This window comes from Bos grunniens, chromosome 3 (genome assembly GCF_055505025.1).
Source record: "Bos grunniens cultivar Pamir isolate PY7600 chromosome 3, Bosgru_T2T1.0, whole genome shotgun sequence".
Taxonomy (NCBI): Eukaryota; Metazoa; Chordata; class Mammalia; order Artiodactyla; family Bovidae; genus Bos; species Bos grunniens.
This window is the reverse complement of record NC_141167.1, coordinates 121,948,268-122,011,103: the sequence shown is the minus strand read 5'-3', so window position 1 is coordinate 122,011,103 and position 62,836 is coordinate 121,948,268. Positions and strand designations below refer to the sequence as shown.

At 38.1% G+C, this 62,836-nt stretch overlaps 3 pseudogenes; 1 reads left to right on the top strand and 2 right to left on the bottom strand.

Annotated features, from left to right (window-relative positions):
* Positions 1-8,760: 8,760 nt before the first annotated feature.
* Positions 8,761-9,785, bottom strand: LOC147377141 (olfactory receptor-like protein OLF2; annotated as a pseudogene).
* Positions 9,786-20,200: 10,415 nt separating this feature from the next.
* LOC147377140 (olfactory receptor 4P4-like) lies at positions 20,201-26,219 on the bottom strand (annotated as a pseudogene).
* Positions 26,220-31,307: 5,088 nt separating this feature from the next.
* Positions 31,308-32,326, top strand: LOC147377139 (olfactory receptor 4C46-like; annotated as a pseudogene).
* The last annotated feature ends 30,510 nt before the right edge of the window (positions 32,327-62,836 follow it).

Sequence of the window (62,836 nt, the reverse complement as noted above, 5' to 3'; positions counted from 1 at the left end):
AATACTCTGCAATAACCTATATTGGGTTAGAGTTGATTAACATTAACATTTTGTCTTAGTTTCAGTTGTACAGAACAGTGCCACAAATAATATCATTGTACAGGTAAACTTGCTCTTGTCTTTAGTAGATATAACATATTACAACTACCAATATGTATAAATCCAAGTCCATAACACAATATTTAATACGGGGCTTTCCACGTAGCTCAGTGTTAAAGAACTGGTCTGCCAAGCAGCAGGCACAGATCCCCTGAAAAAGGAAATGGCAACCCACTCTAGTATTGCTTGGGAAATTTCATGGCCAGAGGAGCCTGGTGGACTACACTCCATGAGGTCAAAAAGAGTCAGGCACAACCTAGCCACTGAACAACAATCTATATAGCTGTACCTATATTTATATATCCATGTATCTATTCTTTGCATATCGACCTTGATTCCATTCAGTTGAGTTCAGCCAGTTCAGTCACTCAGACGTGTCCGACTCTTTGCGATCGCATGAACTGCAGCATGCCAGACCTCCCTGTCCATCACCAACTCCCAGAGTCCACTCAGACCCATGTCCATCGAGTCAGTGATGCCATCCAACATCTCATCCTCTGTCATCCCCTTCTCCTCTTGTCCTCAATCTTTCACAGCATCAGGGTTTTTTCCAGTGAGTCAGCTCCTTGCATCAGGTGGCCAAAGTATTGGAGTTTCAGCTTCAACATCAGTCTTTCCAATGAACACTCAGGACTGATCTCCTTTAGGATGGACTTGTTGGAACTCCTTGCAGTCCAAGGGATTCTCAACAGTCTTGTCCAACACCACAGTTCAAAAGCATCAATTCTTTGGTGCTCAGCTTTCTTTATAGTCCAACTCTTACATCCATACATGACTACTGGAAAAACCATAGCTTTGACTAGATGGAACTTTGTTGGCAAAGTAATGTCTCTGCTTTTTAATATGCTGTCTAGGTTGGTCATAACTTTCCTTCCAAGGAATAAGCGTCTTTTAATTTCATGGCTGCAATCACCATCTGCAGTGATTTTGGAGCCCAGAAAAATAAACACTTGATTAAAATAGAAAAAAACTAAAATATTTAATATTCTTTTACAAATTATAAATGAAATTTGTCAAAATCACACAGGTTTAACAAGTAAGTATCTTTGTTTAGTTATTACATTACAGTGTTTATATAATTGAGCAAGCAAGTATAAAATGACTCATTTGAAAATTTTCAGTACTTCTTCACTTTTCTACAAAAGCAAGTCTCTCTGCCACTTTCTGTATTCTTTAAATTTATCCATTTAGAAACCTATCTGCAATGAACAAGTCTTCAGTCTTTTCATTCTGGTACATGTACCATAGGCAGGTTGTTTTTTATTTCTGTCTGGCAACTGTTGGGACTTAAGTCTCTAAAGCTTCAGCTTTTATATTTTTACGTTATAAGAACATGGTTAATTAGAGCTCTAGTTCTGTATTTTCCCCTGTGGATGCACAACAGCTTTAGCAAGGGTTGAGCTTTTAACACTTCCTTCTTTTCACAAAATTGATCACTGTCAGAAATTTATCAGAATTTATTTTAGTACTATGCTTTATGGATACAAAAAATCTGCATTCTCCTCCCATGAAAAGAGATGCTTAATGAAATTTAAAAAAATTTTTCCACTAACGATTTTCATCTCTTTCTCATTGCTGATCCAGTTTCTTCCATTTTTAAAGATTGCCTTCATTTCTCATTTATAGATATGACAATCTTACATATTGCTTTATTCATTAGTCATGGTCTGAGACCTTTTCCTCAAGGACATGTCAGTCACCCTTATTTCAATAACACACAATTTCAATTGTGTGTGTGTGTGTGGCTTCAGAATAATTTTCCTTTCTTCTAAGTTATGACTAGCCTAATAGTTAAATGAACATAAGACAGAGTAATAGGAGAAAAACAAATTTACTTTTCTACATATGGAAGTCCCCTAAAAAAATGATGAGATTCAAAGTGACCAAAACAGAAAGCTTTTACTCATTTTAGGCAAGAAAGTGGTAATTTGTGAGGGATTGATGAGACAAAGGTGTTTAGGCTTAGGACAGTAATTAGTAAGCATCTGGTCCCACCACTTCATGAGAAATAGATGGGGCAAAAATGGAAACAGTGGCAGAGTTTATTTTCTTAGGCTCCAAGATCAGTGTGGACAGTGACTAAAGTATGAAATTAAAATATGCTTGCTTCTTGGAAGAAAAGCTATGACAAACCTAGAAAGTGAAAGAAAAGTGAAGTCACTCAGTCATGTCTGACTCTGTGTGACCCCATGGACTGTAGCCAACCAGGCTCCTCTGTCCATGGGATTTTCCAGGCAAGAGTACTACAGTGGGTTGCCATTTCCTTCTTCAGGGGATCTTCCCAACCCAGGAATCAAACCCAGGTTTCCCTCCCAGTAGACAGACGCTCTAGACAGCATGTTAAAAAGCAGAGACTTCACTTTGTCGACAAAGGTCTGTACAGTCAAAGCTGTAGTTTTTCCAGGAGCCACGTATGGATGTGACAGCTGGACTATAAAGAAGGTTGAGTACCAAACTGGTGCTTTAGAAATGTGGTGCTGAAGAAGACTCTTGAGAGTTCCTTGGATAGCAAGGAGATTAAACCAGTCAATCCTAAAGGAAATCAACCTTGAATATTCACTGGAAGGACTGATGTCAAAGCTGAAGCTCCAATACTTTGGCCACCTGATGTGAAGAGCCAACTCACTGTAAAAAAAAAAGCCTGATGCTGGGAAAGATTGAGGGCAGGAGAAGTGGATGACAGAGGATGAGATGGTTGCATGGCATCACCGACTCTATGGACATAAGTTTGAACAAACTCAGGGAGATGATGAAGGACAGGGTTGCCTGGCGTGCTTCAGTCCATGGGGTCGCAAGGAATTGGACAGGACTGAGAGACTGAACAACAGCAGCAACAAGCAATCAATAAAGAAGTAACAAAGTTTGGTCACGCAGCCTTCTTGGCCCATAAATTCCCTGTTTCTTGTGACATAATTGCCTTCTACCCTCTGGTACAGGGAGGGGAACTTTCACATGAGAGATTTATTTCCTGCTTTCAGGGCTACAAAGGAGAATCAGAGTGTCCTTTTCCCATTGCTCTTTCTTAAGTAACTTTAATTCAAAGTATTAATATGCCAAAGCAGCGTATTTTGGGGTGATATAGTCTGCTCTCCTTCAATGGCATAATATCTATCACACATCGTTCTCTCTTTGTTGAATCTCCTATTCTGTTTATATACAGATAAATCTCATTTAATCATGCTTCATTTTATTGTTTTGCAGTTAGTTGTATTTTTATTTACTTTTTTTTTTAACAAGCTGAAGGTTTGTGGTCACTCTGCATCAACCAAGTCTGTCAGCACACGTTTTCCAACAGAATTTATTCACTTCATATCTCCATGTCACATGTTGATAATTCTCACAATTTTCAAACTGTCTCATCATTAATCTGTTCTGTTGATCTGTGATCAGTGATTTTTGATGTTACTATTACAGCTCATTGAAAACTCAGATGATGATTAGCATTCCTTTTTTTCAAAATGATCAAGTACTTTTAAATTATGGTATTTGCATTTTTTTTAGACATAAAGCAACTGAACATTTAATAGACTATGATATTATGTGAATGTACCTTTAACATACACTGGAAAACCAAGGATTTCTTTTGACTCTTTTTACTGTGATATTCACTTTATTGTGGTAGGCTGGAACTCAACCCACAGTATCTCCAAGGTCTGTCTGTAGGTGTACATTCCTACAATCCATAAGAAGATTTCCATAAGTAATTGCTCCATGAATGTGTGTTTTTAAATATTTTCCTGTGGCTATTCTGGTGAATGTTCTTTATCTCTGGTGATATAAGGCTGACAGATGTTCAACAACAACTAAGAATAAACAGCATTTGAAAGTTTTTTCTACTAATACATTTCATATGAACAAAGATAATATTTAATTAAAAGCATGTGTTGGGATACTTCTATCAAAAAAAAAAAAAAAAACAAGCTAATGTCCATTTGTTTCTAAAATATCCTTTGTGTGTTACTCATAGAAACAGACAGAATGATGGTTACCAGGAGATGAGGGTGGGGGATTGTACATAATTGCATTGTAAGAGAAATTAGTTCTTTATCTCATGTACAGCATTGGGATTAAAGCTACAATACTGTTATATATTTTAAAGTTACTAGGATACTAGATCATAATGATCCCTCAACAAAAATAAACAATTATATGACTGATGCAGGTGTTAGCTAAAGGTATAATGATAATCCTGTTCTAATACATAGATTACTAAATAAATACTGTACTACACAATTTCATGAAGCAAAGGCAATAACTAAAATATTGTCCCTGAAGTTGTGCAGCATAGCAGCCTTAGGGGATATGCTCTTTATTTTTTGTGTTCAGCATGATAATTTATAATATATGAATCATTTCAGGATGCTGACAAGCATAAATTCTATGTATTCATTAAATTCTTCTCCTGAATGTAACAGAAAGTCTTCTTACTGTGAGTTTTGCTTATCACAATTAATTTATTTCTTTACCACAGAAAAGGTAAATGCAAAAATTTTGTGCATGGAAAGTAATTTATGAAGATAAATATAAGCCAGTATATGTTTACAAATGCTCCAGGGAATTTTTTCCTCTGAAACCTCACTGAGAACTAGATAGAGACCTAGGTTTATTTTTAGGGTCCTATAAACCTAGAACCCACTGTAGACTAAAATCATTAAAATAAAATATTCTTGATATGTGATAAAGAGTACCTGAATGATATATTAATTGTTACCTTATTGGAATTATTAGAGTGATGATGTGTATATAAATATACTTAACTTACATTACAGGAGATATTGCTGAGGCCAAGCCCAAGCAAAGTAATTATAATAATTTGCTACATACTAAACTGAAGGTGTTTGTGTCACTCAAGAGCTTTACTACCATTATCTAGTTACATATTTGAAGGTTGGAGTTTGTCCTTGTTCACTTCATTATGATTCCTTTGCAAAATCACTTTTTCCATCAGACACTTCTCTATTTCCTGGGATATAAAATCTCTTAGGATCTCACTCCATTGAGATAGGATTTAAATTTAGCTTCCTAAACATGGCCATCTCTGCAGACCATTTAGTATAACTTCCTGCCATTATGAGGGAATGAGCTGTTGTGGCTACATTATTATTAAAAATTAGATAATTAGCTTAACAAAGGGTTTTACATTTAATTGAAGTTGACTTTCTTACATTACAGAAGAAAATCACGTAGTTAAAACTTAATACATCAGAGACAAGCAATTGAGAAAGAAATATCTACATGATTCCCTTATGCCACTATGCCTCTATTTGTAATACTCTATAGGCAACAGTTTATTTATTAATATAAACATTTGCCTTTAGAAAATAATTGTGTGCCACTGAGTCATGGGCCAATGCGTGTAAGTTCAGTGTACCAAGGAGGGTACCAAGAGGGGTACCAAGGAGTACAAGATTCATTAAATCTCTTTGTTGCTGGGAAAAGTATTAGAAGTACACATGGGTTAAAAAGGGGGTTAAATAAGACATTTTTGCATTACTGAATAATCTATGAAGGTTGCAGTATTTATTTCACAAAAATATACTGCACTATTATGTATATAAAGAATTTCTAGGGATACAAATTTATAATAATAATTCCAAAGTTTCTGGTAATGGGAAACAGGCTTTACTTTTGCAAAATGTTTTTGATGTGCAATGAACAAATTTGTTCAGTCACTCAGTCGTGTCCGACTCTTTGTGACCCCATGGACTACAGCATGCCAGGCTTCCTAGTCCATCACCAATTCCTGGAGCTTGCTTAAACTCATGCTATATAGAGAACACTTAAACAATAACTATATAGATAAACATTTTTCCAAAATGTTACCTGTATAGCTAGGTAAGTAAGACCAAGAAGTAACAATTTCTACAATTAACAAAACCTTCTATAAACACTCTCCTAAATGGCTAATCTCTTACCTCCAAAGAGTAGATACTTTCTTGACTTTTACTGTGACAGATCAGTTTTGTATTTTTTTGAACCAGACATAATTAGATGTCTATAGCATGCACTATTTTGTTCAATTACATGCAATCCATCCCTGCTGTTGCATGCAGTTTCAGTACATTCATTGTCATTGAAATATCTTAATTCTTTGTGCATATGCATCATTTATTTATCTACTTTAATGTTGATGAACAATCATATTTGCCACCAATTGGTAAGTGAGTATACTATGAAAATCATATGAATTAAATATATAGAAAGTGAATTAAATGGTTAGAATTGGAATTATATCATGCAAGACAAAATATTTTGATGCTAGCTTTCCCTTTCTATGGAAAATCAAGCCAGAAATCTCTTACAAGTCCTTATCTCAAGCCCCTATTTGAATTACAAATTCTGTGGGGTATTCACATTAAATGACTGTTTATCCTCCACATTCTATTTAGGGCCAGGGGCCTCACACATTGTACAAGCCAATCAATTTAAGACACCGTTTATTGAGATTAAAATTCTTCATTTAATATGCAACATTTTATTTTCTTCAGTTCACTCATTAGCCTTAGATTTGCTCATAAGAGCTAAATGCAGATGAAATCTGATTTTAGACACATTAGCATTTTTTATAGGAGAGTAATGTGCTAATTGTATAATCTTTATACTTCTCAGATTGACACCCATCTTTGTGTCAGGCTTCATTCTGAATCAATCTCACTTCTGCCATGCTGCTGTTCAATATATTATCTAGAAGATAGATAAACATTTCAGGAGAAGGAAATGGCAACTTCTCCAGTACTCTTGCCTGGAAAATCCCATGGACAGAGGAGCCTGGTAGGCTACAGTCCATGGGGTCACGAAGAGTCAGACACAACTGAGTGACTTCACTTTCACATTTCACTTTCATGCATTGGAAAAGGAAATGGCAACCCACTCCAGAATTCTTGCCTGGAGAATCCCAGGGATGGAGGAGCCTAGTGGGCTATGGGGTCGCACAGAGTCGGACATGACTGAAGTGACTTAGCAGCAGCAGCAGCAGATAAACATTTCAAAAGGTAATAACATTCAAAAGAACTGAGAAAATATTATAAATAAAAGAAACACTCCCTCATTTTTCTATACCTCAACACATCCCCCTACCTGTCTCAGAATCCTAGAAAGCTATTACTCTGGAGTCTCATTCTCCTACTTGGGCTTTAGCAAAACCAATACAATATTGTAAAGTAAAATAAATAAAACTGAAAAAAAATAGTAAATAAAATGTTTTCACTCAAAGGCATCTTATGAAGGCACTTGGATAGACTTAGTTACCAAATTATTTTTGGCTTATTTTATTGTAGCAAACACTCAAGAATGCACTTGATTCTTACAGGGTCCTTCAAATGAATGCTAATGTCTCTTTTTACTAAATAAGCCACTTTCAGCAATTCAATCACCAGCAAACTATAATAGAGCTATGTGAAAGTTTTCAAATATCTTCTAACCAGAGAAGAGTTCTTTGGCTTAATTATTTTAAAAAAAAATCATCTGTATGTCTTTACATACAGCAACTTTCCATTACTTTTAGTATTCACAACCAGTTTATGTACTTAGATATAAGGTGTGTGTATTTGTGTGTGAGTTTGTGCTCAGTTGTGTCTGACTCTTTGTGACCCCCTAGGCTGTAGCCTGCCAGTTCCTCTGTCCATGGAATTATCCAAGTAGGAATACTGGATTGGATTCCCTTTCCCTTCTCCAGGGGATCCTCCTGACTCAGGGATCAAACCTGCACTTCCTGCATCTCCTGCATTGGCAGGTATATTCTTCACAACTGTGCCATCTGGGAAGCAGATATAAAGTACAAAACATGTGTTTAAGGCACATGAATTTAAAGCTATCAGTAATTTTTTTTTGCTTTATTATGAATAAATTTTCAATAAAATTAACTTCTTTCTCCTTTTCTCTCTCTCTCTCATTTGTTCATTTACCCACTTGCTATATATCTCCTGGATAACAGTCCTTAAAATCAGGATGTTCATAATCCCACATTGAAGGAAATGATTTAGAAAACAGATACAACAATGATCTGAAGCACAGGCTGGTGTGCGAATCAAGCTCAGAGCTTGCAGGAGAGACGGAAAATCCCTGGAGGAGGTAACTGGGTTGTAAACTGCAGCACTCCAACCCAGACGCACTGAGTTTCCTTAAATGACACAGTCTTGTCCACCTTACAGTCACTCTAACTGTCCAACCATCTGCACAAAATGCTTTCTCTGCTGACTTGCATCTCTCAGTTATACTTCCTACTTATGTCTTAGATACCAAACTAGTTGTGTTCATTTTCAGGAAGCAATTTTTAACTTTTTGCACTACATTTGAACAATATGCTTTGGGTTTATGTTGTCCAGTCTTTTTACACTATGGTGCAAATATAGTTAATTATAAATAACATCAATAATTATCTAACACCTATCACTTCCGTTAGAAAAGATTAATTTTTGTAAAAACTGCTAGATTTACTGCTAGAGGAAACAAAAACTTGGCAAACTAACAGTTCAGAACTTTTCCACAAATAGGGAGTCTTAAATATAAGTTCAAGACATAAAATGGAAGCATAGAGTATATAGGAAACAACACATTTTGGAATGACTTGAACATAATTAAAAAATACTTGTCGATTAAACCAAATGAATCAGAACAATTTTGATTTAAACCATAGTGTAAGAGTGGGAGAAAAACATATACCTACAACTTTACAATGGAACCACTTTCTATTTTTAAGTTTCTTCAGAGCCTCTTTCACATCCCTGTTTCTTAAGCTATAAATCAGGGGGTTTAATATGGGAATCACAAGGGTATAAAACAAGGAGGTCATATTGTCTTCGTCAAGAGAGTAGGATGAACTTGCCTGGAAACACACGAAGAGTAGAGTTCCCTGGGAAATTGCCACAGCAGTTAGGTGGGAGGTGCAGGTCGAGAAAGCCTTGAACCTCCCTTCAGCAGAGTGGATCTTTATCACTGCTAGGATGATGTAACAGTAAGACAGAAAAAGACCTGACAGCGTAATCAGTTCAATGAAGCCAAAAATTATAAATATCACTACCTCATTGACCTGTGCATGTGAGCAAGATAGAGAAGGTAGAGGAGGAACATCACAGAAGAAATGATTAATCTCATTTGACTCACAGAAATGGACATGGAATATTAATATGTATACCTGTGGTGGATTCATTTTGATATATGGCAAAACCAACACAATATTGTAAAGTTAAAAAATAAAAGAAAAAAAGTTAATATTGCATTAATTAAAGCATCCACAATGCTGATCATGTAAATCGCAACCACGAGCAGGGAGCACACCCTGCTGGACATGCTGACCGCATAGAGCAAGGGGCTGCTGACGGCCTTGTACCGGTCATAGGCCATCACTGCCAGCAGGAGACACTCAGAATCTACAATGGTATAGGAGATCAATGACTGCAGAGCACAGCCATAAAAGGGGATTGATTTGTTCTTGGCAAAGAGGTCTCTCAACATCTTGGGTCCAAATGCTGTGGAATAGCAGAGGTCACTGAAGGAGAGGTGACCGAGGAAAAAGTACATTGGAATGTGAAGATGGGAGTCCATTTTTATTAAAATGATCACCCCAAGATTTGCAACAAGAATAATGAGATAAACAACCAGAAAAGTGGTGTCACTTTGATTCTAGGGTCATTACTATTTCCCAAGAGAATAAATTCATTCAAGGAAGAGCAATTTTCTCCATCCATTCATCTTTATTCTAAAAGGCTCCAGAAATCATAAAAAAAAAAAGAGTGAGATCAAAGGTTTAACTTTTCTTGACATTTGGAAAAAAGAAAAGATTTATTACACTGCATTATATTTTTATATCCTTTATCCTCATAGCATAGCTTAGAGATGTCTCATTGTATGTTGTTGAAAAAAAATGAAGTGTCTAGGATAGTATTTTGACAGTTTGATCCATAATTTGGATGTCATCTGTGAGGTATGTGAATTGTGTGAAACTTCATTGCTTTATCTCATCAGTCAATCATGAGATTAGAGATCACTACAGGTTAATATGATATGAAAGCAACACCCAAATTAAAGAGACAAAACTGGAATATACAACCTTGTATTTATAAGATAAATATCCAGTTGAGCATAAAAGTGGTTATACTTCTTGAGTTATTTAAGAATCATATGCCAGAAACCAACACAACATTGTACAGCAATTATCTTCCAATGAAAAATAAAACTTAAAAAGGAATCATAATTTGCTGAAGATTGTGTATTAAACTCGCACAATGAGCATATCTTGGAATTTAAAATGAACAATATGATATTACTATTCTTGGTATCAGATCAGATCAGTCACTCAGTCATGTCCGACTCTTTGCAACCCCATGAATCACAGCACAACAGGCCTCCCTGTCCATCACCAACTCCCGGAATTCACTCAGACTCACGTCCATCAAGTCCGTGATGCCATCCAGCCATCTCATCCTCTGTCGTCCCCTTCTCCTCCTGCTCCCAATCCATTCCAGCATCAGAGTCTTTTCCAATGAGTCAACTCTTTGCATGAGGTGGCCAAAATACTAGAGTTTCAGCTTTAGCATCATTCCTTCCAAAGAAATCCCAGGGCTGATCTCCTTCAGAATGGACTGGTTGGATCTCCTTGCAGTCCAAGGGACTCTCAAGAGTCTTCTCCAACACCACAGTTCAAAAGCATCAATTCTTCAGCACTCAGTCTTCTTCACAATCCAACTCTCACATCCATACATGACCACAGGAAAAACCATAGCCTTGACTGGACGAACCTTTGTTGGCAAAGTAATGTCTCTGCTTTTGAATATGCTATCTAGGTTGGTCATAACTTTCCTTCCAAGGAGTAAGCATCTTTTAATTTCATGGCTGCAGTCACCATCTGTAGTGATTTTGGAGCCCAGAAAAATAAAGTCAGCCACTGTTTCCACTGTTTCCCCATCTATTTGCCATGAAGTGATGGGACAGGATGCCATGATCTTTGTTTTCTGAATGTTGAGCTTTAAGCCAACTTTTTCACTCTCCACTTTCACTTTCATCAAGAGGCTTTTGAGTTCCTCTTCACTTTCTGCCATAAGGGTGGTGTCATCTGCATATCTGAGGTTATTGATATTTCTCCCAGCAATCTTGATTCCAACTTGTGTTTCTCCCAGTCCAGCGTTTCTCATGGTGTACTCTGCATATAAGTTAAATAAACAGGGTGACAATATACAGCCTTGACGAACTCCTTTTCCTATTTGGAACCAGTCTGTTGTTCCATGTCCAGTTCTAACTGTTGCTTCCTGATCTGCATACAAATTTCTCAAGAGGCAGGTCAGGTGTTCTGGTATTCCCATCTCTTTCAGAATTTTCCAAAGGCAGAGGAACCAGAGATCAAATTGCCAACATCTGCTGGATCATGGAAAAAGCAAGAGAGTTCCAGAATAACATCTATTTCTGCTTTATTGACTACGCAAACACCTTTCACTGTGTGGATCACAATAAACTGTGGAAAATTCTGAAAGAGATGGGAATACCAGACCACCTGACCTGCCTCTTGAGAAACCTGTATGCAGGTCAGGAAGCAACAGTTAGAACTGGACATGGAACAACAGACTGGTTCCAAATAGGAAAAGGAGTACGTCAAGGCTCTATATTGTCACCCTGCTTATTTAACTTATGTACAGAGTACATCATGAGAAACGGTGGGCTGGAGGAAGCACAAGCTAGAATCAAGACTGCTCGGAGAAATATCAATAACCTCAGATATGCAGAGGACACCAGCCTTATGGCAGAAAGTGAAGAAGAACTAAAGAGCCTCTTGATGAAAGTGAAAGAGGAGAGAGGAAAAGTTGGCTTAAAGCTCAACATTCAGAAAACTAAGATCATGGCATCTGGCCCCATCACTTCATGGCAAATAGATGGGGAAACAGTGGAAACAGTGGCTGACTTTATTTTTCTGGGCTCCAAAATCTCTGCAGATGGTGATTGCAGCCATGAAATTAGAAGACACTTACTCCTTGAAAGGAAGGTTATGACCAACCTAGACAGCTTATTAAAAAGCAGAGACATTACTTTGCCAACAAAGGTCTGCCTAGTCAAGGCTATAGGTTTTCCAGTAGTCATGTATGGATCTGAGAGTTAGACTATAAAGAAAGCTGAGCACCGAAGAATTGATGCTTTTGAACTGTAGTGTTGGAGAAAACTCTTGAGAGTCCTTTGGACTACAAGGAGATCCAACCAGTCCATCCTAAAGCAGATCAGTTTTGGGTGTTCATTGGAAGGACTGATGTTAAAGCTGAAACTCCTATATTTTGGCCATGTGATGCTGAGAGCTGACTCATTTGAAAAGACCCTGATTCTGGGAAAGATTGAGAGCAGGAGAAGAAGGGGATGACAGAGGATGAGATGGTTAGATGGCATCAGTGACACAATGGACATGGGCCTGGGTGGACTCCCAGAGTTGGTGATGGACAGGGAGGCCTGGCGTGCTGCGGTTCTTGGGGTTGCAAAAAGTTGGACATGACTGAGTGACTGAACTGAGCTGATCCAATTGATCAAGCATTTGTTCAGAAAACTATTCTTCTTTTTTTTTTTTTTTTTCATCTTTCCTGTTATTTTATTTTTATTTATTTTTTAAATATAAATTTATTTTAATTGGAGGTTAATTACTTTACAATATTGTATTGATTTTGCCATGCATCAACATGAATCTGCCATGGGTATACACGTGTTCCCCATCCTGAACCCCCCTCCCACCTCCCTCCCCATACCATCCCTCTGGGTCATCCCAGTGCACCAGCCCCAAGCATCCTGTATCCTGCATCAAATCTGGACTGGTGATTCATTTCACATATGATATTATACATGTTTCAATGCCATTCTACAAATAATCCCACCCTCTCCCTCTCCCACAGAGTCCAAAAGACTGTTCTATACATCTGTGTCTCTTTTGCTGTCTTGAATACAGGGTTATTGTTACCATCTTTCTAAATTCCATATATATGCGTTAGTATACTGTATTGGTGTTTTTCTTTCTGGCTTACTTCACTCTGTATAATAGGCTCCAGTTTCATCCACCTCATTAGAACTGATTCAAATATATTTCTTTTTAATGGCTGAGTAATACTCCATTGTGTATATATACCACAGCTTTCTTATCTATTCTTCTGCTGATGGGCATCTAGGTTGCTTCCATGTCCTGGCTATTATAAACAGTGCTGCGATGAACATTGGGGTACATATGTCTCTTTCAATTCTGGTTTCCTCAGTGTGTATGCCTAGTAGTGGGATTGCTGGGTCATAAGGCAGTTCTGTTTCCAGTTTTTTAAGGAATCTCCACACTGTTCTCCATAGTGGCTGTACTAGTTTGCATTGCCACCAACAGTGTAAGAGGGTTCCCTTTTCTCCACACCCTCTCTAGCATTTATTGCTTGTAGACTTTTGGATAGCAGTCATTCTGACTGGCGTGAAATGGTACCTCATTGTGGTTTTTATTTGCATTCCTCTGATAATGAGTGATGTTGAGCATCTTTTCATGTGTTTGTTAGCCATCTGTATGTCTTCTTTGGAGAAGTGTCTGTTTAGTTCTTTGGCCCATTTTTTGATTGGGTCGTTTATTTTTCTGGAATTGAGCTGCAGGAGTTGCTTGTATATTTTTGAGATTAGTCTTTTGTCAGTTGCTTTATTTGCTATTATTTTCTCCCATCCCGAAGGCTTTCACCTTGCTTATAGTTTCCTTTGTTGTGCAGAAGCTTTTAATTTTAATTAGGTCCCATTTGTTTATTTTTGCTTTTATTTCCAATATTCTGGGAGGTGGGTCATAGAAGATCCTGCTGTGATTTATGTTGGAGAGTGTTTTGCCTATGTTCTCCTCTCTGAGTTTTATAGTTTCTGGTCTTATGTTTAAATCTTTAATCCATTTTGAGTTAATTTGGTTTATGATGTTAGAAAGTGTTCAAGTTTCATTCTTTTACAAGTGGTTGACAGGTTTTCCCAGCACCACTTGTTAAAGAGATTATCTTTTCTCCATTGTATATTCTTGCCTCCTTTGTTAAAGATAAGGTGTCCATAGGTGTGTGGATTTATCTCTGGGCTTTCTATTTTGTTCCACTGATCTAGATTTCTGTCTTTGTGCCAGTACCATACTGTCTTGATGACTGTGGCTTTGTTGTGGAGCCTGAATTCAGGCAGGTTGATTCCTCCAGTTCCATTCTTCTTTCTCAAGATTGCTTTGGCTATTCGAGGTTTTTTGTATTTCCATACTGTTGGGAGGCACAGTGCTGAATAGCCTTGAAGGAGAAAGTCCATGGGAAAATGGCGAAGGGCCAGAAGTACCCAAGCATTGTGATTGGTGAAGAACATTTCCTGCCATTGGCTATGCTCAGCACCTAGATTTAACAATTAAACATTAAAGATGTTGCTTGAGAAAATGGGTCATAGATAAATACATGGGTCATTAAGAATGTGCTGTTCCTTGAATTATCTTTTACTGATTATATCCTAGTCTTGTAGTTTTCTGCTGGCTGTATGCTCTAAGCTCTTTGTTCCTTGCTCCTATAAAAAGGCTTGACTGCAGAAATAAACTTGTCAGTCCTTGCAGAGACTGTCCAAGTGTTGTTCTTTCAGGTTCGCCGTTTCCAAGTCCTGGAGACATATCTCCAACAAGTGGCGCCATGAACAGGGACTTGAAGAAAGGCTGAACAAAGCGGCGAGCCCTGCAGAAAGAGGTAAGCAGGATGGGACAACATAGCAGTAAGATTCCTTTCATTTCTGTAATGCATCACTGTCTGAAACAAAATGGTATTAATGTTTCAAGAGATCAGTTCAATGACTGCTATCATATTTTACTGGAACATAATCTGTGGTTCCCAGAGGAGGGGACGCTCGATCTAGACATATGGGAAAGGGTTAAGAATAATGTTTTGCGAGCATATCAGCAAGGAGTCCGTATTCCCCCTCAGTGGTGGGTTACGTGGTCACTCATACGGGCTGTCATAGAACAAATTGAAGGGCATAATGTTGATTTGGAAGTAGAAACTGTTCGGTCTTTACATGAATATGAGCTTAAGGAACAAGATATGCAAGGTGCTTTGAAATATAAGAATGTTATGCTTAATCAGACACAATCCCTGGAAAAACAGCTTGGAGACGTATGTATACAGGATGTGTCAAAACTGAAGCCACTTAGAGCAGAGGTCATTTCATTCAACGGACAGCCCAAACCTGAGGTTTTTCCTTTTGCTTCGTCTGTAACAGCAGTTGCTAACTTTGCTCGTACTAATCATTTCACTCCTCCTCGGGAGATGCCTGCTTGCACTTTTGCTTTCCCAATACAGTTTGATCAGCCTGCCCAAGGCCAGAGTGCTTGGGCTGGTCTAGATTTTGGTAAGTTGTCCAGCTTTAAGAAAGCACGCACTCTGTATGGACCTACTTCTCCTTACTGTGTAGAATTCCTCAGAGGATGGGCCGATCATTGGATGCCATATGATTTTTTTCAAGTAGCAAAGATGGTTCTAAATCCTCAACAATTACTTCAGTGGCAAATGTGAGTTAATGATGAGGCCCGACAAATGATGATTGACCAGCAATCTCGTGGTAACCCTGCCAATTTAACCTATGATATACTCACTGGAATGGGAGACATGGCCAATATGACTGCGCAATTAGATAATATTACCCCTCAGATGTTGCATTTCATTAGAGAAATTTCTTGCAGAGCATGGGCAAAGGTTGATAATGTTAACTCTGATGGTTCATTTGTCAAGATTACCCAGGGACATGAGGAGAAATATGCCCAATTTATAGGAAAATTAAAGGATGCCATCGAAAAATCTATCAGAGATGAAACCTTACAAAATATTATTTTAAAACAACTTGCCTTTGAAAATGCTAATGAGGAATGTCGATCCATGCTTAGACCAATTCGAGAAACTGGTTCTCTTATGGAATATTTGAAAGCTTGTAGAGATATCGGATCTTATGTCCCATAGAGCAAAATTAGCAGCACTAGAAACTTTTAGTGTGCAAAAGGCTGCCAGTGCTAAATGCTTTAACTGCAGGAAGGCTGGCCATATGAAAAAACAATGCTGCATGCCAGTGCAAACAACTAAAAATAATCTTACTTCTAATAAAAAAAGGCCCCCGGGAGTTTGCCCAAAATGTAAAAGGGGATTCCATTGGTTGAATGAGTGTTGTTCCAAATTTGATAAGGATGGAAATGCATTGACACCAGAGGCACAACAAAAACAACAGGGAAACTAATAAAGGGGCTATCCTCTAGCCCCACTACAAAAGGAGGACCCAACATTACGACACTGCAAGCAGCTACATCTAAGAGTGCTTGCATTGATATACCTAGTCCTTATGATATGGAATTAATAGAATTATACAATCCTCATAAAATCCCCACTGGATATTATGGTCCAATCCCACCTGGAACAGTTGGACTAATTTTGGGATGTAGCAGCTGTACAATGAAAGGTTTAATAGTATTGACTGGAGTTGTGGATGAAGATTATGAAGGAGAAATACATGTCATGGTGAATGTCGTAGAATTAAGAAATGTATATCTACAAAAAGGGGAACGCTTTGCACTATTATTACTTTTGCCATATGTCAAACCAATGAGAGCATCTGATAAAATTAGGCAGGGAGGTTTTGGTAGCACCAACCTTACCGCCGCACTATCTACCTTATTAAAGGAACATCAAAAGCCTATGCTTACTCTAAAGATACGGGGAAAAAAAATTCACAGGTATGTTGGATACAGGAGCCAACATTTCCATTATTAGAACTGAAGAATGACCCCTTGAAGGGGTAAGACTGTGGCTCCTTCCAGACTGTTAGGGGTAGGAGAGGCTGATGCTACACGAACTTTCATCAGTGCATCCTATTTACAAGCTTATGGTCCTGATCAAATTGTAGTTTACATCAAACCATATATTACCAGTATCCCTATTAATTTGTGGGGAAGGGATTTTCTTGAACAAATGAAAGCCATGATCTCTCTAAATGAGCCTTTTTGATGGTGGCCATTGAGTTAACACCGCTGCCTCTGATTGGGAATCTGATGCCCCAGTATGGACACCTCAATGGCTCCTGACTAAAGAAAAGTTGGCAGCTCTCACACAATTAGTAAATGAGCAATTACATAAAAATTATATAGAGCTTTCATTTTCCCCATGGAATTCTCCCGTTTTTGTAATAAAAAAGAAATCAGGAAAATGGCAAATGTTGAGAGATTTAAGAAATGTTAATAATACTATGATTCCTATGGGGCCCTTACAACCTGAATTGCCCTCCCCTTCCATGGTGCCAAAAGGATGGCCTGTAATTATTATTGACTTACAAGGCTGCTTTTTTACTATACCTTTGCATCCTAAAGATAGAAAACGTTTTGCTTTTTCAGTTCCCTCTGTAAATCACATGGCTCCTGTTAAAAGATTTCAATGGAAGGTTTTACCTCAGGGGATGATGATGAACTCTCCTACCATTTGCCAATATCTCATATATGTTTTATTACAACCTAGTAGAGATAAATATCTTACTGCCTTCATAATTCATTATATGATGACATACTCCTTTCCATGGAATCTGAACTTTGTTTACAACAGTTATATGACAAAGTCACCACCACTCTTCAAAATCATGGCCTACTTGTTGCACCAGAAAAATTCAATTGAAAGCACCCTTTAATTACCTAGGACATGTTATGGAAGAGTCTAAGATAAAAGCTCAAAAAACTCAAATCTCTATGCATTCTCTACACACATTAAATGATTTTCAAAAATTGGTAGGAGATATTAATTGGCTTTGGTCATCTATTGGCATTCCACCTATGCATTACAAAATTTATTTAAAATTTTAGAGGGACCTCCTGACCCTAATAGTCCTAGACAGCTAACAAAAAAGCAAAAGAAGAATTAAAATTTGTTGAAAAACACATTCAACAATTTTTCTCAACTTAGCTGGACCATACCCAACTGATCTATTTATATATATTCCCCACCAAACATTCACCTACTGCAATCATAGCTCAAAACAGCCCAATAGAATGGGTATATCTACATACTAAGCAGTCAAAGAAAATTGTATCATACATTGAGAAAATAGGACAGCTAATTGCATCAGGAAGGAGCCATGTACAAACCTTAACTGGATTTAATCCATATGCAATACATGTCCCTTTGACAAAAAAGGAATTACAAATTGCCTTACAGTATAACATGACCATGCAAATAGCATTAAGTGACTTTCAGAACATTATCTCATTTCATTTGCCGAAAGGAAAATTATGGGACACCCTACAATTTACTCAATTTATAGTAACTAATATCATTGCCTCCCAGCCTATTTCAAATGCACCTACCTATTTCATTGATGGCAACAAGAAAGGCATAGCTGGGATTGTCGGCCCTGATATCAAAGAGAAATTACCCACTACCTATTCTTCAGTACAAAGAGTTGAATTGTATGCTTTATATGCTCTTTTGTCTCTTCAACCATCATCCTTCAATGTCTATACTGATTCCAAATACCTCGCTTCCCTTTTCTCCAATTTTGTTACTGCCTTTTTATACAACCTAGATGAAGAATTATATATTCTCTTTTCAAAGACTCAAGCCTTAATTCCATCACGTACAGAACCTTTCTTCATTGCACATATACGTGCTCATTCAGGTTTACCTGGCCCCCTGGCAGCAGGGAATGATGCTGTTGATAAGTTCATAGCTCCTATCTTTACATCTGCTATGGACGAACATGCTAATCTTCATACCAATGCTAAAAGATTGCACTCTAAATACCATATTCCCCTCACTGAAGTGAGACATATCATTAAATCCTGTGATGTCTGCACTCCTCTGCACTTACGTACCACAGTTTCAGGAGTTAATCCTCATGGGCAACAGCCTAACTCCCTTTGGCAATCTGACTTCACTCATTGCTCCTTGGGAAAGTTTTCTTTGCTTTTTGTCTCAGTTGATACATTTTCAGGTTTTATATGGGCAGTGCCTGTCTCTTCAGAATCCAGCAAACACGCCATTTCTGCACTTTTACTCACCTTCACTGTTATGGGAATACCTTCGGTCTTAAAAACAGATAATGGGCCTGCATTTACCTCTCACTCGTTTCGTTCATTTCTAGTGGAATGGAATATAACACACATCAGGGGCTACCCTATAATCCCCAGGATCAAACAATTATCGAAAGAACCCATCATACTCTTAAAACTCATCTGTTAAAACAGAAAGGGGGAATATGGAAGAGGAGATACACTTCTTATCCTATGAACCCTCAATTGTTATTATCTTTAACTCTTTATACCTTAAATTTTTTAAATTTACTAAAAGATAGTTCTGATACTCATGCAGACAGACATTTTGCAGAGGAAAACAGTAAGAAACCGTTAGAAGCCAACACACCAATATGGTATAAGCAGTTTAATCAATGGTTGCCAGGAATCTTAAGACTCCTAGGCAGAGGTTACGGTCTTGTCATTGCAGATGGAGAAGAAATCTGGGTTCCACTCCCCCATGTCCATTACTAAGAAGGACCCCAAGACCAGACTCCCCAAACAGGTGATGCAGCTGACATGAAGGGTCTCATCAATGACCATAGAGAAGCCGAAGAGAAAACGTCAGTGTCTGAACCCCTACCATAGGACCTGAGCAATGGCATGTGTGGAAGATTCCTGCTGCATTGGAGCGCTTTGCCAATGTGTATGGGACTGTGAAAGCCTTGAAAACCTCAAAACTATACCTTTTTATACAATAGTACAGGTTATATCCAATCTTGTGTGCACCTCCCATGCATGTTTATTGTAGGTAACTTTGATATAGATCTTTCTGCTAAGATTGTTAACTGTACAGCATGTGCCTTGTATACATGTTTAAACCATATTATTTCATATCATTATGTCAACATTGCAATAGTCAAGCAAAGATCTGATTTGTGGTTTCCTGTTAACCTAACAGAACCATGGACCAACTCTGTATTTCTCTCAGTTTTGCTCAAATATGGCTTAAGGAAGTCAAGGCGCATAATAGGATGGATTATTGCTGGCATTCTTAGTCTAATATCTATTGTTACAGTAGGAACCCTATCTGGTATGGCACTACACAATTCTATACAGATGTCTCTACTCAAGACTCCATGCCTCCTACGACGGAATCCAACTAACAGCTGTGATGCTTAAACTAAAAACAAAAGGAGGATATGTTGGGAGGCACAGTGCTAAATAGCCTTGAAGGAGAAAGTCCGTGGGAAAATGGCGAAGGGCCAGAAGTACCCAAGCATTGCGATTGCTGAAGAACATTTCCTGCCTTTGGCTATGCTCAGCGCCTAGATTTAACAATTAAACATTAAAGACGTTGCTTGAGAAAATGGATCATAGATAAATACATGGGTCGTTAAGAATGTGCTGTTCCTTGAAGTATCTTTTACTGATTATATCCTAGCCTTGTACGTGTTCTGCTGGCTGTATGCTCTAAGCTCTTTGTTCCTTGCTCCTATAAAAAGGCTTGACTGCAGAAATAAACTTGTCAGTCCTTGCAGAGACTGTCCAAGTGTTGTTCTTTCAGGTTCGCCATTTCCAAGTCCCAGAGACATATCTCCAACACATACAAATTGTGAAATTATTTTTTCTAGCTCTGTGAAAAATACCCTTGGTAGCTTGATAGGGATTGAAGTGATTCTATAGATTGCTTTGGGTAGTATACTCATTTTCACTATATTGATTCTTCCGATCCATGAACATGGTATATTTCTCCATCTATTAGTGTCCTCTTTGATTTCTTTCACCAGTGTTTTATAGTTTTCTATATAAAGGTCTTTAGTTTCTTTAGGTAGATATATTCCTAAGTATTTTATTCTTTTTGTTGCAATGGTGAATGAAATTGATTCCTTAATTTCTCTTTCTATTTTCTCATTATTAGTGTATAGGAATACAAGGGGTTTTTGTGTGCTGATTTTATATCCTGCAACTTTATTATATTCATTGATTAGTTTTAGTAATTTTCTGGTGGAGTCTTTAGGGTTTTCTATGTAGAGGATCATGTCATCTGCAAACAGTGAGGGTTTTATTTCTTCTTTTCCAATTTGGAATCCTTTTATTTCTTTTTCTGCTCTGATTGCTGTGGCCAAAATTTCCCAAACTATGTTGAATAGTAGTGGTGAAAGTGGGCATCCTTGTCTTGTTCCTGGCTTTAGGGGAAATGCTTTCAATTTCTCACCATTGAGGATAATGTTTGTCATATATAGCTTTTATTATATCGAAGTATGTTCCTTCTATTCCTGCTTTCTGGAGAGGGTTTTTTTTTTTTATCATAAATGGATGTTGAATTTTGTCAAAGGCTTTCTCTGCATCTATTGAGATAATCATATGGCTTTTATTTTTCAATTTTGTTAATGTGGTGTATTACATTGATTGATTTGTTGATATTGAAAAATCCATGCATCCCTGGGATAAAGCCCACTTGGTCATGGTGTATGATCTTTTTAATGTGTTGTTGGATTCTGATTGCTAGAATTTTGTTAAGGATTTTTTCATCTATGTTTATCAATGATATTGCCTATAGTTTTCTTTTTTGTGTGTGTGGCATCTTTGTCAGGTTTTGGTATGAGGGTGATAGTGGTCTCGTAGAATGAGTTTGGAAGTTTACCTTCCTCTGCAATTTTCTGAAAGAGTTTGAGCAGGATAGGTGTTAGCTCTTCTCTAAATTTTTGGTAGAATTCAGCTGTGAAGCCGTCTGGACCTGAGCTTATGTTTGCTGGAAGATTTCTGGTTACAGTTTCAATTTCTGTGTTTGTGATGGGTCTGTTAAGATTTTCTATTTCTTCCTGGTTCAGTTTTGAAAACTTGTATTTTTCTAAGAATTTGTCCATTTCTTCCACGTTGTCCATTTTATTGACATATAATTGTTGATGGTAGTCTCTTATGATCCTTTGTATTTCTGTGTTGTCTGTCGTGATCTCTCCATTTTCATTTCTAATTTTTTGATTTGATTTTTCTCCCTTTGTTTCTTGATGAGTCTGGCTAATGGTTTGTTAATTTTATTTATCCTTTTAAGGAACTATCTTTTGTCTTTGTTGATTTTTGCTATGGTCTTTTTTTGTTTCTTTTGCATTTATTTCTGCCTTGATTTTTAAGATTTCTTTCCTTCTACTAACCCTGGGGTTCTTCATTTCTTCCTTTTCTAGTTGCTTTAGGTGTAGAGTTAGGTTATTTATTTGACTTGTTTCTTGAGGTATGCCTGTATTGCTATGAACCTTCCCCTTAGCACTGCTTTTACAGTGTCCCATAGGTTTTGGGTTGTTGTGTTTTCATTTTCATTCATTTCCATGCATATTTTGATTTCTTTTTTGATTTCTTCTGTGATTTGTTGGTTATTCAGCAGCGTGTTGTTCAGTTTCCATATGTTGGAATTTTTAATAGTTTGTCTCCTGTAATTTACATCTAATCTTACTGTATTGTGGTCAGAAAAGATGCTTGGAGTAATTTCAATTTTATTTGAATTTACCAAGGCTAGATTTATGGCCCAGGATGTGATCTATCTTGGAGTAGGTTGCATGTGCACTTGAGAAAAAAGGTGAAATTCATTGTTTTGGGGTGAACTGTCCTATAGATATCAATTAGTTCTAACTGGTCTATTGTATCATTTAAAGTTTGTGCTTCCTTGTTAATTTTCTGTTTAGTTGATCTATCCATAGGTGTGAGTGGGGTATTAAAGTCTCCCACTTCTATTGTGTTACTGTTAATTTCTCCTTTCATACTTGTTAGCATTTGTCTTACATATTTTGGTGCTCCTATGTTGGGTGCATATATATTTATAATTGTTATATCTTCTTCTTGGATTGATCCTCTGATCATTATGTCATGTCCTTCTCTGTCTCTTTTCACAGGCTTTGTTTTAAAGTCTATTTTATCTGATATGAGTATTGCTACTCCTGCTTTCTTTTGGTCTCTATTTGAGTGGAATATCTTTTTCCAGCCCTTCACTTTCAGTCTGTATGTGTCCCCTGTTTTGAGGTGGGTCTCTTGTAGACAAAATATATAGGGGTCTTGTTTTTGTATCCATTCAGCCAGTCTTTGTCTTTTGGTTGGGGCATTCAACCCATTTACATTTAAGGTAATTATTGATAAGTATGATCCCGTTGCCATTTACTTTATTGTTTTGGGTTCAAGTTTATACACCCTTGTTGTGTTTCCTTTCCAGAGAAGATCCTTTAGCATCTGTTGGAGAGCTGGTTTGGTGGTGCTGAATTCTCTTTTGAGAATTCAAATACAAACTTTTGCTTGTCTGTAAAGCTTTTGATTTCAGCACGCTTTCTCAGGCAGATGTTGACCGTCCAGAACCCCAGGAAGTCTTAGTTAGCAAAGAAGCCTGATTGCAGGCTTAGTTATGGTAACTTAGTTATAAGATTTCCTTTAAGCATTGTACCACAATGTATTTGCTAATCAGTAAAACTTTATTTTTAGAGAGGTTTTAGGTTCATGACTAAATTGAGATTAAAGTACAGAGATCCCATATACCTCCTGCCCCACAATGGAACACTCTCCCCCTCAGAGGGATACACTTGTTAAAATCAAAGAAATGGAAATGTACAATGATGCATTGCTATCACCCCAATTTTATAGTTTACATTAGGGTTCACTCTAAGTACTGTATATTTTGAGGATTTTGACATATACATTGATAAGATTCAAAATTATAGAAACAAGCTGAAGAATTTCATTGCCTTAAATATCCTTGGTGCTCCACCTATTCATCCTTCTCACTTCCCTAATCCTTTACATTCATTTATACTTTTTCTGTCTCCATAGTTTTGCCTTTTTCAGAATGTCATGTAGTTGAAATTATATAGAGGTAGCTCTTTCAGTCCAGTTTCTTTCATTTGGTAATATGCATTCAAGTTTCCTGAATATTTTTTCACCGTTTAATAGCTCATTTATTTTTAACTCTGAATTATATTCTGTTGTCTGGATGTACTACGATTTATTTATCTATTTATGTCCTATCGAGGGACATCTCAGTTGCTTTCAAGATTTGGTAATCATGAGTAAAGCTGCTATAAACATCCATGTGCAGCAAAACTGCTTTTTTCATGTGTGTGTGTGAATCTGTTTATAGGCCACGTTTTGTCTTTTTTACCAGTTTCTGTTTTGTTTTGTCTTGTTATTCCGCCCACCCCCCTTCATTTTAACAGCTCAGTTGGTAAAGAATCTGCCTGCAAAGCAGGAGACCCCAGTTTGATTCCTGGGTTGGGAAGATCTCCTGGAGAAGGGATAGGCTATGCATTCCAGTATTCTTGGGCTTCCCCTGTGGCTCAGCTGGTAAAGAATCCCACCTGCAGTGCAGGAGACCTGGGTTCAATCCCTGGGTTGGGAAGATCCCCTGGAGACGTGAGAGGCTACCCACTCCAGCATTCTGGCCTGTAAAATTCCATGGACTGTATAGTCCATGGGGTCCCAAAGAGTTGGACACAACTTAGCGACTTGTACTTTCATTTTAACAGGAGTGGACTTTGATTCTGGATACAATGACTAGCCACTTATAAATTTAGGAAAATAATTTTATTAAACAACTCCTTAATTAATATTGGAAATGGTATCAAATTCAGGTCATTATGTGGAAAGCAAGTAAATTTGTTTACAGTGATCTGAATTATTGATTCTATCTTTGTATCATTATTGTTTTCTATAGGGCACCAAGAGAGTTGACTCACAGGAACCACATTAAAATAGTTACTACTCTAAATATCTCTTTGCTGCACAACTTGTTCCTTAAAGGTGTGCTTCCTTTGAAAACAAAGTTTGATACTAAATTTTTTCGAAGTATTTTTAATCTCTGCATTTCTTAGAGTATAGATTAAGGGATTGAACATGGAGCCAATGATGGTGTGAAGTGAAGTGAAGTGAAGTAAAGTGAAGTGAAGTGAAGTGAAGTGAAGTCGCTCAGTCGTGTCCAACTCTTTGCGACCTCGTGGACTCCTCCATCCATGGGATTTTCCAGGCAAGAATACTGGAGTGGGTTGCCATTTCCTTCTCCAGGGGGACTTTCCGACCCAGGAATCAAACCCAGGTCTCCTGCATTGTAGGCAGACGCTTTACCGTCTGAGCCACAAAGTGAAGTGAAATCACTCAGTCGTGTCCGACTCTTTGCAACACCATGGACTGTAGCCTATCAGGCTCCTCCGTCCATGGGATTTTCCAGACAAGAGTGCTGGAGTGGATTGCCATTTCCTTCTCCAAGGGATCTTCCAACCCAGGAATCAAACCCAGGTTTCCTGCATTGCGGGCAGACACTTTACCATCTGAGCCACCAGGGAAGTCTGTTTGAGCCACAAGCGAAGCCAAATAAGCAAATATCTTATCCTCAGGGAAAGTAGTGGGAGGTCTAAGATAGATAAAGATAACAAGTACAAAAAATTAGATGACCACAGTGATATGAGACCCACAGGTAGAGAGGGCGTTGTGTCTTCCCTCGGTTGAACGAGTATTTAAAGTGAAAAATATAATGTCATAAGAAACAAACAAGAGAGCAAATGTAACTAAGGCAACCATTCCTGAAAAGTCAGTCACAAGCACACCAGGGATATAGGTGTCAGTACATGCAATTTTTAACAATGGAAAAGTATCACAGAAATAGTGATCGATTTCATTAGGACCACAGAAAGGGAAGTCAATTGCCATTTAAAAAAAAAAAAAAAAAATGAAAGGAATGGACAGCTCCACCAGCCCAAGCAGCTAACAGAAGAAGATTGCATCTTGTTCTGTTCATGATAATCACATAACGGAGAGGCTTGCAGATGGGAACATAGTGATCAAAAGCCATGGCAGTAAGAATAAAGATCTCAGTACCTCCAAAAAAGTGCACGATAAGGACCTGTACCATGCAATCACCATAGGAAATAGTCTTTCTCTCTACTAGCAGATCTCCAATTAATTTGGGTGTAATGTTGGAGGTATAGCAGAGGTCTATGAGGGATAAGTGGCTGAGGAAATAGTACATTGGTTAGTTAAAAAGAGGACTGCATTGAATGGAGAAGAGGACCAGAAGGTTTCCCACCAACAGGACAAAATAACAGAATAAGAAAAACACAAAGCAAAATATTTGTATGTTCTTGTTATATGAAAGTCCCAGAAGAATGAATTCTGATATGTTTCTCTGGTTTTCCATTTGAGTTTAGTATAGGTTATACACAAATAACTTATGTTTTAGAAAAAAAGAAAACATATGTTTGGGTGAATATGAGCAGAATAATATAAAATTTACCAAAAATACATTTACATGAATAAAACTTTAATATTAATTATTGATTTAGTAAATTTTTTTTTATTTATTTTAATTGGAGGCAAATTAGTTTACAATATTGTATTGGTTTTTGCATACATCAACATGAATCCACCATGGGTGTACACGTGTTCCCACTCCTGAACCCCCCTCCCACCTCCTTCCCCATACCATCCCTCTGGGTCATCCCAGTGCACTAGCCCCAAGCATCCTGTATCCTGCATCAAACCTGGACTGATGATTCATTTCTTATATGATATTATACATGTTTCAATGCCATTCTCTCAAATCATCCCCCCACCCCACAGAGTCCAAAAGACTATTCTATACATGTGTCTCTTTTGCTGTCTCGCATACAGGGTTATCATTACCATCTTTCTAAATTCCATATATATGCATTAGTATACTGTATTGGTGTTTTTCTTTCAGGCTTACTTCACTCTGTATAATCGTCTCCAGTTTCATCCACCTCATTAGAACTGATTCAAATGTATTCTTTTTAATGGCTGAGTAATACTCCATAGTAAATGTTTTTAATCTCTCTTACTTTATAATCTATTGCAAAACAATTTATAATGAAAATGGTTATATAATTTACTCAATTACTTATAAAATTTTAAAATATTTAAACATTATTTTGAAAATAAAAGAGTTAATTTCTGTAATAAAATATTTTACAAAACAAAGAAGGCTAATTGACCCAAGGCAAGAAAATATTCTTTTGTATATTTTTCAATTTTTGTGGCCATATACATGAAGGCAACTTTCCTTCTTTTAAAATTATCTAACCAAATTCCCTGAATTATCTGGGATGAATCACAAAGAAACAAAAGTTTGTTTAAAATCCCAGCTTGAACTGCTGAACATTAATTTAAATGGAACATCTTAAGGTTTCCATGATGGCTCAAGTGGTAAAGAATCTGCCTCAAAGCAGGAGACACTGTTTTGATCCCTGGGTCTGGAAGATCCCCTAGAAGAGGGAATGGCAGCCACTCCAGTATTCTTGCCTGGAAAATCCCATGGACAGAGGAACGTGGAGGGCTACATCCCATAGCATCTCAAAGAGTTGGACACAAGTCAGAATGTACACATACTCTGTGATCAAACATAGTTAATTAGTCATGGTAAATCAATGTGATTGTTGTTACTTAAAAAGGTAAAGAACTTTTGAAAAATATACATTAAGATTCACATTATAATTTATATTTTATTTATACATTATGATTTAAATTGCAAAAAATCTACAAATTAATTTATTTCTCATATTTATGTTTCATGTGTTAAGACAATTAAAATATACGTACTGATATTGAAGTTTGTTTTGGATATTGGTGAAGAACAATAAATGTGAAGTTGCTCAAGTGTTTTTTGCTGGAAACTTAATGCAAAAAAAAAAACTACTGTTAGTAAAAGAGATGATATGACAACTTTTGGTCGAGTTATCTCTCAGTGGCATGTGTTGCGGTAAAGAATGAAATGTTTATAGATTTTCATCTTTTGAAACTAAGGGATAATCTTAATACATTATTTAATCAGTGTAAAATAAGTGCAAGATAGAACAAGTTCACTTCTAGGTGCTGTTTTAACCACTGATGAGGAATTATTTGTCCACAGTGACTTTGCAAAAGCTAGCACACTTTTAGTGTTTGACAGTCATATCCAGGCCCCCAAATGTCTACTTAAAAGAAAAAAAAAAAGCAAACAGAGAATGAATGTTTTTATAGCAAGTGCATGGTTTCATATTTAAGAACTGTCAAGTTGAGGGCTTCACAAAGTTATTATTGTTATTTATAGTCTCGGTGATGATTTTAGATGGCAAATAGTTAACAGGCATTTTAAATGGCCTGTATGACACCGATTCTATTTTAAACTATTCTTCAAAACTGCAATATCACAGAGGTTAAATTTTCTCATTATCCTACTTTGTTTTCACTCTCACTATAAAGCTTCCAGCCTGTTTTTCTGGAACTACCAGAACAAAATATCCATCACACAGTGTTCAGCAATTAGCATTAACTCAAAAGTATTTAAAAGGTTTTTGTGAGGGGGTCGCAGTACATTGATCTGTCTTCTACATAATTGCAATCGATACATAGATTGTTTTGTTTGTGAGGTTGAATAATACTGATATGTCAAATAAAAGCATTTATATAAAATTGATTCAAAGAAATGTATTATATGAGTAGACAAAAATAAATAAATAAATAAATTGGAGAGAAATAACTTCATTAACCTGAATCTCTGACTTTAGAAGAGACCTAGATAGTCAAAATAATTCCTCAGAATTGAAAAATAATACACTAAAATGAGAAAAGACAAAATCCCTGATTCTTTTTTAATCTAAGGTTAAACAGGAGAGTTGAGATGAATGGGGAAGAAGTTATCACAAAGAGCAGCAATGAAAATAATGAAATCTCAATTTGGAATCCTCATCTGAGCAGAAAGCAACATGCAAATATCTGGTTAATGAATGTCCAGTGTGTCTTTCTGAGTACTTTCACCTGTAAAAAGATACTATGTATTTAAAAGAAACACATTTAATTGATAACAGGTTAAAACAGCATTGTATCTTCTGAGCTATTATAATGTAATTAATGGTGTTGCTGCTGCTGTTGCTGCTAAGTCGCTTCAGTCATGTCCGACTCTGTGAAACCCCATAGACGGCAGCCCACCAGGTTCCCCTGTCCCTGGGATTCTCCAGGAAAGAACACTGGAGTGTTCTTAACAGAGGTAAAAGAAAATGTGAAAAGTCAGTCGAGGAGAAAATATTGTCATAAAACAACATTTTGAAAATGTGATAGTAAAGAAATCTATACAAAAACTGAAGACACAATGGATGAAATAAAAAATACCAGCCAACCAGTAAACAGATGGTTCAAGTAATGACAGAAAAGTTATGGGAAAGTTGAGGAATGCTAAATTAACTAACCAGTGTAATTATCAGGCTAATGGTTTAACATGTTTGAAAGTCCCATCTTATTTATCTTACAATTAAGACATTATTACCTAATTCAGAAATTTGATGAAAAATATAAAATACCCAGTGATATATATGGTTCATAACACACTTCTTTTTAGCACTCATTTTTGTTTGAGTAAGTAGTTAAGCAGTCAAAGAAACTATCATGCCTACATAAAAGTTCAACAAAAAGAAAAAAAATCCCACATAATTTTAACAAGAGCAATTACATAAGCATCAATTTCAACAATATGGTGATGAAGAAAATTTCAATTAGTTCGATGATAGGTTGGTTATTTTAAGGCAATTTTTAACACATGTCAATTGTCTGATTTTCCTTGCATCATGAAAAAATTCTCCAAAATTACTTTATTTCTTCATTTGAAAATATCTTTGCTGTTCATTATGCTGTCAGTATAAGAGCAGGCACTCTCATATTTAACTTACATTCTCCAGAATATATTTAATTTTCTCTTGTTTTATTAAAATATTGCACGTTACAAACTTATTTTTATTGATCTACATAAAACTAGTCTATGTTAAAATGGCAGATACTTTGAAATGGAGAATTACCCATATTTATGGATATTCAAGCTGAAATTGGGATATTGGATATTCAAGCTGAAATCTTAATAGTAACATGGGAAAATGCATAGAAGTACATGATGAGGCATATTGCCAACTCAAGAATGCTTTAATTATGTTATTAAACAGAATTTTCCATTTAAATAATATATAATTACAACTAAAATATGCTGTGACATTATTATAGTAATTAAATTATCACATGTTACAAGTAATAGATTTTAGAAAGAAATTATATCAAACAAATGTAAACAGCATATAATCAACCTAGCACATGGCTGGTGGGACACTACCCAAACCAGTGTCACAAACATCAGACCTGAGTGGCTCTCAGGTTAGTTTTAGGATGCATCAAGAAGAATTCCACCTCCAAATACTTATTCATCAATTTGTTCCTTGTATAAAAATCTGAAGTTAAATGCAAAGAATAAAAACCATTAATTCAAACATATCTCTCAAATATTTTGGAAACCAATACATCTTAAATCTTCCACAGGCTTACAAGGGAAGCAGGATTAAAATATTCACTAAAATTGTCAGGAATGAAAGCAGTGTATCTTTATCCCTCAGTAAATCATATTTAGGTCCTGGGTATCATCTATTTTATACCTATGCCTGAGGAAAATTTGGTTGGGAAGGACAGAATATAAACTTCAGTAACTATGCAAAAATTAATAAGTCTTTGAAAGCTCTAAGTAATTATATTCCCAAAGGTATTTGTAAATATATCCAAAACATAGATTGTCAAGCCACTCACTGTCCAAGGTAATGTCCCTGTTCCTCTGGTTGTTTACTTTCCAAATTTATCTTATCTTGCCTCAGGTATTATTCACCTCGGGGCTCACAAAGTCTGTAGATAAGGCATTTCAGAAAACTCTTCTCTGTGTTCATCCAGCTTTCTGAAGGCTGAGAGGGAAACTAAAGTACCTTTCAAGAAAACCTGAGATGAAGTAGGACAGAGAGAACCTATCATGTGCATTCCAAGAATGAAACATATGAACAATCAAGGTTACACCATGTAGCTGCTAGCTCAGATGGTAAAGAATCTGCCTGCAGTGTGGGAGACCTGAGTTCAATCTCTGGCTTGGGAAGATCCCCTAGAGGAGGGCATGGCAACCCACTCCAGCATTCTTGCCTGGAGAATCCCCATGGAGAGAGGAGCCTGGTGGGCTATAGTCCGTGGGGTTGCAAAGATTTGAACATGACTGAGCAATCCCAAAGAGAGGCAATGCCAAAGAATGCTCAAACTACTGCACAATTGCACTCATTTCACATGCTAGTAAAGTAATGCTCAAAATTCTCCAAGCCAGGCTTCAGCAAGACGTGAACCGTGAACTTCCTGATATTCAAGCTGGTTTTAGAAAAGGCAGAGGAACCAGAGATCAAATTGCCAACATCTGCTGGATCATGGAAAAAGCAAGAGAGTTCCAGAAAAACATCTATTTCTGCTTTATTGACTATGCCAAAGCCTTTGACTGTGTGGATCACAATAAACTGTGGAAAATTCTGAAAGAGATGGGAATATCAGATCACCTGACCTGCCTCTTGAGAAATCTGTATGCAGGTCAGGAAGCAACAGTTAGAACTGGACATGGAACAACAGACTGGTTCCAAATAGGAAAAGGAGTTGTCAACATTGTCTCTATGGTAGGGAATGTGCTCACTTTGGTCACCATCACAGTCAGCCCTTTATTGGGGTGCCCAATGTATTTTTCCTGGCTCATCTCTCTTTTATTGATGCTTGTTATTCCTCTGTCAATAACCCTAAATTGATTGTAGATTCACTCCATGAAACAAAAACCAGCCCTTTCAATGAATGCATGTTCAGATCTTTGGGGAACACTTATTTGGAGGTGCTGATGTCATCCTGCTCACCGTGATGGTCTATAACCACTTTGTGGCCATCTTATAGCCCGTGCACAAGCATCATGAATGGAGAGTGTGTTGGCTGCTAATTGGAGTGGTGTGGGTGGGAGGCTTTTTTCATGCAACCATTCAGATCTTCCGTTTACCTTTCTGTGGTCCTAATGTCATAGACCACTTTATGTGTGATCTCAACCCTTTGCTTGATCTTGCCTTCACTGATACCCACATTCTAGGACTCATTGTTGCTGCCAACAGTGGTTCTCTCTGTCTGTTAAACTTCCTCCCCTTGATGGGCTCCTATGTGGTCATTTTGTGCTCCCTAAGCAACCACAGTTTGGAGACGAGGTGCAAGGCCTTCTTCACTTGTGTCTCCCACATCACAGTTGTCCTTATACTCCTTGTGCCCTGCATTTTTGTGTACCTGAAACCAGCATATACTTTTCCTATTGATAAAGCAGTTACTGTGTTTTACACTATGATAAGTCCCATGTTAAATCCCTTAATCTATACCTTGAGAAATGCCCAAATGAAAAATGCCATTAGAAATTTGTGTAATAGAAAAGCTATTTCAGGTGATAAATAAGAGGTACACGGAGACCAGCATTGATTCTCCTGGTGCAAAGTTCAAAAGGACATTGCTGATGCTTTCAGCAAGAATACCTATGAGATGAAGGTAAAATAAATAGCCACTACAAATCATAGATCCTGCAAGGGGCAGAAGAAATGGGTGCAAGAAAAGTCAGGGAAAACTTAGCAGGAGACTACTTTTTCATGTTTGGAACATTCTACCAAGTTGAGTCTTAGTTTTTCTAGTTTCATCAGTGTATATGGCTTAGTAAACTTCTAAAAAAGCAAAATAAAATAAAAAGCACTGATATTGAGCAGTAATCTCTGTAACAATACAATGAAGTGGACATTGCTACTATCCTCATTTTACAGGTGGGGAAGCAAGAAGAAAGGGGAAAGTTCCAAAAGATAAATACTGAAGAGTGATTAACCTGTATCTAGCTGATATCTCAGACCATGTTCTCAGCTGCCAAGATATGTTGCCAGACAATGATGACAGATAGGAAACGAAATTATACTACTTCCACTTACTGAAACAGGAACTGCACTGAAACATACACACACACGCAAACACACACACACACACACACATATATATATAGATAATTTTATATACAGTATGTAATACTGTGGTTTATAACTACCTGAAGAGTTTAAAGTAATGGGCCATTTAACCTCAAAGGGATGTGTAAGTTACATTACACCATATTTCCAAATTTTATTTGGAATTAAAAAAATTGTTTTCAGAATCATTTTGTGTTGCTTATGTCATGGTCTTATCCTGATAAACCATCAAAAAGAGTGATGACTGAAGTAAAAGAATAGATTAATATCAGACAGAAATTTTTCTTTATTAAATCAACTAAAAGTCAAACTCTCTATAATACTTACCTACACAATAAACTGTAGAAAATTCTGAAAGAGATGGGAATAACAGACCACCTGACCTGCCTGTTGAGAAATCTATATGCAGGTCAGGAAGCAACAGTTAGAACTGGACATGGAACAGACTGGTTCCAAATAAGGAAAGGAATATGTCAAGGCTGTATATTGTCACTCTGCTTATTTAACTTATATGCAGAATACATCATGAGAAACTCTGGGCTGTAAGAAACACAAGCTGGAATCAAAATTGCCAGGAGAAATATCAATAAGCTCAGATATGCAGATGACACCACCCTTATGGCAGAAAGTGAAGAGGAACTGAAAAGCCTCTTGTTGAAAGTGAAAGTGGAGAGTGAAAAAGTTGGCTTAAAGCTCAACATTCAGAAAACTAAGACCATGGCATCTGGTCCCATCACTTCATGGCCAATAGATGGGGAAACAGTGTCAGACTTTATTTTTCTGGGCTCCAAAATCACTGCAAATGGTGACTGCAGCCATGAAATTAAAAGACGCTTACTCCTTGGAAGGAAAGTTATGACCAACCTAGATAGCATATTCAAAAGCAGAGGCATTACTTTGCCAACAAAGGTCCATCTAGTCAAGGCTATAGTTTTTCCAGTGGTCATGTATGGATGTGAGAGTTGGACTGTGAAGAAAGCTAAGTGCTGAAGAATTGATGCTTTTGAACTGTGGTGTTGGAGAAGACTCTTGAGAGTCCCTTGGCCTGCAAGGAGATCCAACCAGTCCATTCTAAAGGAGATAAGTCCTGGGTGTTCATTGGAAGGACTGATACTGAGGCTGAAACTCCAGTACTTTGGCCACTTCATGCGAAGAGTTGACTCCTTGGAAAAGACCCTGATGCTGGGAGGGATTGGGCAGGAGGAGACAGGGACAACAGAGGATGAGATGGCTTGATGGCATCACCAACTCGATGCACATGAGTTTGGGTAAACCCCTGGAGTTGGTGATGGACAGGGAGGCCTGGCGTGCTGAGACTCATGGGGTTGCAAAGAATGGGACATGACTGAGCAACTGAACTGAACTGGACTTGGTAATAATAGTTTCTGCAAGTAGTACAGCATCTGGTTTATGAGAAATACTGAATCAGTTCAGTTCAGTAGCTCAGTCGTGTCCGACTATTTGCAACTCCATGAACCGCAGCACACCAAGCCTCCCTGTCCATCACCTAGTCCCACAGTCCACACAAACCCATGTCTGTTGAGCCGGTGATGCCATCCAATCATCTCATCCTCTGTCGTCCCCATCTCCTCCTGCCCTCAATCTTTCCCAGCATCAGGGTCTTTTCAAATGAGTCAGCTCTTCGCATCAGGTGACCAAAGTATTGGAGTTTCAGCTTCAGCATCAGTCCATCCAGTGAATATTCAGGACTGATCTTCTTTAGGATTGGACTGGTTAGAACTCCTTGCATTCCAAGGGGCTGTCAAGAGTCTTCTCCAACACCAAGTTCAAAAGCATCAATTCTTCGGTGCTCAGCTTTCTTTTGGAGAAGGCAATGGCACCCCACTCCAGGACTCTTGCCTGGAAATCCCATGGATAGAGGATCCTGGTAGGCTTCAGTCCATGGGGTCACACAGAGCATGACATGACTGTAGTGGCTTAGCAGCAGCAGTAGCAGCAGCTTTCTTTATAGTCCAACTCTCACATCCATATACGACCACTGGAAAAACCATAGCCTTGACTAGACGAACCTTTGTTGACAAAGTAATGTCTCTGCTTTTCAATATGCTCTCTAGGTTGGTCAAAGCTTTCTTTCCAAGGGGTAAGCATCTTTTAATTTCATGGCTGCAATCACCATCTGCAGTGATTTTGGAGCCCCAAAAAATAAAGTCTGACACTGTCTCCACTGTTTCCCCATCTATTTGCCATGAAGTGATAGGACCGGATGACATGAACTTAGTTTTCTGAATGTTGAGATTTAAGCCAACTTTTTCACTCTTCTCTTTCACTTTCATCAAGAGGCTCTTTAGTTCTTCTCTGCTTTATGCCATTTGTGCATATCTGAGGTTATTGGTATTTCTCCTGGCAATCTTGATTCCAGCTTGTGCTTCCTCCAGCCCAGTGTTTCTCATAATGTACTCTGAATATAAGTTAATTAAGCAGGGTGAAAATATACAGCCTTGACATACTCCTTTTCCTATTTGGAACCAGTCTGTTGTTCCATGTCCAGTTATGGCTGTTGCTTCCTGACCTGCATACAGGTTTCTCAAGATGCAGGTCAGGTGATCTGGTATTCCCATCTCTTTCAGAATTTTCCACAGTTTATTGTGATCTACACAGTCAAAGGCTTTGGCATAGTCAATAAAGCAGAAATAGATGTTTTTCTGGAACTGTCTTGTTTTTTGGATGATCCAGCGGATGTTGGCAATTTGATCTCTGGTTCCTCTGCCTTTTCTAAAACCAGCTTGAACATTTGGAAGTTCATGGTTCACATATTGCTGAAGCCTGGCTTGGAGAATATTCGACATTACTTTACTAGTGTGTGAGATGAGTGCAATTGTGTGGTAGTTTGAGCATTCTTTGGCATTGCCTTTCTTTGGGATTGAAATGAAAACTGACCTTTTCCAGTTCTGTGGCCACTGCTGAGTTTTCCAAATTTGATGGCATATTGTGTGCAGCACTTTCACAGCATCATATTTTAAGATTTGAAATAGCTCCACTGGAATTCCATCACCTCCACTAGCTTTGTTCGTAGTGATGCATTCTAAGGCCCACTTGACTTCACATTCCAGGATGTCTGGCTCTAGGTGAGTGATCATACCATCATGATTCTGGTTGTGAAAATATTTTTTGTACAGTTCTTCTGTGTATTTTTGCCACATCTTCTTAATATCTTCTGCTTATAATGTCCCTATCATTTCTGTCCTTTATTGAACCCATCTTTGTGTGAAATATTCCCTTAGTATCTGTAATTTTCTTGAAGAGATAGCTAGTCTTTCCCATTCTATTGTTTTCCTCTATTTCTTTGCAATGATCACTGAGGAAGGCTTTCTTATCTCTCCTTACTATTCTTTGGAGCTCTGCATTCAAATGGGTGTATCTTTCCTTTTCTCCTTTGCTTTTTGCTTCTATTCTTTTCACAGCTATTTGTAAGGCCTCCTCAGAAAACCATTTTGCTGTTTTGCATTACTTTTTCTTGGGAATGGTCTTGATTCCTGTCTCCTGTACAATGTCACAAACCTCCATCCGTAGTTCTCAGGCACTCTGTCTATAAGTGTAAATAAAGGGACGATAAATAACTCCAATAAAGTACACAGCAAAATGTAGTATTACACACTAGGATTTTGGATTCAATGTTACACCTGGGGGAAGTAAGAAAAGTTCTAATAATTTGTGTTGTAGATACAGGGAATATATGTGGGAGTGGACAGAAGTAGAAGAATCATAAACTTTGATTAGGCCTGATTTATTGATATGGGCTCACTAAACAGTGGTGGTGATTTGTCTCTAAGTTGTGTCCAATTCTTTGAGACCCCATGAATTGTAGTCTGCCAGGTTCCTCTATCTGTGGGATTTCCCAGACAAGAACACTTGAGTGGGTTGCCCTTTCCTTCCCCAGGGGATCTTCCCCACTCAGGGAACAAGACCAGGTCTTCTGCATTGTGGTCAATCTCAGGCATTGCAGGCAGTTTTTTTTTACTGACTAGTCACCAGGAAAGCCTGCACTAAGCAGAGATGCTGCATTTAATGTAGCAGCTGAAGGATATAAGAAAGGCACTAATAGTTTCTGTGGTGTGTAAGCCATGAATCAGTTGGTAGCCCACAGTGAGCAAGTGGCTTAAAAATACCCAGACTGCTTTGGTTTAATGTAGAGGAAGAGATTAATAGGAATAGACTCTAAGTAAATTTACTATTGAAGATCTACTCAACCTCCCTGAGAAGGTCCAGAAAACAAAACTTTCATCACAACCATGAGAGACAAATTTGAAGGGGGAGTTCAGCATCCTTGAAAAGCTTTCAGATGGCACTTTTCTATAGACCAGGCCTCAGGTTTGCAAATTCAAATGTGTTACAAGTCCTGGGGAACAGTGGCCAAGTGGTAGCACTCAACCCCAAAGGCAAGGTGAGCATAGTTATCACCATGAGCAGTGGAGTGGAGTGCTATGGTTAATAATTTAATGTTACTGCACCATTCAGTCACCATTTTGATGAAACATCCACCAAATGGTGACCTGATATACTGTGTTCATTGACTGCACCCAAACAACTTGTATACTTAAACATTACTTGTACTTAAGCAACTAATGTACTTAAACACAGTGAGTAATGGGAACATCATGAAAACATCCACAAAGAAAGGGGAAAACATCACGCTAAAGATCAGGAACAGTAAGGGTATTGGGAATACCCTGCTTTCCTCCTTTGATCTGGCCAATCAAGGAGGCACCAGGCTATTTTCCTGGCCCCCTCCTATTTCAGGTCCCCTCACTTCCCTCATGCACAAACTCTTTGAACTCCTTGAGAACAAAGAACATTGTGAGACATAAAATGGTAGGCAGCCAGGCTCATGGCGAGGTCCCCTCTATGAATGGACACATGTAGTGGACGGTGATCTCACTGGGACTCTGGTGTGCTGACCACGGGACTTCCCAGCTGCTATGAGCCAGATGAAGGTACTTTATCCTGGACTGGTGAGATTCATTTGCTAAGTGTTATTGTAAATTCACGTCTTCCCTTGCACTTTGATCCTTGAATCATACTAGCCTAAACATGTAATAAATTGCTGTTTGCTACCAACCTGTGGACTGCATCTCAAATTCTTTGAAAGAACCTCTGAAGTGAAGCAAAGCACAGAGTTAAAATGCCAATGGGAATAATCAGCAGGAGAGCATTTAGAGTGCTGTCTAGCCGATCACGGTGTCTTAGAGTAAAACAGTTCGACGCTTTCTCAGTTGAACTGTGTCAGCAGAAAAGTTCTAGATTACATAAACAAAAATATAACAAATCATTAAAACAGAAATTCATGTCATCAAAATCAATCCCAGACTTGAACCAGTTTACAGATTCAAATACTATGAACAAAGCAGGGGATTCAGTACCCTTGAAGAAGGACCTTGGTACCTTGCTAAAATTTTATAATGTATCTTTCCCTTAGTTTTGGACCTCTAGCCTTTTATCAGGTTAACTATGCACTGTGGAAAAGCAAATAAGCAGATCTTTCAGAACACGGGCTTTGACCTGAAACTTATTCCAAGAGATCCAAAGCAATACTGTAGTTCCTCAATCAGAGTAAGAGTATATGGAGGTCTGGCAATCAACAGAATTATAGCTCAGGTCTATTTACAGTGGGTCCAGTGATCATGGAACCCATGCCATGGTTATTTCCTCAGCTCCAGAATGCATAATTGGAATAGATATTCTTAGCAACTAACAGAATTGTTTGGCTGACCTGTGAAGTAAGAGACATTATGTCAGGAATAGCTAAGTGTAAGACAGTGCTACTGTCCTACCTAGGAAAATAGTAAATCAAAGCTGAATCACATCTCTGGAGGTATTGTAGAGATTATTGCCAATGTCAAACCTTAAAGATGCAAGGGTGGTGATTCCCACCACATATACATTCAACTCTCTTATTTTGCCTGTTGCTGAAAACAGATGGATCTTGGAGAGAGAGTGGATAATTCTGAGGTTAACCAGCTTCTGGATCAGATGTAGTTTCATCCCAAGAATAAATTTTCAGAACTACTTGTATCTAATACATAGCTTAACTTCTGCTTTTATGTCTCTGTCAATAAGAACCACCAGAAGCATTTAGATTTCAGCTTGAAAGGCCAAGAATAAACCTCCATGGTCCTTCATCAAGAATGTATTAACTCTCACCATAACTGTGTTATAATATAGTTTATAGGGATCTTGGGTGTTTTATATTCTACAAGGCATCACATTGACACATTATACTGATGACATCATGCTGACTGGACCTACTGATAAAGAAGTAGTAACTTGAGGTAATCAGAACACAGGTTGGAAAAGAATTTCCAGACACAGATCATTTCAGATGGAAGTGAGTTTATTAAGAGCATGAAGCAGAGATAAGGAAGGCACTGCAAATGCAGTGGGCTAATCTCCTGACAGACCAGGGAAAGTGGAGTTTTCATGGGCTGGTAGCCAATTTTTATAGCCTCCAGACAAAGCAACTTCCTGCTGAGAAGTTGGCATTAGGTGATTGGTTTGGTTGCTACAGGGTGACTATTGGGGTGGGCATTTTTGCCTAATTTGAGGTTAGGAAACCTGCTGGTGATGATCAGGGGGGCTTTCAGCAGCAGTTACAATGGGGCTCAGCCAGCTTTGGAGGTGACCTTAGTTCTGGGCTCTGCTTCTGTGGCCTTGATGCAAGGCCTTGCAACATGCAGCCTTGGGGCAGAACTCAACACCAATTATTTTTAACTTTTTGGTAAAATATTTCTGTGTTACAGGGCAATACAAGTTCAACTAAAATTTGGAGACTCAAACTCAATGAAATTTCTAGGAGTTCAGTAACATGGGGCATATCAAGCTATCCCTTTTAAGATGAAGGATCACTCTATCTGCCCTCTCCTATAACTAAAGATGATGTATAATGTCCCTAGGGCCTCACTGGATTTGGGAGTCAACGTATCTTTCATTTTGGAGTATTAATCTGGCTGACTTATAAGATATTCAAAAAGCTGACAGCTTGAAGTGGGTGCCAGAAATAGAAAAGGTTCTGCAAAAGTTAGGGCCATCGCATAAGCTTCTCTTCCACTTAGGACAAATGATCCAGTAGATCTATGGTGCTTGATGTGTCAGTGGCAGATAAGAATGTTGGAAATGTTTGCCCTCCATTTGTGAATAGCAGTGAGACACTTAGGATTTTGGAGAAAAATTCTTGCCATCCTCGGAAGATAATTATTCCCCTTTTTGTGAAAATGCTCTTAGCCTGCTAGTGGTTCTTAAAGGAAACTGAATGCTTCATCATGGGCCACCAAGTCACTCTGCAACCTAAGTTTCTGTCATGCATTTGGTGTTATTTAACCCATCAAAGTCATAAAGGGGTGTGCACAGCAGTACTCCATCATCAAATGAAATGCTATATACTTGATTTGGCCCAAGTAGGACCTGAAGGCAAAGTTCCAGAGAGAAATGGCAAAAATGCTCATGGTCCCCATTCCCACTACATTTCCTTCTCTCTCCCTGACTGTGCTATGGATTCATAGGGTCAACTGACTGAGGAATGTAAGACTTCAGACTTATAAAGGGATAGTTCTGCAATGATCTCCAAAATTGGAAGCTGCAGAAATGCAACCTCATCCTGAAAATGCCTGAAGCTCAGTAGTGAAGGGAAACCCTCACAATGGATGCATTTCAAAGGGTGCATCTAGTTGATTACTTTCCTTGGAAGGAGAAATGTCCAAATGTACAACATACCCTGATTCATAGTTTTGGTCAATGATTTGTCTGGATGGTCTGAGGCTTGGGTGGGAGTGGAGTATAGTTGCAAGATTGGTGACAAAAAAAATCTGAGGAAGAGGTATATATACACACTTGTTTGAATGGGCAAAAAACACGAAAATCCTTGCATCCCAAATCACAAAAGTTGAAAATGGGAGTAACAATCTATACCATTAACTTTGGTAAACTATTACCAAAATGTGTATTTCCTGTTCCTGTTAACTTATGTTCTGTTTGCTTAGAGGCTTTAGTTTCAAAGAGAGAAATGCTTCCACCAAGAGTTATACAAGATTCCATTGAACTGAGCATTAAGACTTCTGCTTGACAACTTTGGGCTTCTCTGAATCAACAAGCAAGTTAGTAAGTTAGGGTGATGACTAGGGTATTGATCCTGATTACTAAGAAGAAATTTACTACTACTTCTCAATAGAGATAGGGAAAAATGTGTCTGAAATACAGTAGCTCCCAAAACTCCCATCTTAGTATTATCACATCTGAAGATTAAGATTAATTATAACAATCTAATCAATCACAACTACTAATGACCCAGAGTTTTCCTCAGTGAAGGTCTGTGCCACCCACCAGGTAAGGCTCTTTCTGAAGGCACCGAGAGTATAAAATGAAGAACAGAAGAAACTAGTTATAAAAACCAGTCACAACCGTGGAACCAGATAAAGAAATGAGAATTGCAGTTGTCGTATGTCCAATTTATTGTATGACTATGTTGGTATACAAGTGTATTGTATATGCATATATGTGGGGGGGGTGTTTATATACACACACATATATATTTGTTTTCTTCTTTCTTATATTTATCATATAGGATAAAATGATTTTTCTCAGATGGAAATTGAGAGGTAGTCTGAGGTAGTCTTTTTTTTTTTTTTTTTTTTGCTTTCAAATCTTAGAAAGGTTTTAATTGCTAGGTTTTTACTCATTATAGTATGGTTTATTCATATTTAATATTATTTATTTATTTATTTATTCGACTATGCTGGGTCTTAGTTGCCACATGCAGGGTTTTTAATTGTGGCACTCAAACTCTTGGTTGTGGCATGTGGGATCTAGTTCCCTGACCAGAGATTGTTCCCAGGCCCTCTGCATTGGAAGTGCAGCATCTTAGCCCTGGACCATTAGGGAAGTCCCCAGAACAGAAATTTTAATAAAATCTACTTTGTGTTCCTAATTTGATTGCTTCCAGTTTGGGGGAGGGGGGGCAATATTAAGCTTTCTCTTAATATTTAGTTACTCAGCTCAGTTCAGTTCAGTTCAGTCACGCAGTCATGTCTGACTTTTTGTGACCCCATGAATCGCAGCACAGCAGGCCTCCCTGTCCATCACCAACTCCCAGAGTTCACTCAAACTCACATACATCGAGTCAGTGATGCCATCCAACCATCTTATCCTCTGTCGTCCCCTTCTCCTCCTGCCCCCAATCCCTCCCAGCATCAGAGTCTTTTCCAATGAGTCAACGCTTCACATGAGGTGGCCAAAGTACTGGAGTTTCAGCTTTAGCATCAGACCTTTCAAAGAACGCTCAGGACTGATCTCCTTTAGAATGGACTGGTTGGATCTCCTTTCATTCCAAGGGACTCTCAAGAGTCTTCTCCAACACCACAGGTCAAAAGTATCAGTTCTTCAGCGTTCAGCTTTCTTGACAGTCTAACTCTCACATCCATACATGACCACAGGAAAAACATAGCCTTGACGGCCAAAGTACTGGAGTTTCAGCTTTAGCATCAGACCTTTCAAAGAACACCCAGGACTGATCTCCTTAAGAATGGACTGGTTGGATCTCCTTTCATTCCAAGGGACTCTCAAGAGTCTTCTCCAGCACCACAGTTCAAAAGCATCAGTTCTTCAGCGCTCAGCTTTCTTGACAGTCTAACTCTCACATCCATACATGACCACAGGAAAAACCATAGCCTTGACGAGATGGACTTTTGTTGGCAAAGTAATGTCTCTGCTTTTCAATATGCTATCTAGGTTGGTCATAACTTTCCTTCCGAGGAGTAAGCGTCTTTTAATTTCATGGCTGCAGTCACCATCTGCAGTGATTTTGGAGCCCAAAAAAATAAAGTCTGACACTGTTTCCACTGTTTCCCCATCTATTTGCCATGAAGTGGTGGGACCGGATGCCATGATCTTCGTTTTCTGAATGTTGACCTTTAAGCCAACTTTTTCACTCTCCTCTTTCACTTTCATCAAGAGGCTTTTGAGTTCCTCTTCACTTTCTGCCATAAGGGTGGTGTCATCTGCATATCTGAGGTTATTGATATTTCTCCCAGAAATCTTGATTCCAGCTTGTGCTTCTTCCAGCCCAGCGTTTCTCATGATGTACTCTGCATATAAGTTAAATAAGCAGAGTGACAATATACAGCCTTGACATACTCCTTTTCCTATTTAGAACCAGTCTGTTGTTCCATGTCCAGTTCTAAGTGTTGCTTCCTGACCTGCATATAGGTTTCTCAAGAGGCAGGTCAGGGGGTCTGGTATTCTCATCTCTTGAAGAATTTTCCACAGTTTATTGTTATCTACACAGTCAAAGACATTGCCATAGGCAGTAAAGCAGAAGTAGATATTTGTCGCTCAGTTGTGTCCAAATCTTTGTGACTGTTTGTACTGTCACCCCACCGGGCTCCTCTGCACGTGGGATTCTCCAGGCAAAAATACTGCAGTGCCATTTCCTCCTCCAGAGTATCTTCCTGACTCAGGAATTGAACCCACCTGTCTGGCGTCTCCTACATTGCAGGTGGATTCTTTACCACCAAGCCACCTGGGAAGCCCCAAGGTTTCTCTTGAATCATACCAATTATGATGTTTTTAAAATAATAATGGTTATTATAAGTATATAAAGCACTACTACTATTACTAAGTCGCTTCAGTCGTCCGATTCTGTGCGACCTCAGAGACGGCAGCCCACCAGGCTCTCCCGTCCGTTGGATTCTCCAGGCAAGAACACTGGAGTGGGTTGCCATTTCCTTCTCCAATATAAAGCACAGATGTTTAAAATTAAAACATATATTTATGTGGACTGGCTGTAGAGTTTAAACAATTGATATTAATTTTAAAATATTAATAGATTTGAGCAATAAATGAGACAACCCAGAAATTATTTAGACTTGAGAGAGAATTATTTATACCATATATGTGAATTATGAATTTCTTTTATTGAAAAAGAAAACCTTTGGAAGCAGAAATAAGTATATAGTGATTTCTAGGAATTCCAAGGGAGAAGTAATGGCATGAATAGAACAGCACAAACCAATTTTAGGGAAAGGAAACAATTATGTTTAATATTGTGATGGTGGATAAATGATATATTTTGTAATGTCAAGACTCATAAAACTATATAACAAGATGTAAACTGAAAATTATGCCCTTTATTAAAAATGTATTAATTTTGGTCATCAATTTTAGCAAATACACTGCAGAAATGCAAGATGTCAGAAAACCAGGAAATTGAGAGGGATACAGAGTGGGTATGTGGGAACTCTCAGTATTTATTGTACGATTTTCTATAAACTTAAAACCTTTCTAAAAATAGTCTTTTTAAAAGTTTATTTACCCAGGTGGTTCAGTGGTAAGGAATCCATTTGCCAAGCAGGAGACACAGGTTCAATCCCTTGGTGGGGAAGATCCCCTGTAGAAGGTAACCTGCTCTAGTGTTCTTTCCTGGGAAATGCCATGGACAGAGTAGCCTGGTGGGCCACAGTCCATGGGGTCACAAAGAGTTGGTCACAACTTAGTGACTAAAGAGCCAGCAGAAAGCTCAACTTCTTTTTGCCATATTTAAAATATTTTATTTGAATTTTTATTTAATTTACTCTATAAATGCATATTTTATTAAGCTACATATTAATACCCACAAATCCTCTTTGGTTTATCCTAGTATCATTAATGAACACACCATATCTTGTTTGGTGACATGGTATGACATTACTTGACAAGATAACTCTACATGCCTTTTGAGCAGTAAGAATAGACGCAGGGATGTTGTGGGGATGTTGTGATAATCTAGAAAAGAGATTATGATAGAATCAGGTGAGTAGCAGTGTGTGGTCAGAAAATGTCTCCTATAGATTCAGTTTTAATTTTTGATGGGGGTGTAAAATGGCACATCCACTTTGTATAATGTTCTAGATGGTTAGCATAAAGTAAACATACATTTAGCATATATTCCAACAATTTTATTTTTAGCCAAATATCCTGGAGTCATAGTATGTTTTCAAAAGTTTTGTACTATTATCTACACACTTGCTTTGTACATAATAGACAAGAGACTGCAATAACCCAAATATATGTTAATAAAAGAGAAGGATGGAAAGAAAGAAAGTGAAGTTAATCAGTCCTGTATGACTCTCTGAGACCCCACGGATTGTAGCCTACCAGGCTCCTCCATCCATGAAATTTTCCAGGCAAGAGGACTGGAGTGGGTTGCCATTTCCTTCTCCAGTGAATCTTCCTGACCCAAGGATTGAACGTGGGTCTCCCACATTGCAGGCAGACGCTTTACTGTGTGAACCAAATAGGAAGCCCCAAAGAGAAGGATAAGTTGTAATACACATATAAAATCAAATCTTCCTCAGCAATAAAAAACAATGAGTTACTGATACACACAATATTATTGTGTGTATACACAATGATACACACACACATAAAATATTTTGTTCAGTTGAAGTCTTACTTAAAAGTATTTCTTCATGGTTTCAATTATACTGAACTATAGAACAGGTAAAACTAATCTGTGTTGGAAAAAAAACAGTGACTGAATATAAGGGGTAAGGGACTGAGAATTATTAAGGAAGCAGCTTAAGGAAAATTTCTGGTGTAAAAAAAAATTGTTAAATCTTGATAAGTACTAGGTTACCCACATATATTCATTTTTAAAGATTAAATGTTTGAAAAAATGCACAATAATATACTGGAGAATGTTTTTTTTTAATTTTTAATTAGATAATTGCTTTACAAGGTTGTGTTGGTTTTTGCTATTCAACAATGTAAATCAGTCATAAGTAAACAGCATACACTAGTAATAGCCATTTTTTTGGTAATTTCATTTCTGAAAAAAAAAAGTGGATTTTTATTATTTTCTTTCAGTAACTTCATCATTAAAGAGTTAAATACTATTTTTTATGAAAATTGTTGTTTACTTTTTACTTTTGTATCATAATATACTCATTATCACAAATTATTATTCAACTTCATAGAGCATTATTTTAAGAGGCATGTAACATTTCTTCTTACAGAGCACAAAAGTATGTTAGTCATTGTTTACTACTTGAATAGTGTATTGCATTCTATTTGTGAAGCTACTAAACATCATTGTTTAAAACAATTTTTTCCACATTCATTATAATTTGAATAGCAGTATCACATTCCATTAGTTATATTCAACAGTGCCTGAGACTCATTAGATATTAACATTGATCCTCTATGTGCTTTTCCGTGTGAGACTCAGTAACTCTCTGATATATTATTCTGGATGACCAAGGTATGCTTTGACCTTTGACCCAGACTGAAACTTTGGAGCCCAGGATGGTAAATGGGGTTCTAAAGATGTTAAACAGTTGGAATAAGGAAGTCAGTTTCCCAGATAAGGAGCCAGTTCTGCCTTTATTTATTATGGACTATACCTCTAAGGTAACAATGCATTCAAAATGTATGGAAAATATATTAGAAAATTATGTTGGTTTATTTTGTAATAATGCCTCTCTGAATAAAACATGGAAACTATTTTTCACTTGCCTATTAGAAAACACTCTGAATTACTCTCCATTATGTTCATCATTTTTAATAGTAGTCTCCTCAGAGGGCACTGAAAAAAAAAATGCTCTTGTCTACATTTCAGGGAGGATATCTTAGGAAAAAATAACATAACTTATTGGCATCATAGAAAGTATTTTCCCCTCTATGCTAGTCATGAATACCTCATATGTAATAAACAACTTTGATTTGTCTATTTGTCTTATAAGGGCAGCATGTTAATTGCCTCATGCTCATTTATCACATACCAACAAGGATTTGGACCTCTTAGGTGCTTCACTCTGAACAATATCACCGGGAAAAAAAGGGAATAAAGCATATAAACAGTGGGGAGAGAAGGCAAAAACAAAAAATGAAGATAATGTTATTTATTTAAAAGGAAGTAGGTCACCCAGAAACAACTCTGCTACTATCTAGGGCCTTAAATGATCTCTCCTGGTTTTAGAAGTTTAGCAGAACCCTGTTGTACAATATATTCAAATCCCTAAATGAAAAAACAAAAATTCCAATCAAGAATTCAATACACACAAAAAGTTCAGTTCAGTTCAGTTCAGTTCAGTTGTTTAGTCATATCCGACTCTTTGGGACCCCATGAGCCGCAGCACTCCAGGCCTCCCTGTCCATCTCCAACTCCTGGAGTCCACACAAACCCATGTCCATTGTGTCGGTGATTCCATCCTACCATCTCATCCTCTGTCATCCCCTTCTCCTCCTGCCCTCAATCTTTCCCGGCATCAGGGTCTCTTCAAATGAGTCAGCTCTCTGCATCAGGTGGCCAAAGTATTCTAGTTTCAGCTTCAGCATCAGTCCTTCCAATGAACACCCAGCACTGATCTCCTTTAGAATGGACTGCTTGGATCTCCTTGCAGTGCAAGGGACTCTCAAGAGTCTTCTCCAACACCAGAGTTCAAAAGGATCAATTATTCAGTGGTCAGCCTTCTTTACTGCCAGGGTCCAGCCCCAGCAGGAGCCAGGAGTACCCTCAGGATGACGACCTAGGCAAAAGGATAGCAAAGCAGAGAGCAGGGCTTGATCTTCCTTGATAAGCACAGAAAGCCAATAAAGCTCCTGGCACAGAACTTGCTCTGTTCACGGAGGCCATAGGTGTCCTCTCGGTGCGGTGAGGATGCAAGACGCCCCCTCCCTAGTGAAGATGCAGGGCGCCTTCCCTATCGGGTCTTAGAAGCCCAGGCAAAAAAGTGAACTCAGAGAGCCCCTGTACCCCAAGGAGTCATCCTGAAGGAAGAACAGAGAGAGAAAAGGAGGGAAAAGGAAAAAAAAAAGAACATGGGGAGACCAAGCTTCAGTGAGCAAGGCCCATAACTTTATTTTCAAAAGGAACTTTTATACCTTGACTTGTACATAGAGGGAAATGAAAGATGCAAAGTCATACAGACTCAGCCCAAACATTACATCTGTTTATCAAAACCAGGATTTTTTCTGCATGCCTTTCCCATAAACAATGTTGTGTACAATATCTTCTGGCCTTGGAGGCCTGTGGACATTTTATGACCCTTTTTTAATAAAGGCTGCTCACCCAGAAAACTTATTTTCCCTTGAAGTGTTTTTTCTTTATATTTCTAATCTATGCCAGCCTCAGAAAGTGCTAAACAAAGTTACATTCTCACAGAGCAAAGGTGCAGTAAGTTATAACAAAGAAAGAACCAATTAGCTCAAAGGTCTGATGTGGTTAATTCCAAGGCTGCTACTTGTTTTTCTTACATTCCAACTATGTTAACTAATGCACTCCCAGGTGCACCATGGATAAGGGATATGGGCACTTGGCAGCAAGCACTGGCTTAACAATGAAATCCTACACCAGCACTACTCTAATATTTTTTAACTCTTTGAAAGGTTTTATATTTCTAGAATGTTTTAGGCCTCCCGTGTCTCTCACAGTTGGGAGGCTGTGAACAGTCACATGCGTAGCTGCAAGAGTCTAGATAAGCCTGTCAGGCAAGCTAGAAAGCCATCAGAGGGGTTAAAATAGAAATATTCCTTTCATGACTTATTAACTAAAGCCCTAAGTTAACTTTTTCCAGAGGAAGATGATCGGGGACAGCCCCCTGTTAATGACAGAAGAGTTGGTGAAAGGCATAATATAATAAACAGTTGACAGATTTTGGTTTTGGGGTAGATGCTCGAGCAGATTCAGGGGGTCCCTCGAGGCCTGATCTGCCTTTGCCTGTCAGGTCTCTTCCGCATGACCTTTGTCATGGGTGGGATCTCCCATGGTGGCTCCCAGCACTTTACAGTCCAAATCTCACATCTATACATGACTACTGGAAAAACCATAGCCTTGACTAGACGGACCTTTGTTGGCAAAGCAATGTCTCTGCTTTTTAATATGCTGTCTAGGTTGGTCATAACTTTCCTTCCAAGGAATAAGAGCCTTTTAATTTCATGGCTGCAGTCACCATCTGCAATGATTTTGGAGCCCAGAAATATAAATTCAGCCACTGTTTCCACTGTATCCCCATCATTTGCCATGAAGTGATGGGACTGGATGCCATGATCTTAGTTTTCTGAATGTTGAGCTTTAAGCCAACGTTTTCACTCTCCTCTTTCACTTTCATCAAGAGGCTCTTTAGTTCTTCTTTGCTTTCTGCCATAAGGGTGATGTCATCTGCATATCTGAGGTTATTGATATTTCTCCCAGCAATCTTCATTCCAGATTGTGCTTCTTCTAACCCAGCGTTTCTCATGATGTATTCTGCATATAAGTTAAATAAGCAGGGTAATAATATACAGCCTTGACATACTCCTTTCCCTATTTGGAACCAGTCTGTTGTCCAGTTCTAACTGTTGCTTCCTGACCTGCATACAGGTTTCTCAAGATGCAGGTCAGGTGATCTGGTATTCCCATCTCTTTCAGAATTTTCCACAGTTTATTGTGATCCACACAGTCAAAGGCTTTGGCATAGTCAATAAAGCAGAAATAGATGTTTTTCTGGAACTCTTGCTTTTTTGATGATCCAGCAGATGTTAGTAATTTGATCTTTGGTTCCTCTGCCTTTTTAAAAACCAGCTTGAACGTCTGGAATTTCACAGTCCATGTATTTCTGAAGCCTGGCTTTGAGTATTTTGAGCATTACTTTATTAGCGAGTGAGATGAGTGCAATTGTGCGGTAGTTTGAATATTCTTAGGCATTGCTCTTCTTTGGGATTGGAGTGAAAACTGACCTCTTCCAGTCCTGTGGCCACTGCTGAGTTTTCCGAACTTGCTGACATATGAAGTGTAGCACTTTCACAGCATCATCTTTTAGGATTTGAAATAGCTCAACTGGAATTCCATCCCCTCCACTAGCTTTGTTCATAGTGATGCTTCCTAAGGCCCACTTGACTTCACATTCCAGGATGTCTGGCTCTATTTCAAATAACCTAACATCTTATATTAATGTTTCTTCTTATGAACTGAGTTTTTCTAGTATGACTTAGACAGAATATTGTGTGCCATATCTTAATTATCTTTTATCTCTCTTTTTTCCAGCACAAATTAAGATGTAGCAAAACAGTTTCTGAATAAAATACAAAAATTCTATTTTTTCTCTTTGTTTAACTTCATGTATTTGTTCTTACATATCTAGAACTTGGATTTATGTCATTAACAATCATGCATTAATAATAATGTCAGAAAGGCTAAAATTTTAACATATATCCTCATGTTTCAATCATGGAGTGATTGAAATCCAGCAGACTTTCAGCTTATTTATTTAATGCATTGAGGAGGTATGACTCTTTCATTGTTTCTTTCCCATGTATTCATTGAATCACATAACACAATCTCAGCTTCTAGCTTTGGTTCCTACTTGACTAGACATTTCACTCTGCCCAAGCACTTTTCTTTTCTCAGTCAAACGATGATGTATCTTCCACACAATTTTCTTGACCAAGTTACTCCTGCCCCTCAACCAAGACAAAACCCAGGAAAGACACATAGAGACTATGTTAAATATTGTCTTAATGATCAGGATCCCATCTTCTAGTGTTCCATCTCTTAGAATTGTAAAAAAATTAATACAGGGAAACCTCAATTAAATTGTGTCGGTAAATCAGTAGCAGGGAGCTTTCACACCTTGTGACAACACAGCCCAAAAATCAAAAGAAAAGACTTTCCTTTCCTGACAGAGGCTCAGCCAATGAAAAGCCATGACCTCTTTGTTTACTATAACCTGATTTTTTTCTCTGTATAAATGAGTTCTCCTTCACTTTTGTTTTTCAGGGACTTACACAGGCTCATGCATTTTGCTTGCCAGGGTTTCAGACCCCACATTGTGATTCTCTGTTGATAGTGAATAAACTTATCTTTGCTGGGGAAATATCTCACAGTCTCTTTATTTTATATGAAGATAATAACTTTTTCTTTTTCTCCTGGATACATTGGAATATGAGGAGAAAATAATCTGTCCATTCCACTGTAAATTAGCTTTGACAAATCATTCATAGTACCATTTGATTTGGTTTAATGTAATGTTTTTTCCAAAAGCATTTGGATTTCTTTAAAGTATAGATATATAGAATGTATATGCATGCTGTGTGTATCTCTGTGTATGTGTAATGATTGTGTTTGTGTATATATGGTGTGGGGGTCTTTAGGGTATTGAAGTTGGATGGGAAATTCTCATCCCATCACAAAAATGCTATGCAAATAAATAAATAAACTTTTATTATCATGTTTTTTTTTCCATTTCTCGAGGTTCACAAATTGGCAAAAAATATGATGATATTGCACAAGGCCACATAAAAAATATATTAAAGTAAAATTAGCTATTTATGTTTTGCTCAGCATGTGAGTGAAAAATAGAACATTTAAGAAATAGTCACAGTTGTCAATGTGTAATTTAAGAAAATCCCTTCATTAATATGGGGCTTTCCACCTAGCTCAGTGTTAAAGAACTGGTCTGCCAAGCAGCAGGCACAGGCTGAATCCCTGGATCCAGAATATCCCCTGAAAAAGGAAATGGCAACCCACTCTAGTATTGCTTGGGAAATTTCATGGCCAGAGGAGCCTGGAGGACTACACTCCACGAGGTCAAAAAGAGTCAGGCACAACCTAGCGACTGAACAACAACAATCTATATAGCTGTACCTATATTTATCTCTATCTCTATCTCTATACATATGCATGCATGCTAAGTCACTTCAGTCATGTCCAACTCTTTGCCACCCTATGGACTGTAGCCGTCCAGGCTCCTCTGGCTATGGGATTCTCCAGGCAAGAATACTGGAGTGGGTTGCCATTTCCTACTTCAATCAGATCAGATCAGATCAGTCTCTCAGTCGTGTCAGACTCTTTGCGACCCCATGAATCGCAGCACGCCTGGCCTCGCTGTCCATCACCAACTCCTGGAGTTCACTCAGACTCACGTCCATCGAGTCAGTGATGCCATCCAATCATCTTATCCTCTGTCGTCCCCTTCTCCTCCTGCCCCCAATCCCTCCCAGCATCAGAGTCTTTTCCAATGAGTCAACGCTTCGCATGAGGTGGCCAAAGTACTGGAGTTTCAGCTTTAGCATCATTCCTTCCAAAGAAATCCCAAGGCTGATCTCCTTCAGAATGAACTGGTTGGATCTCCTTGCAGTCCAAGGGACTCTCAAGAGTATTCTCCAACACCACAGTTCAAAAGCATCAATTCTTCGGCGCTCAGCCTTCTTCACAGTCCAACTCTCACATCCATACATGACCACAGGAAAAACCATAGCCTTGACGAGATGAACCTTTGTTGGCAAAGTAACGTCTCTGCTTTTGAATATGCTATCTAGGTTGGTCATAACTTTCCTTCCAAGGAGTGAGCGTCTTTTAATTTCATGGCTGCAGTCACCATCTGCAGTGATTTTGGAGCCCAGAAAAATAAAGTCTGACACTGTTTCCCCATCTATTTGCCATGAAGTGGTGGGACCGGATGCCATGATCTTCGTTTTCTGAATGTTGACCTTTAAGCCAACTTTTTCACTCTCCTCTTTCACTTTCATCAAGAGGCTTTTGAGTTCCTCTTCACTTTCTGCCATAAGGGTGGTGTCATCTGCATATCTAAGGTTATTAATATTTCTCCCGGCAATCTTGATTCCAGTTTGTGTTTCTTTCAGTCCAGCGTTTCTCATGATAAATCCATAAAAATGAATTGCTTTTGTTCAGTTCCTAAGTCAGGTCCAACTCTTTGCAACTCCATGCACTACAGCCTGCCTGGCTACTCTGTCCTTCACTATTTCCAGGAGTTTGCTCAATGCCATATCCATTGACTTGGTGATGCTATCTAACCGTCTCATCTTCTGTCACCCCCATATATATATATATACATATTACAAGCATCACTTTTAAGTTACATTAAATAAGAGTTTACACACATAACTTTGCATATAGTCCATATGAAGTTCCTAGTTTAATTATTGATATGTAATAAATATTCTAGATTTGGTTGAGAGGTTTCATATGAGAATCTTTCAGCCCATTGAAAGGAGGTTTATGGCACATTTGCTTTCCTGAATCCTGATCTGTCCAATTTGCTGGGATTCTTACCCCATGTGCTTCATCCACACAGGTACATACTGCAAGAAGATTAGCCCTAGAATTTGAGGGTCCTGACCTTGAAATGGCTATAAATTTCATTTTAAGTCCAAAGATATTTAATTTTCTTTGAGCTTGTTTTGTGTTTATTTGCTTATCTGCTCTTTGAAACATATTATAATAAGGGCCTGGGTACTCTAAGTGTGAGCCACATGCTCATGCAACATATTGTGTCTCTAATCTCAGGTATGATTTCATGACATTATATACCTGCATATAAATGATGACCTTGAAATTAGTCACTCATTTCTATAGTAGCATAAACATTTGGAAGTAGAATTGTTAGAACATAGCATATAGAGCTGGTGCAGATATTGCCAAATTGTTTCAACACTTTTGTACAATTTTAAACTACTTTCAAAAATATATGAGATCTATTTCTCCACTGAAAATTTGTGTTTGTTTTTCTCTATTTTCTCTTAATTCATCTTAATAAAGTTTTCTGTTTGATTAATTCTATCAAGAATCAACCTTTGTATTTTGTATTCTCTAGAACTGTCAATTATGTCATTAATTTTGTAAAAATATATCCTCATTTCCATATAGTTTTGATTTAATTGGCTTTTCTCTTCCTGAAACTCAATTCCTAGTACTTATTGATTTTTGATTATAAAACATACTTCCTTTTAATGATAGGATATTTTATTTACTCAGGGTTACTAGATTTTTTAAATCTAGAAGCAAGCATTAACCTTACAAATACCCATGGTCTTGATTCTGTTGCTTCCTGGTTGTCGAGTTTGTTATTTAACCTCTAAAAACTATGGTGTCTCATATGCATAATAGACGTAATAATGTGTGCTGTATGAGTGCTCAGTAGTGTCTGACTCTTTGTGACCCCATGGACTGTAGCCTTCTAGGCTCCTCCTGTTGTAGGCACGTGTTTTGAGAAACAAACTCACTCAGAAGGACAATGAAGATAGTGGAGTGCAGTTTATTACACCAGCGGGCCCAGGGCAGAGTCTCCTCTTAGCCAAGGACCCCAACCAGGCTTTGTGAAAACTTTATATACCTTAAGTGTACATGCCCAAACCTACCTCCCCAAATTCCCTGAAACTAGTCTGAACAAAAGAAAAGAAAGATACAAAGTTAACCTATATTCGTATGCCTTAAGCCTAGGTAGTTAACAGTGGACAATTATCAGGCCTGTGGTCAACCCCAATAAGCATAATAGAATGTATGATTCTATTCAGTTACACAGATAATTAGGGTATTCCTTTAGACCTCAGAGAGTCTAGGTACGAACCCTGGGGCTCTTCCATCAGGGGAGGGGGTGTCTGGTTTTCCAGTTGGTATGTCTTTTCCATAGATACTCGGCATCCAGCTCAAAGCCCAAGATCTGGCCCAAGATGGAGTCTTGCTTTCAAGATGGAGCCCATTCTGTCTGTTTCCTCCTTTACTCCATCCATGGGATTTTCCCAGGCAAGAATACTGGAGTGGATTCCCATTTCTTCCTCCAGGGCATCTTCCCATCCCAGGGTTCGAACTCCTGTCTCCTGCATCTCCTGTATTACAGTTTTTGTTTTGTTACTTGTCCTCTAATTTCCAGTAAGCATATTACAGATATTCTTCTAAAAGCCATTCATTCTAGATTTTACCTAGGAAATATTCTTTATACTATTTACCTTCTCTGCAAAACTTATAAATAAATCATGATATGCAGTAAGTATTGTGAATCAGGACCCTAAATGTTTAAGTGTAAGTAACTTAAATTTCACACAATTGTTAGAGCTTTTCTGTTGAAGTTTTTTTATCCAACAATTAATTAAATGTCTTAACTGCTTCTGAAATAACTATGTATAGTCAGTTCAGTTAGTTCAGTCAGTTCAGTCGCTCAGTCGTGTCCGATTCTTTGCGACTCCATGAACTGCAGCACACCAGGCCTCCCTGTCCATCACCAACTCCCGGAGTCCACCCAAACCCAGTTCCATCGAGTCGGTGATGCCATCCAACCATCTCATCCTCTGTTGTCCCTTTCGCCTCCTGCCCTCAATCTTTCCCGGCATCAGGGTCTTTTCAAATGAGTCAGCTCTCTGCATCAGGTGGCCAAAGTATTGGAGTTTCAGCTTCAACATTAGCCCTTCCAATGAACATCCAGGACTGATCTCCTTTAGGATGGACTGGTTGGCTCTCATTGAAGCCTAAGGGACTCTCAAGAGTCTTCTCCAACACCACAGTTCAAAAGCATCAATTGTTCAGTGCTCAGTTTTCTTTATAGTCCAACTCTCACACCCATACATGACCACTGGAAAAACCATAGCCTTGACTAGACGGACCTTTGTTGGCAAAGTAATGTCTCTGCTTTTTAATAAGCTGTCTAGGTTGGTCATAACTTTCCTTCCAAGGAGTAAGAGCCTTTTAATTTCATGGCTGCAATCACCATCTGCAACGATTTTGGAGCCCAGAAAAATAAAATCAGCCACTGTTTCCCCATCTATTTCCCATGAAGTGATGGGATCGAATGCCATGATCTTAGTTTTCTGAATATTGAGCTTTAAGCCAACTTTTTCACTCTCCTCTTTCACTTTCATCAAGAAGCTCTTTAGTTCTTCTTTGCTTTCTGCCATAAGGGTGGTGTCATCTGCATTCTGAGGTTATTGATATTTCTCCCGGCAATCTTGTTTCCAGCCTGTGCTTCTTCCAGCCCAATGTTTCTCATGATGTACTCTGCATATAAGTTAAATAAGCAGGGTGACAATATACAGCCTTGATGTACTCCTTTTCCTGTTTGGAACCAGTGTGTTGTTCCATGTCCAGTTCTAACTGTTGCTTCCTGACCTGCATATAGGTTTATCAAGAGGCAGGTCAGGTGGTCTGGTATTCCCATTTCCTTCAGAATTTTCCACAGTTTATTGTGATCCACACAGTCAAACGCTTTGGCATAGTCAGTAAAGCAGAAATAGATGTTTTTTCTGGAACTCTCTTGCTTTTTTGATGATCCAGCAGATGTTGGCAATTTGATTTCTGGTTCCTCTGCCTTTTCTAAAACCAGCTTGATCATCCAGAAGTTCATGGTTCATATATTGCTGAAGCCTGGCTTGGAGAATTTTAAGTATTACTTTACTAGCATGTGAGAGATTGTGCAAACGTTTAGAGGGATAAATATTTAAACTGTCATGTTAATTTTAAGAAATTCCATAAAGCTTCAGCTAAGCCTGTTTGTGCATTCATACTAGGATTTGAGTTATATTTCATACATACATTTATGAAATGTAGGAGGATAAAAGAATGCCTGTTTTTCCTTTGCAATTTGCTTATGTAAATTCAGGTTGCAAAAAGGCAGTTAAATGTTTGTGGTATGAGGGAATAAAAGAATGGAATTAGCTGCTGATGCTACGTCACTTCAGTCGTGTCTGACTCTGTGCGACCCCAAAGACGGCAGCCCACCAGGCTCCCCCGTCCCTGGGATTCTCCAGGCAAGAACACTGGAGTGGGTTGCCATTGCCTTCTCCAATGCATGAAAGTGAAAAGTGAAAGTGAAGTTGCTCAGTCGTGTCCAACTCTTAGCGACCCCATGGACTGCAGCCTACCAGGCTCCTCCACCCATGGGATTTTCCAGGCAAGAGGACTGGAGTTGGGCGCCATTGCCTTCTCCGAATGGAATTAGCATTGTGAAAAAAAAAAAAGGTGGCCACTGAGCCATCATCTGAGAAGTGCAGAGGTAGTAGTGCTTAGGTCAAAATATCCATTCTTATTCATATTAAGGGGCTTCCCTGGTGGCTCCGTTGGTAAAGAATCCTCCTGCAATGCGTGAGACCTGGGTTTGAGACCTGGATTGGGAAGATCCCCTGGAGAAGGGAAAGGCACCCACTCTAGTATTCTGGCCTGGAGAATTCCATGGACTATACAGTCCATGGGATTGCAAAGAGTCAGACACAGCTGAGTGACTTTTACTCACTCATTCAAATTAAATAAAATAGTGAACATGAACTACCCAATAATCTCTCAATGAATTATTTTACTATTATTAATTTGCTAAGTAGTTTGGTCTTAGCAGTATTGTATCATGTCTGATACAATAAATTGCAATTTTCTTAAGTTTTAAAGGCCTTAAAAAGTGTATACTTATGCATTTGTTTCAGAGGGAGACTAATCAAACTTCAGTGTGTGTGGAGGAGGCTGAGTAAACAACCTGTAAATATTCAGTTTCAAGGGGAAAAAAAAAAACTGAAGAGGAAACAGGATACATGTTTTGCTGTATTTTGAGTGCTTCCTTCCTCTAATTTTTCCTTTTTTTTTTTTTTTTTTTTGAGAAAAAGACTGTTTATGCTTTTCTCTTTTCTTTTCTCATCTTCCATTCCCAAACCATCTATTCTGGCAAAATATGTCCCTTGAAACAAGTGATTTTGTACCAGTTATGATATTGAAGGTCATCAATTGTATTTATTTATCTACTCTGCACAGCTAGGATCTTGATAATGGTCCATACTTAGAATGTAAAATGCCTGTAATTGGTTCTCTGCCCTACCTCAGCTCAGATTTTCCTGAAAGCCAGCCTAGTACTATTACATGCTACACCAGTTTCCTTCCTAATCTTCAGAAAGCTGTAAGAGCAGAGCAGTCAGATTTTCCTGAACTGCTTTGCCTATAGCCTTTTTAGGACCCCTGGGGAAATATGCCCGAATCAAGATAAAATATGGAAAGTCCTCCTCCCAGTGGAAGCAAGGACATTGCCAAGGACAGTGACTCAGCAACATTTGACTTGGATCTGTTTAGAAGATGTCTTTGGGGATATAATCACTTAGTAATCACTTAGAGCTCTCAAGGACCTGTTAACTTATGGTTGTTAGTTTCATTTATATTCTGTTCTTTCGAACCAAATTTTCTTCAGGCATAAGCATGCAATGAATAGGGTCTGAATACCTGTGTTAGCTTTTGAAGGGATTTAAACATACTTCTTGTTTATTTTTAGTGAATTAGTATTGAGATGTTCAATTGGCATTTGAACTTCCTAGCCTGCTTTCCTGGGGGCATAAATATGTACACAGTAGTTCTAACAGTCCACTTCCCTTACAAGCCTGTAGAGTTTCTGAGAGGTATTGAAATTTCCAAAATATTTGCAGAGAATTAATCTGGATGTCTCTGAATTATTAATTTATAATTTATTTATGAAATGTAATTTACCACACTTTATTGCAGATTTTGATCATAGGGATGGATTAGCAAAGTAGACATCTAGGGTAAAATTCTTGTTCAAACTAAAACTAACCTGATAGCCACTCAGATCTTTTGGCAGTGTATTACTCATAGCACCTGGATTTTGGAAAATATCAAAGTGTTAGTCATTCAGTCTTGTCTGACTCTTTGTGTACTCAAGGACTATAGCCTGCCAGACTCCTCTGTCCATTGAATTCTCAGGCAAGAATACTGAAATGGGTTGTCAATCCCTTCTCCAGGGTATCTTTCTGACCTAGGGATTAAACCCAGGTCTCCCACATTGCAGGCGGATTCTTTACTGCCTGAGCCCCATCAAACATGTGCTAGGCTAATTATGTCTTCATTATATTTATTCTATATAATTTCAATTTGAAGTCTATAACTTCTTTTGCAATATATGATAATTTTTTTACTATAAAATGATTTATCATGCCTTATTTTTATTTTTTATTTTTTTACTTTGAAATATTGTATTGGTTTTGCCATACATCAACATGCATCCACCATGGGTGTACACGTGTTCCCCATCCTGAACCCCCCTCCCAATCCCTCCCCATACCATCCCTCTGGGTCATCCCAGTGCACCAGCCCCAAGCTTCCTGTATCCTGCATCGAACCTGACTGGCAATTTGTTTCTTATATGATATTATACATGTTTTTAGGCTATGATTTTTCCTGTGGTCATGTATGGATGTGAGAGTTGGACTGTGAAGAAGGCTGAGCGCTGAAGAATTGATGCTTTTGAACTGTGGTGTTGCAGAAGACTCTTGAGAGTCCCTTGGACTGCAAGGAGGTCCAACCAGTCCATTCTGAAGGAGATCAGCCCTGGGATTTCTTTGGAAGGAATGATGCTAAAGCTGAAACTCCAGTACTTTGGCCACCTCATGCGAAGAGTTGACTCATTGGAAAAGACTCTGATGCTGGGAGGGATTGGGGGCAAGAGGAGAAGGGGACGACAGAGGATGAGATGGTTGGATGGCATCACTGACTCGATGCATGTGAGTCTGAGTGAACTCCGGGAGTTGGTGATGGACAGGGAGGCCTGGAGTGCTGTGATTCATGGGGTGGCAAAGAGTCGGACACAACTGAGCGACTAATCTGATCTGATCTGATTATACATGTTTTAATGCCATTCTCCCAAATCATCCCCCACCCCCATAGAGTCCAAAAGACTGTTCTATACATCTGTGTCTCTTTTGCTGTCTCACATATAGGCTTGTCGTTACCATCTTTCTAAATTCCATATATATGCGTTAGTATACTGTATTGGTGTTTTTCTTTCTGGCTTACTTCACTCTGTATAATAGGCTCCAGTTTCATCCACCTCATTAGAACTGATTCAAATGTATTCTTTTTAACGGCTGAGTAATATTCCATCGTGTATATGTACCACCGCTTTCTTATCCATTCATCTGCTGATGGACATCTAGGTTGCTTCCATGTCCTGGCTATCATAAACAGTGCTGCGATGAACTTAGGGGTACACATGTGTCTTTCAATTCTGGTTTCCTCAGTGTGTATGCCCAGCAGTGGGATTGCTGGGTTGTATGGCAGTTCTAGTTCCAGTTTTTTAGGGAATCTCCACACTGTTCTCCATAGTGGTTGTACTAGTTTGCATTCTGACCAACAGTGTAAGAGGGTTCCCTTTTCTCTACACCCTCTCCAGCATTTATTGCTTGTAGACTTTTGGATTGCAGCCATTCTGACTGGCGTGAAATGGTACCTCATTGTGGTTTTGATTTGCATTTCTCTGATAATGAGTGATGTTGAGCATCTTTTCATGTGTTTGTTAGCCATCTGTATGTCTTCTTTGGAGAAATGTCTATTTAGTTCTTTGTCCCATTTTTATTTTTCTGGAATTGAGCTGCAGGAGTTGCTTGTATATTTTTGATATTAGTTGTTTGTCAGTTGCTTCATTTGCTATTATTTTCTACCATTCTGAAAGCTGTCTTTCCAAATTGTTTATAGTTTCTTTTGTTGTGCAGAGCTTTTAATTTTAATTAGATCCCATTTGTTTATTTTTGCTTTTGTTTCCAATATTCTGGGAGGTGGGTCATAGAGGATCCTGCTGTGATATATGTCAGAGAGTGTTTTGCCTATGTTCTCCTCTAAGAGTTTTATAGTTTCTGGTCTTATGTTTAAATCTTTAATCCATTTTGAGTTTATTTTTGTGTATGTTAGAAAGTATTTTAGTTTCATTCTTTTACAAGTGATTGGCCAGTTTTCCCAGCACCACTTGTTAAAAAGATTGTCTTTTCTCAACTGTATATTCTTGCCTCCTTTGTCAAAGATAAGGTGTCCATAGGTGTGTGAGTTTATCACTGGGCTTTCTGTTTTGTTCCACTGATCTAGATTTCTGTCTTTGTGCTAGTACCATACTGTCTTGATGACTGTGGCTTTGTAGTAGAGCCTGAGTCAGGCAGGTTGATTCCTCCAGTTCCATTCTTCTTTCTCAAGATTGCTTTGGCTATTAAAGGTTTTTTGTATTTCCATACAAATTGTGAAATTACTTGTTCTAGCTCTGTGAAAAATACCCTTGGTAGATTGATAGGGATTGAAGTGATTCTATAGATTGCCTTGGGTGGTATACTCATTTTCACTATATTGATTCTTCCAATCCATGAACATGGTATATTTCTCCATCTATTAGTGTCCTCTTTCATTTCTTTCATCAGCGTTTGATAGTTTCTATATATAGGTCTTTAGTTTCTTTAGGTAGATATATTCCTAAGTATTTTATTCTTTTCATTGCAATGGTGAATGAAATTTTTTCCTTAATTTCTCTTTCTATTTTTTCATTATTAGTGTATAGGAATGCAAGGGATTTCTGTGTATTGATTTTATATCCTGAAACTTTACTATATTCATTGATTAGCTCTAGTAATTTTCTGGTGGAGTCTTTAGGGTTTTCTATGTAGAGGATCATGTCATCTGCAAACAGTGAGAGTTTTACTTCTTGTTTTCCAATTTGGATTCCTTTTATTTCTTTTTCTGCTCTGATTGCTGTGGCCAAAACTTCCAAAACTATGTTGAATAGTAGTGGTGAGAGTGGGCACCCTTGTCTTGTTCCTGACTTTAGGGGAAATGCTTTCAATTTTTCACCATTGAAGATAATGTTTGCTGTGGGTTTGTAATATATAGCTTTTATTATGTTGAGGTGTGTTCCTTGTATTCCTGCTTTCTGGAGAGTTTTTATCGTAAATGGATGTTGAATTTTGTCAAAGGCTTTCTCTGCATCTATTGAGATAATCATATGGCTTTTATTTTTCAATTGTTAATGTGGTGTATTACATTGATTGCTTGTGGATATTGAAGAATCCTTGCATCCCTGTGATAAAGCCCACGTGGTCATAGTGTATGATCTTTTTAATGTGTTGTTGGATTCTGATTGCTAGAATTTTGTTAAGGATTTTTGCATCTATGTTCATCAGTGATATTGGCCTGTATTTTTCTCTTTCTTTCTTTTTCTTTTCTTTCTTTCTTTTTTTTTTTTTGTGTGGCATCTTTGTCAGGTTTTGGTATGAGGGTGATGGTGGCCTCGTAGAATAAGTTTGGAAGTTTACCTTCCTCTGCAATTTTCTGGAAGAGTTTGAGTAGGATAGATGTCAGCTCTTCTCTAAATTTTTGATAGAATTCAGCTGTGAAGCCGTCTGGACCTGGGCTTTTATTTGCTGGAAGATTTCTGATTACAGTTTCAATTTCCGTGCTTGTGATGGGTCTGTTAAGATTTTCTATTTCTTCCTGGTTCAGTTTTCTAAAGTTGTACTTTTCTAAGAATTTGTCCATTTATCCCACTTTGTCCACTTTATTGGCATATAATTGCTGATAGTAGTCTCTTATGATCCTTTGTATTTCTGTGTTGTCTGTTGTGATCTCTCCATTTTCATTTCTAATTTTATTGATTTGGTTTTTCTCCCTTTATTTCTTGATGAGTCTGGCTAATGGTTTGTCAATTTTATTTATCCTTTCAAAGAACCAGCTTTTGGCTTTGTTGATTTTTGCTATGGTCTCTTTTGTTTCTTTTGCATTTATTTCTACCCTGATTTTTAAGATTTCTTTCCTTCTCTTAACCCTGGGGTTCTTCATTTCTTCCTTTTCTAGTTGCTTTAGGTGTAGAGTTAGGTTATTTATTTGACTTTTTTCTTGTTTCTTGAGGTATGCCTGTATTGCTATGAACCTTCCCCTTAGCACTGCTTTTACAATGTCCCACAGGTTTGGGGTTGTTGTGTTTTCATTTTCATTCATTTCTATGCATATTTTGATTTCTTTTTTGATTTCTTCGGTGATTTGTTGGTTATTCAGCAGCGTGTTGTTCAGCCTCCATATGTTGGAATTTTTAATAGTTTTTCTCCTGTAATTGAGGTCTAATCTTACTGCATTGTGGTCAGAAAAGATGCTTGGAATGATTTCAATTTTTTTTTTAATTTACCAAGGCTAGATTTATGGCCCAGGATGTGATCTATCCTGGAGAAGGTTCCATGTGTGCTTGAGAAAAAGGTGAAATTCATTGTTTTGGGGTGAACTGTCCTATAGATACCAATTAGGTCTAACTGGTCTATTGTATCATTTAAAGTTTGTGTTTCTTTGTAAATTTTCTGTTTAGTTGATCTATCCATAGGTGTGAGTGGGGCATTTAAGTCTCCCACTATTATTGTATTATTGTTAATTTCCCCTTTCATACCTGTTAGCATTTGTTTTACATGCCTTAGTTTTAATGGTGCATTA